General features: G+C 42.6%; 3 protein-coding genes and 1 non-coding gene across 4 annotated transcripts in view; all 4 read left to right on the forward strand.

Annotated features, from left to right (window-relative positions):
- The first annotated feature begins 12,562 nt into the window (after positions 1–12,562).
- LOC113188650 (U7 small nuclear RNA) lies at positions 12,563–12,624 on the forward strand. The gene has a single exon (XR_003301568.1). It is a non-coding gene; the product is annotated as a U7 small nuclear RNA (small nuclear RNA).
- A 6,974-nt stretch (positions 12,625–19,598) lies between these two features.
- On the forward strand, positions 19,599–32,746 carry Ghitm (growth hormone inducible transmembrane protein). The gene is made up of 9 exons (XM_026397013.2): positions 19,599–19,714; positions 21,276–21,439; positions 22,952–23,051; positions 24,442–24,553; positions 24,980–25,121; positions 27,776–27,884; positions 29,190–29,378; positions 29,832–30,003; positions 31,491–32,746. The coding sequence occupies exons 2-9, from the start codon at positions 21,311–21,313 to the stop codon at positions 31,573–31,575; spliced, it is 1,038 nt and encodes a 345-aa protein (XP_026252798.1). The 5' UTR covers positions 19,599–19,714; positions 21,276–21,310; the 3' UTR covers positions 31,576–32,746.
- Positions 32,747–32,843: 97 nt separating this feature from the next.
- On the forward strand, positions 32,844–48,782 carry Gpr15lg (G protein-coupled receptor 15 ligand). Its single transcript, XM_026397014.2, has 5 exons — positions 32,844–33,001; positions 38,638–38,684; positions 41,047–41,331; positions 43,198–43,272; positions 48,216–48,782. The coding sequence occupies exons 3-5, from the start codon at positions 41,262–41,264 to the stop codon at positions 48,299–48,301; spliced, it is 231 nt and encodes a 76-aa protein (XP_026252799.1). The 5' UTR covers positions 32,844–33,001; positions 38,638–38,684; positions 41,047–41,261; the 3' UTR covers positions 48,302–48,782.
- A 7,908-nt stretch (positions 48,783–56,690) lies between these two features.
- Cdhr1 (cadherin related family member 1) overlaps positions 56,691–71,406 on the forward strand; it is a 20,546-nt gene continuing 5,830 nt past the window's right edge. Inside the window, exons 1-11 of the mRNA XM_026397044.2 lie at positions 56,691–56,745; positions 57,367–57,462; positions 58,409–58,554; positions 60,026–60,076; positions 61,180–61,269; positions 62,583–62,669; positions 63,958–64,074; positions 65,156–65,299; positions 67,039–67,117; positions 68,706–68,806; positions 70,927–71,130. Of these exons, the coding sequence (XP_026252829.2) occupies positions 56,691–56,745; positions 57,367–57,462; positions 58,409–58,554; positions 60,026–60,076; positions 61,180–61,269; positions 62,583–62,669; positions 63,958–64,074; positions 65,156–65,299; positions 67,039–67,117; positions 68,706–68,806; positions 70,927–71,130 (1,170 nt within the window). The remainder of the gene's footprint in view (positions 56,746–57,366; positions 57,463–58,408; positions 58,555–60,025; positions 60,077–61,179; positions 61,270–62,582; positions 62,670–63,957; positions 64,075–65,155; positions 65,300–67,038; positions 67,118–68,705; positions 68,807–70,926; positions 71,131–71,406) is intronic.

Consider the following 71,406-nt stretch of genomic DNA (forward strand, 5'->3'; position numbering starts at 1 on the left):
CATATTAGGCACAGACTCATTTATTTTCTGCTGATGAACACAGACATGTGAACAGCTGATAAACTCATCTTTCTGTGTAAAGGGTGCCAAACATGCAGTTATGATTTTCAGCTCCAAATTTCAAAACCACCCTATATAGTAATGCAACTTAGGTTTGCACTATGCTAAATATATAGGTGACTTGATTTTACCTTTATGTTTACCTTACTTAGAACTGGAAGAAAATGCACTCCACCTACCAGAAAATATGTTCCATATGACATCCGTTTGGGAGATAAATGCAATAGGAGGTGATACAAGTATTTCTGGAAAGGTGTCAAAAATCTTTAATACAAACTCCTCAGCACGAATATGCAGAGTGTACATTTTGAAATCTGGGTGAACAAAGGCTGGAAGCAGAGTTTTTGGCTGCCTTCTACTGAGGGTCTACAGAGAAGGCTGTTCCACAGTCTATGGACAATGACCCTATACTGGGGCCAATTTCAGGAATTTTTTATTGACTCTCCATTTCAGATAATCTCAAAACCTTAAAGACAGTCATATAGGATATAGCACCAATGACAATTCTCCACCCTAGCACTGCATCTTGTTTGTAAAGCCAATAAGCCCTAGACAGGACCAGATACGTGATTTGCAAAAATCAGAAGGGACCAGGGCAAAATGAAAATGTTAAATAACTTATTAAGAAATTTAAGACAGAAATTCAAGTAGAGTGCTAAACCGAGCACAGTTCTGTTCTAAACAGAGGGCCATGTGTTACTGCATGGGTCACATATCCATGAATATAGCCCTGCCCATAGGAATGTATTCACCTTTTCCCACAATCAAAGCATAGAACATTCACTGGCTACATTACCTCCATGTATCCAGTACAATTTCTCTGGTCATTTCTTATATATATAGACAATGCAAGCACTGTGTGTGTGTGTGTGTGTGTGTGTGTGTGTGTGTGTATAAAACTCTATGGAATGAATGGATTTTGAAAGAGAAGGCAAAGATACTGGCTTATTGACTCTATTTCATTGAACTTATTACCAGCTTTGTTATTTGTCTTGGATTCATGGGCCAAAGCACAAGATGCTCACCTTTAATCTTTGCTATAATTTTTTTACACATAAAATATTGCCATAAGTATAATAATACCAAATGCTCACACTCACAATGCAAAAATAATTTTGAAAATAAAATAGAGAAATGCCATGGGTTTTTTTTTTTTACTTAAAGGTATAATAAAAAATCTACAGGGAGCCGGGTGTGGTGGCGCATGCCTGTAATCCCAGCGGTTTGGGAGGTTGAGGAAGGAGGATCATGAGTTCAAAGTCAGCCTCAGCAAAAGCAAGGCACCAAGCAACTAGGTGAGACCCTGTCTCTAAATAAAATGCAAAATAGGGCTGGGGATGTGGCTCAGTGGTCAAGTTCTTCTGAGTTCAATCCCTGGTACCAAAAAAAAAAATTAAATAAATAAAAGTCTGTGAGGAGGGTAAGCACAAAATATAAAATAGGAAAACTAGAATAGGCATACTTACATGGATATTAATAATTAGCATTCTGCATTTATCAGATATGATTAAGACATGATATCTTTAAAGTAATTCTACAGCACAATATGCTCAGAGTCACTATAAATGATGTAAGTTCTTTATTATTAATATTTTCTTTAAAGCCTGAAATACCCAAAGATGCTGAAGATGGACCTTGTTTTAATGAACTACCTTAGGGCAACATCTCCAGAACACTGCTTAGGAATATTCTCTAAGAGTAAATAAGTACAAAGAAGCAAAAAGTTTGGGAGAAAGAAGGAATGAAAAACAAATAGGCATTGGATTATTTCTAGGCAAGGTTAAATTTTAGCCCAATTTATGACTTTAACATGCACAGCTAGCGCCACCTATGGAAACAAGAATTTTTAAAAATTCTGCTGATAGCAAGTGGGTTCCTTCCAGAACAATTGAACTGGATCAAAGCCACAAAGGAATGAATCAGCATTTTGGGGGGGTACTGACAGAAACTTGTCTTTGTTCAGTAAACAAAAGGAAGGGACTCTAATGAATCTTGGCACCAAGCCACAAAAGATTTACTGGAAATGGCAAACATGGTTTATTATCAAAGTCACTTCTAAGTTTTTTCCAGCCTATTATGCAAGGAAAACAAAAGAGAAACAGGCATAACAATTTTACCAGAAAGGGGATGATTTTATTTTAACTAAGATACCATATTGTTTGCACATTTCTTTTTTAACTGGTTGATTGATGTTTAACAATATTTTGGGAACACCTATTTGCTGCCAGGAACTTGAAAGCTAAATACTCAGTCCTCCAGAAGCATACCATCCTGAGCTGCTTTCCCCCACCACACTCTGCCACCATGATGTTCTGCCTCACTTGGGGCCCATATATACATGTTTTGGTGGGGGACACCTCTAAGCTAAACCATTTAGACATTTACTATGTCTAAAGTCCTATTTTTTAACAACAATATGGCCTAAGATCATCCTGGAATTGATAAAAGGTGGGTGTGGAGAGGAGGAAGGAGATAATACATCTATCTGGGGAGGTCCAAAAAAGCTACCTGGAGAAGCAGTACTGAACTGGGATATAAAGAAAGAGTTTGGTTTGAAAATGAAGCGATTGAAACACGAAATAAGAGTGGGGAAATAGAATTTATGTGGAAAGAGCAGCAAGGAATTCGAAGAGCAAGTACAGAAAGATAGCTTTGGAGGGTTGCCCTGGAGCCAGATCATAAAGAATCTTAGACACAAAAGTAATCAAAAAGGACTTGCATCATGTTTGCAATGTGCTGGGCACCATTCTACATGCATCCTACAGACTAACTTGTCATCCTCCAAACAGCCATTAGTAGGTCGGCATATTTAAGGTCTCAGTTTTACAGATAAGAAACAATTACCACAAAGCTTCATAACTTGCCTAAAATCACATAACTACTAAGGTTTGAACCATGTTCATAACTACTACTTCATATCATCTCTTGATGATATGAGGAGTTTGGAATTATTTCTCTCCAAGATGAAGAAAAATTGAACAATAAGTTGCTCAATTTTTTAAAGTTAAGCAAAAGTTTCTCTGAAAAAGTAAACAAGTGCTCATTACAGATAACACAAAAAAATAAAGAAAATGGCATAAACACAATTTCCCTTCCCAGAGACAAACACTGTTCAGATTCTATTCTGCTTTATTCCTGTGTGTCTTGAAAACTCTCAGGGCTGGGAGTAATAGATACCCACAGTAACAACTTAAGGAATAAAAGAGAGTTTAGGCTGGAAAGAAACAGATAATACCCCCAATCTCTTTGCTCTCCTTCCAGCCCTGCCCCAGTGCAAACCTCTTCCTGATTTAACCATTGGAAGCAAAACCTTCTGAATTCACCTGTGCTACATTCCATTCTCCTAAATGTTTAATAACTACAATATTGTTTTTTATTCTACTACTGGCTACCTTAATAGTTTTAAATACTATAGTAGTCCTCTACTTATTCCATCAGTTTTTGTGGATTCATTCTTTCCTTAGCACTCAGGGAACAGTGATGCCCTATCTTTCCCTTCAACCTCCTCCCTTGACCTTCTGCAACTTCACTTTTATTTTTACTCTAGGAAACTTGTTGACTTGTACATAGTCTCTTCAGCAACCAAAACCAAGTCTTCCATTCTTCATACTTAAGATTGGCTTTTACAAGATAAAAGCCAATGAATAACATTTACATTAACATGACTGTAAATACTTGTTACTGCAAGGTCAAGTATAATGCTAGGATCAAATGTCCCTGTTTACAAATCTACTGTCAACTCCTGGGCTGTGAAAAGGAGAAAGCTTCTTGCCTCAAAGTGAAATAGGTTCTCTTACACTTTATCAGTTATATTGAAGATCATGGAATATTTTGCTTCAAATCTGCAACACAATGGCTTGTGCTCTTACCTGACTTTCATTTTAGGGGCAGGATTTTAATTGCTCTTTTGGAGTTTCCTGAACTGCTGTCTGAAAGTGGAGTGTTTGTGCTCCCAGTTTGTGGAATGGATTTTATCCTGGATTTTCCTTCATGGCCCTCTCGGGTTAGATCCACTGCACTCCCCTTGTCCCCTTGGACTAGATGCCTTCTTTTTCTCAAATTCTGTCTTTGTTAGAATATATTATCATAGAACTTTCTAAGAAGGATTATTTCAGAGACAGACTTTCTGATGCCAAGAATGTCTGAAAATGTCTGTATCATAGTTCAGATTCCCAAAAACAACAACAAAAAAAAAAACTGAAATTACTGTATGCACTTACACAGAAGGAATTTAAAGGAGAAAATTGATTGTATAAATAATGAAGGACCAAGAAACCACACAGGGTGAAAGGCAACACAGACATTCCAGACAGTGAATGTGGGAAGCCAACCTTATGGGTGACTGAGTTACACTCCCCAGCTGGGTGCTGAGGCCTTCAGTCACAGAAATGGGTGTATCTTCCTACAGCCCCATGGGTGCAGCTATGCTCACCTGTTGCTTTGTAATATAACCCCTTGCCCTGTTTAGGATAGAATCTTCCATGAAAGTGCCTTGTGTGTGTCCCCTTCTCTTATTGTGCCCTTGGGTGTGGCCTACCCAGGTGTCAGTCAACCTGCTGACAGTGGACATCATGAAGATAGACTCAGCCCCCTGAAACCTGACCCCTTGCCTCATTTGAATAGCTTCCCCTCAATAAAAGGGGTCAGCTAGTGCTCTTGCTCTCTCTCTTTCTGCAGACCCTTAAGGTCAGAGGAGCCGTCACAGCAACCCCAAAGAAAAAGGTATTTGTGTCTCTTGGGTGGTTATTTCGTGCAGCCCAGTTAGCCCAGTTTAACTAGAGTGACCCCTGAGCCTTTTAGTCTCGAGAACAGAAACCCGGCAAGTGAACACTGACAGCCATCCTTAGGTTGGAGAGACAAAGGAGGAGTGTTCAAAGATCCACACCTGGGCCAGGTCACCCAGAAGAAATTATCAAGAATGATATAGCAACTGTCAGGTCCCACACTAAGGGATTGGGAGAAGAGGAACCCTACCTGACTTGTTCATTCCTCCTGCATTCTCACTGCTTAAAATCAATCTGAAGGAAGGGCAAGAAATCCATCCCAGAGGACCCATCTCTGAAAGGAAAAACACACACACAAACACACACACACACACACACATTTTCTCCTTCTCAGATACTCAACACAGAACATTTCTATGATCAGGTACGTGAAAATTTCTTCCCTAAACCAAGCAATTCTCAAGAGGACATCAACTGAGTGTCCTATGATTCAATTGAATTCTGACACTATCTGAATGTCAGGTCCCACAGTTTAAGGGCTTCAGACCCACAAAAACAACCCACTTCAGGATACTAATTGCAACAAGTGCCGTGTTGTCACCTATACTCCTGATCCACTAGATATAAATCTAGGTTGCCACAACTTCTCTCATGGGTTCAATAGTTTTCTAGGACAACTCACATAACAAAGGGAACCACTTGTGTTTACTGGTTCACTATGAAGGACACAGGGGAAGGGGGACACAGGGTAAGGTTTCAGGGGGTGAATTTCCATGCCCTCTCTGGTATACCACCCTCCCAGCACCTTTTCACGTTCAACAACCTGGAAGCTCATCAAGTCTTGCTGTTCAAGAGTTTTCATAGAACCTGATCTCCAGCCACCCCTCCCCACTATAAGAGGTCAGTGAGTAGGACTGAAAGACTTCCAACCTTCTAACCCAAATTTCACTTGATCTTCTGGTGACTGGCTCCAGCTTGAGCCTATCTAGGGGCCCCATTCTAAGAAAGCTCATTATTATAACTTAGGAGTAATTAAAGGAGCTCATTATAAAAAACAAAAGATACTCCTATCACTTGGAAAATTTTAGGGGCTTTAGATGATCTATGATAGGAACCAGGGACAAAAACCAAATAGATCTCATATTACATTATACAGGTCAAGGACTGGCATAGCCACCCTCATTCACACTTGATATATTTTTCTGCCTATCATGTAGGTCCAGGTCCTCAATTCTATTCCTTCAGAGTTTTGAAGGCATTGCTCCACTGACATCCAACATCCAATGTTGTAGATAAGAAAAATGATACCAGTTTGATTCTTCTTCCATATCAGGTTGCTTGTCTTTCCTCCTGTCCATCCAGCCACCACAGAAAATTGGAAATTGCAAGCTTCCTATTCCAAATAAGAGTGTGTCCTACTACACACTCCTATCAAAATTCTTTTTTTTAATTGAATTTTTAATATTTACTTTTAGTTTTCGGCGGACACAACATCTTTGTTTGTATGTGGTGCTGAGGATGGAACCCGGGCCGCACGCATGCCAGGCGGGCGCGCTACCGCTTGAGCCACATCCCCAGCCCAAAAATTCTTTTTTTTTTTTCCTCTTGCTCCCTCAACCCACCCAGACTGTCAAACCATTGTGCCTCTGAAACAGGAAAAAAAAAAAAAAGCAGAAACAGATTTGGAACAACTCAAATTCCTAGCATTCAAGACAACAGCTCCAGGAGGACACTGGTTTATGTTTGGTCACTAAATCACCCAGCTTTCTCAGCAAAGGTGTGTTTGATAAATACAAATGCTCCTTTACTAACTATGGGGTACCAGGAGTTGACATAAACTGAAGATATTGTTAAGTCAGAAATGTATTTAGGCTGGAGATATAGCTCTGCAGTAGAACACTTTCCTGGCCTGCACAAAGCCCTGCATTCAATCCTAGGCATTGCAAAGAAAAATGCAATTTAATATACCTAACTTACTGAATATCATATCTTAGCAGAATAGCACCCCTATAGTTCTCCTTTCTAGTTACATAGTCAACTGGAAACTGCCACTACTGTCACTGCCCAGCATCTCAAGAGTGTGTCCTACCACACATTGCTAGACTGGGAAAAGATCCAAATTTAAAATTTGAAGTATGGTTTCTCCTGAATATGTTTTGCTTTCACACCATCATAAAATCAAAAACTCTTAAGTTGAACTGTGATGAATCAGAAACAGTGTGGATGTGTTGGATAAATAAATCAAACTACCTGGAGCCTAGGACTCTCACTTCTCTTTCTTATTAATCCAGACACCACTAGAAACCTAACCTCTCCTGGGTTCTTCATGAGCATATCCTACTGTCATCTGGACTCAGCCGAATATGTCTAATTTCCCGCCCCCTTCCCAAGTGTTCCATCCTCATGCTACATCACCTGTAAAATTAATAAAAATCCCTGTGACCCTAAGTGCATACACTAGTGTTGCCTCCTTAGTTCTACCATCTACAACCCCACCCCATCCCCGCTACCATCATTCTCCTTAATTGATGACTCTAATATCTACTCTATTGTTGCTGCAATAAAATACTAGAAACTTGTGGGCTTAAAATGCTATAAATGTGTGACCCAGGAGGCTGAAACAGAAGGATCCTGATTTCAAAGCCAGCCTCAGCCACAGCAAGGTGCTAAGCAACTCAGTGAGACCCTGTCTCTAAATAAGATAAAAACAAATTATATTTATATAATTATATATATATATATATATATATATATATATATATATATATATATATATATTTCACCTTACAATATATATATTTTTTTTTTCACCTTACAATTCTGGTGTCTAAAATCATTTTAGCTAGGCAACAATCCTTCTGGATACACGATCTTCTGGAGAAGAGAATTGTTTCCAGGCCTTTTCTAGCCTTCAGAGGCTGCTCACTTTCCTCAGCCCAAGAACCCACATCACTTAAACCTCTGCCCCCATCAGCAGAAGTCCATTTCTGACTCCAATCCTATTGCCTCATTTTATAAAGCTCTGTAATTAAGTTGCCCCTCCCTCTTTTCCCGATAATCCAAGATGAAGCAACTGAAGGACTTGAACAAAATCATATTCGAAGAGGTCCCCTTGCCATTAATAAGCTAACATATCCATGGGTTCTGAGGATTTCAACATGGACATCTTTAAGTGGTCTTTATTGCACCCACCATACCTACCTTTCCTTCACTCTTGGTCCTCTCACCATTTTCTGCTTCATCATCCATTAAAAGATCCACCCAACACCCCAGGGCCATACCCACAGGCTTGCTATTACCAATAACCACACTTTCTCCAAAATCTGAATTTCAAATGTCTGCTTTTTTTTAAAACACAACATAATTTCATTGAGATCACCAGTCCTAGCAACTATGCAAATTCAAAAACCTCCAGTACATTCACACCCCATTTTTCAAAATATTCTGTGAGTTGTCAGTGGACCTTCATTTTATTTATTTATCTATGTGCAGTGCTGAGAATTGAACCGAGTCTCACACATGCCAGGCAAGTGCTCTACCACTGAATATAACCCCAGCCCACACCCCAGTTTTTTATTCTCTCATCCTTTTCACCTCTATCTAGACCCTGTAGTCCACCACTGGAATCCCTCCCATGAAAACCTTTAATAGGTTTGTCATTTTTCTTCCCCACCTACACATTTGCCTGGAAAACATGTACAGTTAAATCCAATAAAACTGCTTAAGTTTTTTCAGAAGTGGGCTCTACATGGGAAGGACAAGCCTCTAGGGCTACCTCAGAAGAGTACATAATATGATAAATATGAACTGACCTACACACTAGCAATGTCCATCCACAGCCAGAGGTCAATAAGATGTAGCGATTATTAAACTATTCCCTTGATTCACTCTGTATTACTGCTAAAAGAGTAGCAGTATTTCCATTTTGAGATAGGGTCTCACTATGTTGCCCAGGCTAGCCTCAAACTTATGGGTTCAATTGATCTTCCTGCCTCAGCTTCTCAGGTAGCTGAGGCTATAGACACATGGCACCATACCTGGCTTAAAAAAATATAATATTAATAGCTAATAAACTGTATCACCAGTATTATCCACCTTTAAAATATCCATGCAGTCTCCACACTTCTGCCTTCTGATCTTATGGCCCAGACAAAAATAATCTAGATAACAGAGTTTTATTATTATCACAGCCACCATTCCAGTAAATCTAAGTAAATCTACTGCTAAAATATGAATTATTTTACCTGAAAGAATTTTCATTTTTTTCAAAACTATCAGTGTGTTTGATGCTTGAAAATGACATATAAAATGATATGAAGTGAGTGCTTTCTGTCCATAAAGCATTTATGTACTAAAAAGAAAAGAAAAGCCAGATGTAAAACACAGAAGATAAAAATGAAAATAGTGTTGGGTCTGCTATTTGACAAGAACATTTTGAAATGTGACAGGTGAACTTCATCAGGGACTGATACAAAGTAATTCACTCAGAAAAAATATATATAATCTATATTTATGGAGTAATGAACTCAGAACCATCTGCTATAAACCAGTAAAGAAGACATTATAAACTGCTAAAATGAGACACTAATCCAATATGATGGTGGTGGGAGTAAGACATTAACAAGAGCAGATTTCAAATAGAATGTAAAAGGTATCCTAAATCCCATAGCATATATAATGTATGAAGGCCTATTTGGTTCACCTCAAGAAAGATAAATGAAGCTGAGAAAAGAAAAACCAGAGAATGATAACAAAAAAAATGCATTAAAAGAGACTCAGTTTAATTGTTAAGGCCAAGAATAAATATAATAGAAGAGTTATTAATAAGATTATCATGTATCACCTCAAACTAGAAACATATTACTTAATTTAATATTCATAGGAACCCTATTAGATACCTATTATAATCTTCATCTTATAGATGACACCTCATTCTACTTGAACTATCAAAACAAAATTCCACAGACTGGATGCCTAAACAACAGAAATTTGTTCTCACAGTTCTGGAGGCTGGAAGTCCAAGATCAAGATGCAATCAGGGTTGGTATCCAGGGAGGGTTCTCTTCCTGGTATCTTCTCATTGTGTCCTCACTGGCTAAGGGAGATCTCTGGTGTTTCCTGCTCTTCTTATAAAGATACCATGTTCCCATCCCTCTGACCTCATTAAACTTTAGTTGTGTGTATAAAGACTTCATCTCCCAGGGCTGGGGATATAGCTCAATTGGCAGAGTGCTTGCCTCACATGCACAAGTCCCTGGGTTCAATCCCCAGCACCAAAAAAAAAAAAAAAAAAAAAAAAAAACTCATCTCCCAATACAGTGACACTGGTGGGGGTTAAAGCTTCAATATACAAATTTGGTGAGAGGTAAGAAGACACAATTTAATCCATAAACTGAAGAATGACTCTTCATGCTTATCTACTCTGTCCTGAGCCCTGGTAGTCTGGCCTCTGGGGACTGTATAGTGCTTAGAGTAAGGTTCAGCCTTTGGGGGGGACAAGCAAGTGATGAGAAGGTCAGTGGCCTTGTGTGGGTTCAGAGATTGAACCCAGGGCCTTGCACATACTAAGCACATGCTTTACCACTGAGCTAAATTCTCAGCCCCTCAACAGTCTCTTTTTGATGTTCCGTGTGTTTCCTACTGGATGCTAATACAATAAGAGGTACCCAGAAGACAGAGCCTCAAAACAGGATTCTGCAATTGCTCACATATTTTATAAGAGCACACATGGTCTCTTTTCTAGACATGTGGTGCTCTCACAATTACTCAAATTATTACTGGTAGTGGTGAGGGATGGAATGTGGGCCCCGAGAAAGGAATTAGCAGATAATCATAGCATATAGTTCTAAGGAAAAATGTGGCACCTGTTTGTTAAGGCCATAGAGGTCATGAGTGCATGACTAATGAAAACCAAGTGACTTTACAACCCAGGATCATATCCTGGATGTTATCTGATCCTTATGATTTTGATATTCTCTGCATTATTCTTTTGTTAATAGAAATAGTGTTTATAGTGACAGACACAAGTAGATGTTGAAGTAGCTACATGAACAAATGCCTCACTCTTATGGTACCTGTTGTTATTGCTTTACCACCTTTTCGTCAACCTAAACCTTTGACTTCCTAGAGTATTCCATATGACTAGTTAAACTAGGAAAGTAAGCATAAGCCTAACTTATAGATGGTTCTCACTTGGTTCTGTCACTTTGGGGCCTGTGGCAAGGCTGTGCATCATGGTAGAGAGCACACAGCAAAGGAAACTGCTTACCTGATGGTGATCAGCAAGCAAGGGAGAGGGGACCTAGTGTCCCAATATCTCCTTTAATTTCATTGGCATATTTAACTTCCTTTAACTAGGTTCCCTCTCTTAAAAGTTTCACCATCTTCCCAATAGTGCCACAGGATGGTGATCAAGCCTTCATCAGATGGGTCTTTGGAGGATGTTCCAGATTCAAATAATATCATAAAGCATTTCAACTCTCATAAAAAGAAATGTGGACTGAAACACAGATCTATGTAGATTGGCTATTGGATTGGCCAAGATTTTTAGAATTTAAAAAAGCAAGATTGGTGTCAAGGTGATCTATGAGAGAAATATTAGATGAACTGGCCCAGAATGTGAAGATGTTTGTGTGCCATATAAATGCCCACCAAAGCACATCCACAGCAGAGGACCCCCTCAATAAGTGGCTCAATGTGATGTCCCATTTTGTCAGGGGTCCTCAAGACAAACCTCAGATTTGATCATTTATTAAAAGGACTCACAGAACTTAAAATTAATTTTATATTTTATAGATAATATAATGTAATATGTATGTAAAACTCCATATATATGTAAATATATGCATATACATACAAAAAGATATGAATCCAGGTCAATCAAGAGAAAAGGTATATCTGGCAGAGTCTGGAGGTCACCAAGCGTGGGCTTCCAGGAATCCTCTCCCGAGTCCCACAAGGTGCACTTGATTCCCCAGTAACAAATTGCAGCAATATGTAAGATAATTTTTCTACCACAGAATCTCACTCAAGCTTATGACCAGAGTTTTTATTGGGGTTTTTTTAAGGTACCGTGTGTCTATGACATTGTAATTTATGAAATTTTAAACCCACCAGAGAAAGGAAGGTGTTCACCATCAATTACATTGCTTGCAGAATCTAGATGAGCAGGAACAGAATGGTTCAGGCTCTGTGCATACACAAGAGTAATATCTAAGAACTCAGTTATCAAGAACCAGAAAAGGGCCAATTATACAAGCCAGCTTTTTTGAGAATATGCAACATTTAAGCAACCAGGCATTTGAGTTAACTCTTCCACACATATTTATCCTGTTGATGTAATTTAGCCTCTGTCAAAGAGGCTTGCCTAATGGGCCCAGGATAAGTGGCCATAGAATCAAGAAGAGAAGCTCTATATGGACTCAGCTATATGGACTCAGCTATATGGACTTTGTCTTATCAAAACTGATTTGACTGCTACTGTCAACTCTTCAGTTTTCCAAAGGCAGAAAAAAATTTCAAAAATTTTCAAAAGCCAGCATTTATTGTCAGGGTTATTTAGTGGACAACCTTCTATCACCAACAGGGCAGCTATTCGGCCTTCAGAGACAGATACTCATTTGTGTTTTAGATTAGCTTTCCCTAACTTCTAAGTTTCTTCCAGCAACAACAATCAATGGTTCATATTAGTATGGGTCTAAATTTGGACTATGTTTCATGGTATGTATTGAATTCAGATAGTATAAGTTCTCAAAGTTTTTTTTTTAAAAATGTTTTACAAAAGTTGCAGCTCTTTTAGAAATTGTCTAGCAGGCTTTCTGGCTATTATCAGAACTCCTCTACACCCTCAAAGAAAAAAAAATTACATTGTGCCTGGTGCAGTAGTGCACATCTGTAATCTTAGCTACTCAGGAGGCCGAGGCAGAATAATTCAAAATTGGCAAGTGTGAGTCCAGCATGGGCAAAATAGCAAGACCTGTCTCAAAATAAAATAAAAAGGGATGGGAATGTAGTTTAGAGGCCCCTGGGTTTAAACCCTAGTACTGAAAATAGGTTTTTACAATGTATTATAATTCATTTTCATTTCCATGTATGTATAAATATTAGAATTATATTATCAATAACTAAAAATTTATTGCTGATATTTTTGTGTGCAATAGTGTTATATTTAAAAATCATTATGGGGAAAATAAATATATTTACTATGTTGGATCTTTCATTCCATGAACATGATACATCAAGTTTATTTGGGCCTTCATTGATTTATTTCATCAGTATTTTGCAGTATTCAGCACATGTAATCTACATTTGTTTTGTTAAAATCATATCTAAGTATTTTTGTGCTAATATAAATAATACTGTTTTATAATCTTGACTTTTATTTGTTCACTGCAAGAATACAGAAGCATGATTGATATATACATGTATTGATGAGGTATCCTGTGATCTCCAATTCATTTAATACTCCTAGAGTGTTTTTTAATAGATTCTTGGGATTTTTTCCATTAATAATAATGGTGTTTTTGATTAAAGATACTTTTGCTTTTTCCTTTCTAATCAATCTGACACCACTAAATGCAGTAATGGCTTTAAGGATTTTTTTTTGTAGATGCCCTTCTATTCCTATTTTGCTAAAATTGTTATGAAGAATGAATATTGAATTTTATAAAATATTTTTGGTGAATCTATTGTTCAGATTGTTTTTCTTCTTTAGTGTTAATATCATAAGTTATATTGACTGGTCTTAAATTTTGAGTCAGCTTTCCATTCTCGGGATAAATCATGTAGTCAAGATACTTTAGCCCTTTTATATGTTGTTGGATTTGACTTCCTAATATTTTGTGGAGAATTTTTGTGTCTGTGCTCATGGTATTAGTCTACTTTTCTTTCTCATTAAGACTTTGTCTGATTTTGCTTTGCAGGAGAGATATTGATTTAATTTTCTTTTCTTACAAGGCTTTTGTCTTGTTTTGTGTGAGTAATCAATCTCATAAAATAAATTGTGAAGTATTCCTTCATCTTTTTTTTTTTTTTTGCCTTAAACAATTGGTAGAATTTATCAAATTAACTGGGTTTGGAGACTGGTTTGCTGAAAGTTCTTGACTAAAATTCAATTTCTCTTTTAGGTGTAGGACTAAACAACATACCAAATTTTTCTTATTTGCCTTCTTTCTGGAGGTAATTTTGATAGTTTCCAAAGAATGAGTCCATTTAATCTCTAAGAGTCAAATTTGAAGATATGGTGTATTTGTAATATTCCCTATTGTTCTAACTCTTTTAATGTCCTCTTTTCTATTTCTGATATTGATCATTTTGTTTCTAATGTTTTTTTTTTTTTCTGGGACAGTATGGATAGTGGTTTAGCCATTTTATTTTTAAAGAATCAGTGTCTTATTTCATGTGCTTTCTCTCTTTTTTTTCCCCTATTTTCAATTTCATTGATTTCTGCTCTTGATAGTTTTCTTCTTTCTGGTTTCTTTGGGCTTAATAAGTCTTCTTTTTTTGGTCTCTTAAGTTAGAAGTTTAGATTATAGATTCAAGGCCTTTATTCTTTTCTATTGCACATACTCAGTATTATAAATCTTTCTGTAAGCATTGCTATACCTTTAAAACACAAATTTTATGTTAGGTATTTATTTTTATTCAGTTAAAAATATATATTCTATATGCTCTTGAGACTTTTTCTTTCATCAATGGGTTCTAGAGAACTGTGTGGATCAATTTTCAAATATTTGAGCATGCTCCAAAACACCTTTCTCTTATTGTTTAATTCCATTATGTGTGGGAGATCAACCTTGCACGTGACTGGGTCACACTCCCCGGCTGGGTGCTGAGGCGCTCAATCACAGAAATGTGGCAGAGCTTTCCCCACCCTCCTTGGGTTCGAGGGTTGTTGTCTCATGCATGGGTGTGTCTTGCTACAGCCCCATGGGTAGAGCTATGCTCACCTGTTCCCTTGTAATATAACCCTTTGCCCTGTTTAGGATAGAATCTTCCATGGAAGTGACTTGTGTGTGTCCCCTTCTCTTACTGTGCCCTTGGGTGTGGCCTACCCTGGTGTCAGTCAACCTGCTGACAGTGGACATCATGAAGATAGACTCAGCCCCCTGAAACCTGACCCCTTGCCTCATTTGAATAGCTTCTCCTCAATAAAAGGGGTCCAGCACATGCTCTCACTCTCTGCAGACCCTTAAGGTCAGAGGAGCTGTCACAGCGACCCCAAAGAAAAAGGTATTTGTGTCTCTTGTGTGGTTATTTTGCGCAGCCAATTAGCCCAAATTAACTGGAGTGACCCCTGAGCCTTTTAGTCACACAAAAACCCGGCAATTAGGTCACAAAATGCCCTTTGTATGATTTTTAACTCATTAAAATCTGTTAAGGTTTGTTTTATGGCTCAGCCTATGGCCTATTGCTATGAATATTCCATGTACACTTGAGAATAATATGTATGCTTCTATTCTCAGGTGGACGTTCTATAAATACCAGTTAAACCAAATTGGTTTTAGTGGTTGCATGTCTCTGATGTCTTCTCAGATTTTCCATTTGTTCTATTGTTTACTGAGAGGAAAGAGTTGATGTTTCCATGTGTATTGTGGATTTGCCTATTTCACCTTTCTCTTCTATGTTTCTGCTTCATTATTTGACCCTCAGTTTTGTAATAAGGTCCAATACATCTAGAGTCATTTTGTCTTTTTGATGAATTTCACCTTTTGTCCTCATGTAATATCCCTTTAATCCCTAGTAATCTTTCTTGTTCTAAAGTCTACTTTGTCTAAAGTTAATATAATTAACTTATCTTTCTTTGATTAGTGTTTCTTGATCTTTTCTTTCATATAATGTTTATATACACTACAATACATTGAGTGGATTTCACATAATGGCATACCGTTGTGTCTTCTATTTCAATTCAATCTGAAAACCTCTTTCCTTAATTATTATATCTAGACCACTTACAATTATTGTGATTATTGACCTATCGGATTTAGGTCTATCATTTTGTTATTTGTTTTCTCTGTTCACCCTTTCTGTGCCTTCCTTTAGAATGTCTGACAATATTATAGTATCCTATTTTAATTTATTTTTTTACTTTTTAGCTCCTTGTATATTTTGGTGGTGGTGGTGTGGTTCCTTCAGGGATTATTATAATGACTTTTATAATCTATTTGGAGTTAATATTTTATCACTTAAAAAAAACTGAGATGCCTGGCCACCAAATAGGTTTCATGGTCCCCTTCATTTTCTTTATGTTCAGGCTATCATAATTATTACAACTACATACATTGAAAATCCCATATTATTGTGTTACAAGTTTTGCTTTTGACACTCATATATTTTAAAGACTTTAAGAAGAGAAAGTAGTCTATTATATCTACTCAGTTATTTTCCATGTCTGTTGTTCTTTATTTCTGAAGTTCCAAGTTTCTCTCTGATATCATTTCCCTTTACCCTGAAGATATTTCTTTAGCATGTCTCTTAGAACATACGTGTGGCAACAGATTCTCTTACAATTCATTTACCTGAAAATGATTTTATTTATCCTGAATTCTTGAAGGATATTTTTACTGAAAAATCATGCTATCTTCAAAGCAGCACTGAGCAGGGCAGGATATGAAGATTCATTTAGTCTAATCCCTTAGCTAAAAAACTGAAAAACTGCCAATTGGATGAATATAAAAATGAACTTCATTTTTCCTTAAGTGACTCAATGTTGCTTCTTAAGGGACTAGTCAATTTAAGGAGGACAGCACTATATTTTCCATTCTGATAAACTTGGGCTAATCTGATAACCTGTCAGTCAGATTCAGAATTTATTATCATTAGTCATGTTTGAGATTTATGTTCAATGCGAGGGAGGGATTTTTATATTCAATGGAAAATGTGTGACCTGTTCTCTGTGCCTCCACTCTACCCTCAGTCAGGACACCCATATGCAAGGTGATGCTTTGGGCATGATCCAAAGAAAGCAATCCCCTTCTCAACAGTGGCTTCATTTTCCTTCTGTGGCTGGAATGATTAAACTCTGAGTTTGGCAGTTTGGTTTCTCACCCAACCAGTCAGATGCTGGCTCTGTCCTGTAGCACACTAATGATCTATTATGCTCATCTGGGCATTTCAACCATGCATAATTCTAGTGTCAGCATCCTAAAGGGTGAAAACAAGCAGATACAAGTTCACGGTTATAGTCTAGAAGCAAATCTCAAATCCAAGGGGAAACAGTAAGGGGAGATCTTGACCCACCTCTCACCTGTGTTAGTCAGTTTTCCACCACTATAACAAATATCTGAGATAATCAATTTACAAAGAGAAAAGGTTTATTTTACCTCAGGATTTAAGGGATATCAGTCCATGATTGGTCAGTCCTGTTGCTCTGGGCCTGAGAAAGCACATCATGGTGCCAGCATGGTACTGGCTCATTTCATGGCTAGCATTAAAATAAATAAATAAAAAAGAAAGAGAAAGAGGACCAGCATATCACAATCCTCTTCAGGGCACACCCTTAATGACCTAAAGACTACCCACTTCTTAAAGGTTCTACCACCTCCCTTGTTCCAGGGTACAAGATTTCAATACATGGGCCTTTGGAAGACATTCAAGATACAAACCACAATACCACCTGCTATGTTTTTGACCACTCAGCAGATACATGAAAAGTGGGTGTTTGTTGGTCTCCACATTCAGAAACGGATGTTCCCAACCTTTCCAGAAGTAACACCTTCCCTTTGTTGGGAGACCTTCTGGAGAGAATAAAGTTTAAATCCCTTGAAAACTCTCTTTTTACCTCTCTCATACTCACAGCACAGCTCCTGATGGAAAAGTCTAGTGGGGCAGAGGGAAAGTATTTATTTCAACTAAAAATAAATATATTCCCTTTTGTTCTTGTTTCTGAATTTTCTCCACTATAAGTCAGCACTTCCCATGTAATCAGCAGGTAAAGAATAAGGAAACAACAGTCTATTAAAAAAAAAAAAGTTATGATGTGATATTCAACACTAGAATTCAGGATTTGAGCCTTTTTATCTCTCCTATATTCTAGACCTTAGAGGCTGTGGATTTACAATTTAACACTACCTACAGGTTTTACTTATCTACATCCCCCACATCTCTATCTCCTCTATCCTTTCTCCAAATTAATGGTGTAATTATCTGCCCAATTTCACTCAATTCAGAAAAGAGAAATTACCAAGGGTACCTCCCTCACTCTTATCAACTATATTCTATCAGTCATTAAAATCCTGTAAATTTCACCTCAGCAACATTATCTCTGTCATAAGCCTTCCCTCTGTCCCTCTATTGTTTTATTTCCAGACTTCATCACCTTTTGCTGGAATGATTACAATACCAAATCCGGGAGTCAAAGGAACCTCTCCCCACACACAGTGCCACTGAGCTATCTTCCCAATAATGGGACCAGCTTCTATCCCTACTTCAAAATATTTCATGCCAGTGGTAACAGCCACATACTTTAAAAAGGAAAATAGGAAATCAGAAATTTTTCTTCCCTTACAAAGAGAATAGCAATTTTGAAGGAATCCTGAGTCATAGACTTCAAGATTCTGTTTATTCAGACATTGTGTTGTAAATTCCTCCTTTTTGCTGATAACAGAAGCTCTAGGAAACGAATATCACTAAAGGAGCTAAACAGAGATCCTAGTTGCTAACTAATCAAATCCAGTTAAGATCTAAAGTAAGATTAAATTGCTCATGCTGGATCTGTTCAGTACCTTCAGTGACAGATTTCTTTAGTGTTTGCCTGCCATTTTCCAGTAACAGATAAGAACTCTGTTATTGTGTAATTGTTTTATTAGCCACATTCAAAAAAAAAAAAAAGCAAAACTTTATGTTTGTCAGTAATACAGGGTTAGGAGATGATCATAAATCACAATTAGCAATTGCTTAGTAGGTAATAAAATTTCTTGTTGTTAATGACCTTATCAATAGTATCACCCCTCTAGTGCTTTACCCTGCCTTTTCTTCACAGTACTTATCACCAGCTTAAAGTGTTGTATTTGCCTATTTTGTCTTCACCAGAAACTGAATGCCTTAAAGGCAAAGGCTTTGTTTCACCAAACAGGGGTACCCAATGCATTTTAATCAGTTGTACACATCTATAGCCCAGAGCCTGGTTCAAAGCAAGCTTCCAGTAAATACTTATTTAAGGTTAAGAGAGAGAAAGTAATAATAAAAAGGAAGGGGGACTTCCCCTAGAAACCAGAAATGGCTTTTACATAATGAATTACTCTCAATGAAAGCATCTTAATAGTCATCGGAAAAACCCTGGAAGGAGGAACAGTCACTTGTATATGCCCTATTACACAGGTACAGACTGAAACTTTTAAGTGCTGTCTCAAGGCAATTTAAACCAAGACAAAAAACTTCGAGACTCAACAATCTTAACTCTTTACGTCAGACCCAAGAAATAGTTTGGCTCCTGTCAGAAATTACCACATTTGGCATGATTACTTCTCTCACAATAAAAGCACAAGAGGCGGCATTAGGATAGAACAGAGTGAATGAATCATTTTCGACTGTAACATTACACTCGGTTTTTTAAATATTTGTATCAGCTACGAGGATAAAGGTTGGAACAAAATAGAGAGCACCACTACCAAGAGCAAATATGGCCGAGAAGGCTTCCCAGCCCGCACCCAAAATGGACGCTGACTGTGACGTTTCCAACCACAATCCTCCACTGGTCCCGCCCCCCCAACCGGAACCCCGGCTCCCGACTATGCCCACCCTTCCTTCGTAGGCTTTCTCATGATTGGTTGTTTGTACTATTTACATCTTCTCCGGATGTGGCGTCACTCAGTGAGCCTCGGAGACTGCGCGCGCACAGGCAGTAGGGAGCGGGTGGAAGGCGAGGAGGTGGGGTGTGCACGTTTCGCAGGCCCGGAAGGGGAACTGCGTGGAGGAGGTCACCGGGAACTGAGGTACTTCTCCTTCGAACCGACTTGAGACCCTCTCAGCACTCTGTAAAGCCCGCTTTATGGGGCGTCTTGGCAGTACTGGGGGGGGGGGTGCGGGCTGGAGGCGGCGGCTCCATTGGCTGTCACAGCTAGGCTGCGGGTCACAGTCGCCGTCCTGTGGGTGACCCCCATGAATGAGCGGCAGCCTTGGGGTCCCCGACCAGCGGACAAAAGCCTCTCTTGCTGGTTGCTGCCGCTTGGCAACCAGGTGCTGAGTCATCCAGCCTCCGAGCCTCACTGCCGCGGCCTTGGCAGATAACGGAGCGACCTACACGGGGGCGGGGTGTCGTAGAGTGTGCGCTCACTTTGGAAGGTCGAAGGCTTTCCGTCGGGTTAGACCGGGCGCCGGAGCTCGTGCCTTATGTAAGGGGCGGTGGTGGTTTATACAAAATTAGCTAAGGTATTTAAGAGGCCTAATACCTGTTCAAGGTCACTTTTAACTTGTGGTAGAAGCGGGATTCCCACTCTGGGTTGTTACAGGACACCGAAGCCATCCTGCGCCAGTCAGTGGGCTGGGGAAGATAAGGGTTGAGATGATGTAATGGCATGCAAGTACCAGAAGGTCTTGGTATTTTCCCAAAGGACAGATGTCCAGTGTTGTACACCATTCATAGGTCCAGTGGCAGTGATGGAGACATTCATCTGTTTTTACCTTTGGGGGGCGGGGGCTAGTTAAATCATATTACTAGTTCATTTCTAGAAGTAGACCCTCTAGAAGCAATGTAGGACCCAGGAGTCTACATTTTAAGATGCATCTTGACAGTTTCAAAGCGTGTAGTCCCAGGATCAGGTATGTGGTCTGAACACTGTTTTGGTCACGTTTTCTTGCGTTGAAGATGAAGAAAATGAGACACAGAAGGATGGTCACTTGCCTCAGATTCACTACAGATGATTGGCAAAAATGGGCTAGTAGCCCAAGTTGGCTTACACTTCTCGTTGCATTCTTACCTGTCTGTCATAATCATCTTAGCATTGCAGAAAGACATTTACCTGATTTCTTATTGAACACTTTTCTGGTGTAATCTCCCTCAGAGCTAAGAGAATCAAAATTTTAGCATACTTTTCTTTGAAATCACCATTGTAGCATGAGGAAAACCTGAGTAACTGAGTTTGCTTTTAAAGATTAATTGCCCTTATTGTAGTTGTAGAAAGGCATAAGTAATAAAGTCAAAATTACATATTTTAAAAGTTATCACAGACTTTAATCATGTTAAAAACAGTAACATCCATTTTGACTTACAAATAACTTCTCAGAGTCATACATCCTATTATTGGTCAAATTGGAATTAAAATCTAATTTAGTGGTCCATCCCAAACTGGGTTCTATGGGATAGATTTCTTAAATTAGAAGAGGCAGGCAGAGGCCTCCTCATTGAAAATTAGAGAAGTTGCTTTATTCCATATTTTTTTGCCCTACTAAAAGATAAGTTATTCCTTCTATCCTCTTTCTCTTCCATGTCCTTCCCTTAATTAATGGATTTTGTTTGGGGTTTTCTGTTTTTTGTTTGTCTGTCTTTATAACTAGCGGTTAGATCTGCTTGGTAAACCTGGTGTGTCACCATGCTGGCTGCAAGGTTTGTGTGTCTCCGGACACTACCTTCCAGGGTTTTCCATCCAGCTTTCACCAAGGCCTCCCCTGTTGTGAAGAATTCCATCACTAAGAATCAATGGCTTTTAACACCCAGCAGGGTAAGGATAATTTGAATGTTTTCCTATTGTCTTTTTCTGTCTTTTTAGTGTTTGGCTTCTCTTGATGTCCTGAGATTGGTTTGGGTTGGTTTGTTTGGGGAGATTTTTTGCTGCTTTTAATTATTTACAAGTAATGATTTACTAAAAAAATGAATAGTAATAGCCAGCAGGTGGTGCACTCCTGTAATTCCAGCAACTGGAGAGGCTGTGGTTGGAGGATCATAAGTTTGAGGCCGGCCTAGCAACTTGGCAAGGCCCTGTTTCAAAGTGAAAAAGGATGAGGGATGGGGCGGGGTCGTGTAGCTCAGTGGTAGAGTGCTTGCCTGATATGCACAAGGCCCTGGTTTTAATTTCTACATGGCAAAAAAAAAAAAAAGGACTGAGGATGTAATTCAGTAACAGAGTGCCCTTGGGTTCATTCCCTATTACCAAACAAAAGCGAATTAAAAAAACAGTAATGTCTCTAATTAGATGGTTTTCCCCATCAATTTTCTTTCATCCTGGTTCTTTTTTATTATGTATGAAAAAGGGCTCCTATAGCTTTTCTTTGATTTACATCTCTTGGGGTTTCTCACTCAGAAAATTGAGAGTAAATAGTAAGGGATCAATAGTTACATGGTGGGTGCAACAAGGAAATTTTGAGTGGTGCCTGTAACCAAATGCTTAAGAACCCGGAGATATTTTCATATTTTCAGTGAGCCAATGTTATTTTTTTTTTATTTTTTGTAATTGTAGATGGGCAGAATGCTTTTGTTTGTTTATTTTTATGTGGTGCTAAGGAGCGAACACAGGGCCTCACACATGCTAGGCAAGCTCTCTGCCACTGAGCTACAGTCTCTGCCCTCCAGTGAGCCAATGTCTTATTAATAAGTTAGTAAAGATACTATTTTAGCTCTTATTCAGAGACTGATGAAATCTATCAGGTTAGAGAGAAGCCCATTTTCTTTTACAACAGAGTTCTCCCCTAGTAATCAAGTGAGTAGGAATGTAAGTTTTGAACTGTGAGATAATTAAGGAGAATACACAGTAGCTAAAAAGTCAGTTTTTCCATCTTGGAGTAACTGTTCCAGCATTGCAAAAAAGCCAAAACAGAAGCAGTAGTCATAGCTTCCCTTGACTTCATATTCAGGAGAAAGACTTTTTTTTCCTTGAACCAATTTTTCACATAACAGAATATAGCTAATGATTTATTTGTATTTTTTAAAATAGTACTAAATTCTCATCTTGAGATTTATAATAATTCTAGGTATATAAATAAAATATGTAATTTATGAAAGGAAATAATTCTGAAACTCAAACCAAGAAGTGTATAATAAATTAGTGAATCGCCATGAAGAGGAAGCACAGTTTGCTCCATATTTAATTTGGTTGAATATTATTGACATTACATTATAGAGAGTATCAAATTTCTTTTAACTATAGAGTTTTCTAGTGTAAAGAGAGCCTCTATTTTATTATTAAACATACTGTTTGGGTATAGATAATATATCTTTGTATATATATATATATCAGGAGTATGCCACCAGGACAAGAACTGGGATCCGCCGTGGGAAAACTGGCCAAGAACTCAAAGACGCTGCAATGGAACCATCAGCGGAAAAAATATTTAAAAGTAGGTGGTAGTTTTTAACCTGAAGTATATGATGTTTTAAGAAGTCCACGAATAACTTCCTAAAAATATCTACAAACCTGTATATATGTGCATTTTCTGAAAGAAAGGTCATATTTCTGTCAAGAATCTGATGATCCAAAACACATTAGTACTTTGCATTGGATTCAGTGGTTCCAGGTTTCATGTATTTCTTCCAGTAAAAATTTTACTTCTACCTTTTTTTTTTAAGGAAGAAATATAAAAGATTATTAATATGCCATAATTTTAAAGGTATAGTCTGTTAAGGAAGTTCATTTAGTATTATATAGAATCTTCATTTGAGCATATAATGTTAAGAATATGGCACCAAAACATACATATTCGGAAAAGCCTAGCTATCTAAGAAGGGACCTCAAACTGCCCATTTGGGACCTTTCAGAAATGCATTACCTTAAATAAAGTCACTTCAGTTCACAGTTTGGATTTCAGCTTTGCTAATTCCATAACTAGATTGTTAATCTTCCCAGTGCTAAATAGTCTTATAAAACGGCAGTGTATTATAATGGAAAAAAGCCCTAGTCAATTACTAGGTTGATCCTAGAGAACAAAAAATAATTCTATAGCAACAGCATAGTAACGTTCTTAGTAAACAAATTTAAATTGAAGGGAATGATACTCTTTATGAGCATCTTTGTCCATTGAGATAGAGTTGACAAGTTAATTGTTGGTACTCTTAACAAGAGCATCCTCTCCCTTGACTGTACTGCATAAACACTGATTACTTTTTTTTTTTTCTTCTTTGGTTCTCTTTCTAGATGCCATGTAAGCTTTATCTTTGCTAATACTACTTTAGGACACAGTATAGATGATTATTTATAAATATTTTATCTTTTACTGTCTAAAAATTCCACGAGAACATACCCCCCCCCAACTCCTTTTAATAAAGTGTTTCACAGAGTCATCTCCACAGCTGTAAACATACTGGCAGACCCCACCAAAATACTGTTGGAATGAGGTTGAAGGCTCATAAAATCTGCCCCCTCCCATTTCTAAATAGGAAAAAGCTTTTTCCCATTTCTAAATATGTTGGTCTCAAATTTCAAGTTCTCCTGCCTCAACCTCCCAAGTAGCTAGGATTGCAGATGTGAGCTATAGCACCTAGCTCGTCCTCCCCCCACCCTTTTTTTTTTTTTAGTGATTATTACACCTTTGTTTCAGGGTGTTCTTCAGTATGGTCTCCTGACCTTGAGAACATTTCTAAAGGTCCACACAAGATAATTCTAGCTATTATGAAGAAATACAGTATATCATTGATGCCCCCCTAATAAATGTCAAGAAGGCTTTACCTCCAGCACTTTAGTGTAGTTGAGACATGACAGTATTAACTTATATTTTCTCCTGTGTTCTGCAGTTGATCAGATGGGAAGGTGGTTTGTTGCTGGAGGAGCTGCTGTTGGTCTTGGAGCATTGTGCTACTATGGCTTGGGAATGTCTAGTGAGATTGGAGCTATTGAAAAGGCTGTGTGAGTAAATTTGTTCCCAGATGATCCCAGAAACCTTCCATAAAGATTCCAGTTCTCATTCTTTAATCTTTAACCTTTAGTCACTAGTGGAATGTTTTGTATCCAGTCTTCATCTATGTATATACATGAATAAAAATAGAATCACTTTTTGCTTTTTTGGCCTATATGTATTCAAATCCAAGTAAACATCTTTTACCAAGGCTATACATGTTTAAGCAAAGAGAAAATATGTTGCTTTTTAGGTGTGCCAAAAGTTTGTTTTATATTATTTAATCTTTATAGTAACTTCAAGTTATACATAATTTCCATGATAAATGAAGTGAATACAATTGAGAATATTAAAGTGATTTATCCTAATGTCACTGAGCCAGTGAATGATTCAACCAGAATTCATATCCCTAACTAACCATGTCATGTTTCTTACAGAATTTGGCCTCAGTATGTGAAGGATAGAATTCATTCTACCTATATGTACTTAGCAGGAAGTATTGGTTTAACTACTTTGTCTGCCTTGGCAGTGTCTAGAACACCTGCTCTTATGAACTTCATGATGAGAGGCTCTTGGGTGGTAAGTCAGCTTTTATTTTTCTTGAAAGTGTAAAGATCAAAAGATTAGATGAATTATACTGGGGTAGTAAATGGAAGTATACAGTTTTAGGAAAGTTGTAGTTCAGATGATTATATGACTTTTTAGTACAGCTGAGATTAATAAGGAAGTACATTCTTAGCTGCTATTCTTTGTTGAGTATAAAGCATTCTGTGCTATTAAGAGTAGGATAGTGCTGCCACTGTTATTCCTAAGCTTCTTGGCCTTATGTAAGATTTTATGTTCATTGAATATTTCTTGAATGCTTGGATTTTTATACACACCAGAATAAGATTTCAGATGGGGGCCTCTTCACACTATTTAGTATAAGCTGAACTGGACTCCATGGTATGGGATATGTAATAAAAAGTAGAAAGCACAAAAGTTAATAGAAGGACTGTTTCTATCTTGGACTCTTGGAGCAGTTCTGTGAAAGAGACAATTCATCAGGGCTATTGAAGGTTAACATATTTATTTGATTTTTAGAAAAAGGTAAGTGTAATTCAGCTTTACCAAACAACTTGAATAAAGAAGAGATAGGAAAATCTAATTTGAAAAGGGGCTTACAATCCCAGTAAGAGTAAAGTTTCATGTGTTTAAGGTGTGGAATGTAAAGAAGACATGGTTAGAAAGAGTATGTTTGATTTCTAAGCTAAGGTGATTACCTAAGCCATTGAAGGCCGTTAAAGAGACTAAAAAAGCAAAAATATGGTTTGTATTTGAATGTTCAGAATTGATGTGGAAGAGACATGAAACAGGTATACCAACTGTGCCTTTATAACCTCTGAAACATAGGATAACAACCTTAACTACAACAGTAAATGAAACTAAGGGAAGAGGTGAGAGAGATTATGTAGTACTTAACCAGTTCCCTCCATCAGGAACCCAAATCCATCTTTCAGATTTGTGGTAGTTCCATTATATTCTACTTTCTAAGAAGAGAACTATTTATGGTATCATTACCATTTGGACACTTAACATAGTCTAGGATCATGCATATCATGAATCTCTCAGCCTAGAGGTTCATGAATGCACAGTGAACATGGTTATTCTCACCAGCAATGTCAGTTTGAATCAAAGGTGAATAATTTAAAACAATACTTTTGTAATAAAACACAAAATATTTAAATGTACATAAAATTTTAGGCCTTAAAATAAGACTTAAAGAAGTTTTGAGCTGCAGCTGTACCCTCAATCCTCTTTGGTCAAAAGATTATTCTACTCTGCTTTCAAGGATAATTAAGTAAAATCGTTGGGCAAGTCAAACACAGGTGCTACAGTAATGAAGATGTAGCCTTTTGGAGATGAGATAAAGTGAGTTTGCCCCAAGTGCTTTGGAATAGAGAGGCATCTGGCACTGCTTTAGGGCAGTCAAAGTGCCTAATAGAAAAAACTCAAGATGAAAAGTTCAGAAACTCAGCCTTATAGCAAGGAGGTGTGCGTAGGCCCAGTAGACACCAGTCAGTGTACCTGGAATGTAGAATGTAGAAAGGTAAAAGGCAAAAAATGAGACTGAATCACGAGGGACCTCTGAAGAAAATAAATGTAATTTTAGTAAATACCCTGAAAATGTTATGCATGGAGGCTGTGTGAAGTTTTTGGTAATTGTCTCTCCATCGGAAAATTTTCTTCATTAATTGGGGTTTTTTGGTCCTCTGAAAAAAACAGCTGTTCTGCTTACCTGTACTTTATATTGTAGGCTGAAAATTCTGATGTCCTTGGGTTAGACAGACAATACAGATAAGGATACAGATAAGGAGGCCTGGTATGGCCCATGGGATTATAGGCATCTAAAAACATTTAGATTTTAGGAATAGTTGATCAAACACAGCATATCTGCTGTCTGATTTTATCCAAAGACTGCATGTTTGCAATCTCTGCCTTAAGTTCCTTGAAAATGGACTCACTCTTATTCCTATCACACATGTTCTTATCATAACACAACATTTAAATGTTACAACCTTGGAAATCACCTAAGATAGGCAAAGAAAAAGGATGATGACAAATTCAGCCACAAACCTGCAGGTACAGAAATGTGGGGTCTTATATCTCATTGTTTTCCACATGTTATGACATTCACCTTCAGTTTTTCAGACTCTTTTAAAAATTATTTCAAGGAAATGTGATATAATGTGATATATATATATATATGTGTGTGTGTGTGTGTGTGTGTATATTCATATATATGTATATATATGTGTGTGTATATAAACAGACATGTATGTTGTATGGTAAATATATGCATTTATAAAGATAGACATGTATATTTCACATACTATTTGTGTTATATTAGAATATATATTTTAATCAAAAATAATTATTCTGTGGTTTTTGAAAGGATTTTGTTAATTGTTAAAAGATGTTGCTGCCAGTCCATTCTCCACTTGTATACTTGAAGCTGCAGAACCTCATATATAGCAGGAGGAGGCACTTCTCCTAACTTAACCAAAACTGAAATAAACCATTGCCTTAATGTGCTGGGAAAATATAGAATGCCATTTATCCTTTATAAAAACTGGTTTATTAGAAGTGCCTAATTGTATTTGAAACTTATGGTGTCAGATATTTATAAACATCTTTATTTTTATTTAAAGATCTGGTGTTTCTTTGTGTGTTTTTTCTTCAATGTATTTTAGACAATTGGTGCAACCTTTGCAGCCATGATTGGAGCTGGAATGCTGGTACACTCCATATCATATGAGCAAAGCCCAGGCCCAAAACATCTTGCTTGGTTGCTACATTCTGGTATGTTCTGTTTTTAAATTGTTACTGAACAACCTTGAAAACTGTGCCCTTTTTAAGTGGCTTTTCACAGTTGTAAATGATTGTTTTAAATGTCAGCACAACTAACATAAGTTAGTGAAATGGTATATGTAGAAAACAAAATTTTCTGTAGTCATTACTGGTTACATTATTGCTTAACCTTTGCTTTGAAAGGTTGTTTCTGATACTAAGACTTTAAGCCACCCCAATATTAAATACGTTCCCTGTAGCAGTCTAGTATGTGCATAGATTTACCTTTGTGTATCTTATCCAGTGTCAGGAGGATTTCAAATCTGATACGTATCTTCTGAGATCCCCTTTTGTCTGGTATTTTTAGAAAAAGGGAAAAACTGAAGGTATAGAAAGTTGCTAAAATGTTTGTTGCCAATTACAAAACTGATGGGAATCCTAAGAGAAATGTCACAGGTCGAAAATTTTATCCAGTTATCTTTCCTAAAACAAAAGGTGTTTTTAAATTAGCCATCATCATGAAATACAGTATGCCTTATTATTTATTCATACCTTATTACTTGATCTAAAAGTGGTGCTCTTGCCCAAGAGACACGCTAGTTTTGAAAATTCAGCATGAAGATAGGTAGCACTTGCCTGTTCTATGTAAGATAAACTACATTTAACAAAAGGGTAACTTCTACTCAGCACTTGACTAATGCCTTATCCAGGACTTTTTTTTCTCAGTTAAGGAATTACATTTGCATCACCTTTGTTCTTTAAATTAATAATGCTTTCCACTATAATTTTTATGAAGATGTTTATAAATATCTGACGCCTAAAATAATTTTTATAAGCTGTGATAGCATTCTCTAGTACACAAATAACAACACTGTCCTGTAAGTTCCTGTATTTTCCATTTTCCATCATAACACTCTTGCTCTTATTTTACTGTATTCCCTTTTGGCAGCACTAGTTTTCATTTTTGTTTTAGGCCTTTTTACTTTAATTCTTGAATCTATAATTTTGTAAAAAACTGATAGTGGGTTTAGATCCAAATAGTGAGCTACTTGGAATTTTTATAAAGTTACCCAAAATTTAGGTTAATGTTTGTTATAGGTTGTCACTGACTAGGAAATAATGTTAATGTAATAATAGAATTTGGATAGAAACAGGTGTGGGTTGTGGAATTTGGAGGGTAGTATTATCTAAAGGGAAAGCTTTTTATAATATTGCTTAAAATAAAGGCACAATATTTTAAGATAGTACATTCAATATGGCATTTGTTCTTTGGTGGTTATTTAGTAAATACATAACAAAAACTTGCTCTTCCTCCAGGTGTGATGGGTGCAGTAGTAGCTCCTCTGACGATATTAGGAGGACCTCTCCTTATTAGAGCTGCATGGTACACAGCTGGCATTGTGGGAGGCCTCTCCACTGTGGCCATGTGTGCCCCCAGTGAAAAGTTTCTGAACATGGGAGCACCCCTGGGAGTAGGCCTGGGTCTCGTCTTTGTTTCCTCACTGGGTAAGCTGCTATGCTTTAACATTTTTAGTACTTGGTTCTTATGTCCTGAAATATGCAACACTCAAATATTATAATTAAGAGTCATTCTTTAAAAGTTGTTTTAAAAGTTTATGCTAATTTGGTTGGGTTTCATTGATATAAAAAAAATCTTATTGGTTTTATAAGATAAAATCTAAAATGGTTTAGAGAACATGAAAATTGCTCTGATACAGGAATCTTCCTATGATATGGGCAGGAGACCCATTGGAGGAATGAATGCCATGGATTTTTGAACAAGTATAAGTAACATTAGAACATATACTCACTTGTCTTATTAGTTGTTCAGTATACCAAAGATATTTGATTAATTAAATTATTAGTCCAGTTATAAGAAATTCCTTTTTTAACAAATCTTAATTTCTTTTATTATTTTATTAATTAATTAATTAATTTATCTTTAAATTTTGGTTTCAGGATCTATGTTTCTTCCACCTACCACTGTGGCTGGTGCCACTCTGTACTCAGTGGCCATGTATGGTGGATTAGTTCTTTTCAGCATGTTCCTTCTGTATGATACTCAAAAAGTAATCAAGCGTGCAGAACTAATACCAGCATATGGATTTCAAAAATATGATCCCATCAATTCGTAAGTAGTCTTTACCATTGTTACTGTTATGGTTTTTTTTTTTTGTTTCGTTTTGTTTTGTTTTGTTTTGTTTTGTTTTTTTTGTCTGTTTTGTTTATGGCTTTTTTAGTTTCTTAGAGTAGTACCATAATGAAATATCACAAGCTGATGGCTTAAACAACAGAAATTTATTCTCTTACAGTTCCAGAGGCCAGAAGTATGAAATTAAGGTTGGTACCTTTTGAGGCCTCTGAGGGAGAATCTGTTCCATGCCTCTCTTAGCTTTTTGTTACACTGGCAACCGTTGGCATTTCTTGACTTTTGTAGATACATCACTCCAATCACTGAACTTGACTGGCATTCTCCCTAAATGTCTCTCATTGTCTCTTCTTAAAAGACAACCAGTCATATTTAGAGTAAAGGCCCATCCTAGTCCAGTATGGTCTCATCATAACTTATATCTTGGTTACATCTTCAAAGACCATATTTCCAAAAAAGGTCATGTTCGCAGGTACCAGGATTGGGCTTCAACATATCTTTTGACGAAATACAGTTCAGCCAACATCAATGACTTTATCAAATTTTACCATTTTATTTCTGTTGCAGTTTTATCTCCTGTCTCTTAATAAACTGTGTGTGTATCCAAAAAACTAATCATTTTGCAACTAAGTGTAATATCTATATACTTGTCCAATTCAAAGTATTTTACCTATTTTTGTTAATTAGGCCTAGGGTGCAACAATGAGCTCTTCGTCAGTTTTTTGAATAGTATATATTTGACAGACTTTAGAACTAAAGAAAAGGTAAGTATTAATCACATATTTTTGGAAAATAATCGACTTGGAATTTTTAAAGGATGAGTATCATTCTAAAAATTAGATATTCTTCAGCATACAGGTTATATTTTGAAGATATTGAACTTTTGTTGACATTTGGTGTTATATATTCTCTTTTTCCCCCTTTGGATTCTACCAAACTAGTTTATTTTTAAAATTTTTCTAGAATTTCATAAAGTCTGTCACATTCTTAAAGTAATTTGTTTTTCTGTATCTAAAAATAAAACAATGTAATGGTTTAAAAATTGTTGCTGTAAAGCTTACAGATTGGAGCAATTTTTCTTAGGGGATTAGGGTAGATATGTTATATTTTAAAATGCTAGACTTGTGTCTAGCAAGTTTTTAAAATAAAGGTGTTTTTTGGTTTTGTCTTGATTATTTCATTGTCTGTCACCCAGCCTATTTTGCAGTAAGCTGTACTCCTAGCAGATGGTCAGAGAATAGACTAACGGTTTTAAAAACTGCCTATAATATTTTAAAAGATTGGTATATTACAAGGAAACCTTGTATTTCCTAATTTAGGGCTTCTGTAGTTGGCAATTAAACATCATATTTTTAACAAATTTCTATTTCATGTATTTAGAACCAGATAATGAATATTGCTTTTTCTTTTACATATTAAAAAAGCTTTAGAATTGCATCATTTATAATGGGCATAATTTTCTTTCCTAGGATGTTGGGAATCTACATGGATACACTAAATATATTTATGCGAGTTGCAAGTATGCTAGCATCTGGAGGCAACAGAAAGAAGTGAAGTAACAGCTTCTGGCTTCGCTACTGAATCAGATGTCTTGCTTGTTTAACAGCACATATTTGTCACATAGTTTGTACAAGCAGCTTTCCGTGATGTTTAGAAGTTAGGAACATATGTTGTCAACATGGTTAAAATTTCCAGTAATGTGATCCTTCAGGTTTGCTTTTTCTTCTAGAGAATAAAGTCAATAGTTCTCTTTCAAATAAGCACATACATTTCCAATTTTCATTTTTAAAATACTATAACAAAATATGAAATCTAAGGTTTGTGTTATAAGAATTTAAGCTTTTAAGTTTATTGGGTTAAGTTAGCAAACTCATGTTTGCCTGTATATTTGGGGGAGATGCAGAATGTTGAAAATATGGGTTTTGGTATAGAGACCAGAGAGAAGTAAAAGGTCATCTGCAGTCTTTTGTTGAATACTCATATGTCTTAGCTGTGTGATCATGGGAAGCCAGTAAGAGTCATCTAGGTATTTGAAACAGTTGCTATTTTCCCATGTGTCTGTGAAACAGAGCTGATTAAATCTGCTCTGCTTCTCATTGCTGTCTTTACATTGTGGATATAATGATTGGCTTCTCATTGTTAGGGCAATCCAGAGTGTTAATCATAAGGAGAATTCCTGATAGAATTATGTGAGTTTTACTTTTGAATCTTTTGTTTCAAGATAAAATATTTATTCATAACATGAAACTTAATGCTTTTTTTTTTAAGTACACAAAAGATGTGTTTATAATTGCTTATCTCTTCAAACTCAGGAGCCTTTTTCAGAAAAGTCTGTTGCTTACACTAGAGATTATGAAAGCAGTTTTCTCAAAAAACTGATGGTTTCTTGCATTCCCTCTGAGACTAATAAGCACTTAACAAGCAAAGCAAAAGTAGTGTTTGTGAAACACATGAATCAGACGTATAGTAGGGAAAGTGCTTCGTTAGTGTCCACTAGCAGTTTTCTTTCTGTCCTGCATAAACCACTACTTAGCTTTTTTGTGATTATTTTTTTGATACAAGAGTTATTTTTGGAAGTCTTTAATGAATGGAAAAAATATGTATGATTATTGAGATGATTGCTGTTTTTGAGAAATATTTATTACAGTAATCCAGAAATAACTATTTTAACCATCTCAAAGTATATAGGATGCTTATTTCTGAAATAATAAAGGTTTCAGCCAGATGGTAATTGGTCTGCTTTTTCCAACTAAACCACATGAACACCATTTTAATAGGGATTTATTTGTTCAAAACAGCAACTTAGGCGTTTGTCAATAGTACTTGTACCTCATCTGTCTCTATTTTGCTATCGCAGCTTCTTAACCCTTATTTCTTATGTGACTTGACAAGTTTCTTAACCTTTCTTTGTTTAGTTTTTCTCTGTTAAATGAAGGTAAAGCCTGCCTCACAGAGTTAAGGTTAAATGTGCACACACTTGGTAAGTATTGTATAATTATTAATGGCTGATGCTGGTTTGTTAGTTTGGGAAACAAAAATTATAAATTATAAAAATTATAGATGCCAAATTTCCCTTTCCCCATCCAATATCAATGTAATTTTAAAGTGAGATATCAAAGGGCCTATTGTCTTTAGTCACAATTTAGAACGTAAGTTTACATCCTTATTTTAAAATCCAGATGGTTTAATTTCAACAATGATAGCAGGCAAAAATTGATGTAGAATGTAATGTTGTTGTTTTTTTAATTTAGCGGCTTAGTATTTTATTACAGTACTTTTTGTAACTTTATCAAGACAGTGAAGACTATATAAAATAGAAAAGTGAGTGATATAAAATGTGATTATATATCATAGCTCTAAAATGATAACTAAAAAAAAATCTGGCTTCTTTACTCCTGTTAACATGCAGAGTTCATTTCCCCTCATCCACAGGGAAGAGTATATAGACCTGAAAATTGATAGGCTTTAGGCAGAAAAATAAAATTAGCATTTTACATTTTCAGACATGTCTTTTGAAGTGTTAAAGGATAACTGAGATCTGTGGTTTAAAAGTCACACAAAATATAAAGCCCTTTTGGTTGCTTGAAGGGTGTCTAATGAGCATTCAGTGGGAAGACATGAGTGTTATGAATAAAGTAACTGCCTTCTGAAGCATAGCAGCCCCACATAAACAGCCACAGTCCCGGCCACTGGATGAGTGTCTTGGCAGTGAGCACTATTAAAATGACATAAAGATTCAGAGGAAATTTTCACAAGAAAATACAAACAAGCTAGCCACGCCCGATTACCTATACACATGTTGACTAGGCCAGTTTCAGCAGGGCAGAATGCCTCCCAAACAGGAATTTACTGGTGGGCAGTAACCAGGTGGGATTTACTGTTAGAAGACAGCTGGCCCTGTTGACCTTTGGGAACGAAGTGTTGGAGACAGAAACGATGTAAGGTGGGGAATCTCATGCCCTAATAGAACACTGGTAATCTTCACCCGAGTCATCCTTGAGAGATCAACATTTATTAGGCACTCTATTAAGTAATAGTAAACCATGGAAAATAGCAACAAATGATTCCATGAATCAAGGCAAAGTCATTGAGAAACTAAAAAAGGATTATTTGGAAAATTGCAACAGGACAGAGGAAGAGGCAAATGTGCCAAGAACCCTTGGGAACATTATGTGTCAATATACAGCACAGAAGGGAAGGGTTGATGCTTGGGAAGGGGAATCGTGGCCAGGCCCTACGTGCAGCATGATAGGTCGTGTCCTGACCTACTTCACAGACAGCTTATCTCCTAAAGGACCCTGACCAAATTCTGTTATTAACTGCTGATTCTGGTTTATTAGTTTGTTTCCAAATTTCCCTTTGATGCCAAATTTCCCTTTCCCCATCCAGTATCAATGTAATTTTAAAGTGAAATATCAAAGGGCCTATTGTCTTTAGTCACATTTTTAGAACCAAAGTTTACATCCTTATTTTAAAATTACCCCTTCCCAAGGACTCTGACTAAATTCTGTTTGTGCTTGAAAATGCCCTCCAAGACTGCTTATACATAAGCTCAAGTCGATTAGTGTCACCCGCAGAAATCACCTGCCTCATTTAAATAGAGCAGTCAAAACTGGAAAAATGATATTTTTCACTGTGGTAAATTGTCAGGGGAAACTCTGTCTTTGGTTAGAAAATGGAGAGTTGTGTATCTTTTTCAGTATAATATAGCTGCCGTTAAGTAAATTTTGTAAAAAGGAAAGTACATATGGAGAGAAAGTAAAAAATCATTAAAACATTATAACATCTCAGATTTGCTGGGCAAGGTAGCACCAGCAAATACCAGCAGCTCAGGAGGCTGAAGCAGGAGAATTGCAAGTTTAAAGCCAGCCTTGGCAGAAGCAAGACACTAAGCAACTCAGTGAGACCTTGTGTCTAAATAAAGTAAAAGACAAACTAGGGCTGGGGATGTGGCTCAGTGGTTGAGTGGCCCTGAGTTCAATCCCTGGTATCCCCACCACCACCACCAAAAGAAAAATTTCAGAGTTGAGCTTATGGAAAGATCCAGGAAAACAAAATGTTGCTCCACTGTGACACTGGACCCAGAGCCTTCAAGGCCCTACCCTTATTCCTCCAGCGGAGTAGAAGTTTGCCGAAAAGCTACACAGTTCAAGCTGCACTACACACATCTACCGCCCCTGCCTGCTGCCCCCACACCTGCTGTGGGGGTGAGAATAGGAAACAAAGCAACACTTCTGGGAAGCCTGCTGCCAAATAATACAGCATTAGAACAGTCACTGACAAAAAGGGTCCATTCCAAACCTTGCTATTGTCCAGCCCCAAGTGCTGGCAGAAGCAGAAAACCTTGGCACCCAAGCTCCTGTCTGCACACCCTCCCTTCTGCTGGGCTATTGCAATTGGTGCCCTTGTCCTCTCACCTTTCTCCATCAAATAATTGGATTGGCATCAATTATTCAGACCTGAATTTCAGTGTGTGCACACATATGTGCCCCACACACTTTTCCTTTTAACTGTGACAAGGAAGTCATTCCCCACAAAGAAGTATCAGATATCCTTGAGCACAAGTAGGTGGTTGAGTATTTTCTGGAGACAGGTTTTCATTGAAAAAGGGAGTGAGATCCAGCATTTCCACTTCTGGGTATATATCCTAAAAACTTGAAATCAGTATGTCAAAGAGGTATCTTCATACCTATATTCATTGCAACATTATTCACAAGCTAAATGTGTGTCAGTGGATGAAGGGATAAAGAAATTCACACATACAATGGAATATTACTTTGCCTTGAAAAAATCTGTCCTTGCAACAACATGGATGGCCCTAGAAGACATGGTAAAAGAAATAAGCCAGTCAACAAAAGACAAAAGTCATATGTCCTCTTATATGTAAGATCTAAATCAAACTCAGAAACAGAGAATAATGGTATTTATCAGGAACTGGGGAGAGGATAGATGAAGGCATTCTGACTAGGTTGCAGTTAGGAATATTTTAATTAGTTTGATTCAATCATTCCCTCACTGAACCTAATAATTACATACAATCACAATTTGTTGTCAAATAAAATACATTTTTAGCATATTATGAGAGAATTAATTCTTCAGAAAATGTAAATCTAAGTCAATGGTGACTAGAAAAGTTTTTTAAAAAATCAAAATATTTTTAAATCTTGAAATGGTATTGAATCAAAGGAATTAAATAAAATATCACTATAGCATCTCGGGGTCAGAGTGACTATTCAGCATGTTGAAGTCTTTTATCCTGAACTGTTATGATAATAAATATTCTGGGATTGGCAAAAAAGGAGGGAAAATCTCGGCACCCTCCTTTCTGGAAATTGACCACATAATATTACAAAATAAATAAATTTCTCTACAGTCAACATTTTAGTATTCCAGTCTTGTCATCTAAAACATAGTAGCACTCTGGTTAGAGCCTGGGTCATGTGACTGAAAAAGCTGTGCTTTGCACAAGAATAGGGGAGGCAGGGAGACAAAAATTGTCTTATCAGCCTGCTGGTGCCCCATACCAGCCAAAAACATGGGGTGGAGTAAGAGGGAAAAGCCCAAAAGCCCCAGAAGCTAAAGGTTATTTCTATCAGGGAGTCAAAGAATATGGCTTCACAGGTGCTCCAACACCAATATGGAGTGGCCACGGAAGAATGGAAAAGCCAATCAATGCTTTCTAGTCTCCCCACAAGCCTTTGTGATATGGTGGAAATCACGATGTTCCACCTGTAGGTGGCCACCAAGGCCAGGCAGAATAACCCCACAGCAAAGGCTATAGGTGGACAGGGTTAGGGGGAAGGGAGATGTGAATAACAGTGGGAAGATTTAAAGCTCCAGTGAAAGCAAAGGGATCAGCAAGGGGCCAGATGCCTCATTCACCAGCCTTGACCACACAGCAGGGGATGCCCAGAGGCAAGCAAAACCCAGTAGATTGGAGGTTATGAGGAAGTTCAGATTCACTGTAAAAAGTAGAGGACAGTCTTTCAGGGGGGTGTGGAGCACAATATGGGGTGGAGTGTAAGCTAAACATCCATGTTGTAGGTTATTTCCTGGAACTCAGGGGAGAACCACGGTTTTGTCATACACAGACCTGGCTGCAGTTCAGAAATTCCCAAGACCTTTTTTGCAAAGTGAAGGGAAACTTCATTTTCCTTAAGACAAAATAGAAGCTCCTGCCTCCCTCAAACAGGAAGGAAATTCAGTGGGAGGACAAGCAAAGGATAGTGTCCAGGACCTAGTCCCACCCTCCCTTCAGAGCCGATCTGCAGTTTGCAAGGCAAATAAAAGAAGGAGAGTAAACTCTGGTCCATTATAGGATCCATAAAACACTTGGATGGAGAGTGTTTCACTCGAAACTGCAGTGTAGGACACGGAGCAAAAAATGCTCTAACCGTAAAGGGTGGGAACATTACAGGCAGCGTCCTCACTGGTCTTAGAAATGGCAAATTTGCCTTGAACTGTTTTCCTTCCTTGTAAGATCTCTAGAATTTTAAGTGCTTGTCTGGAGACTTCTTTCTCAGGAAGGCTGACAAATTTTCAAAATCATCTTTGGAAATCATTCAAAGCGTCAAATTTGAGTAGCTTTTTGGTACCTAAACTGCATGTGCTTAAAACTAGCAGGTGTTCCCGTTAAAATGCTTCTCATTTTCACCTCTCCCAGCTCGACATGAGATTCTGAATATTCTAAAAAGCCAGAGGTGTTTCTTCCTTTTTAAAAATAAGAAGTTGACAGCTATCTTTGAAATGTTAATAGCAGGTGAAAATCTGTGAACATCGATTGTCCCTGAGGAATGGGGTCGAGCATGGAATTTACACTTCATACTCGGTGTTATTTAAATTAATGTGGGCCTGGATTGCTTCAATAATTTTCTGTGAGCCTTTAGAAAGCAGAATTCTGACAAATGAGTCCCTTTTTCCACTAAAATGTACGGTCCCAGAGAAACCTGCAAATCTGTGACTGGTATGTGTGAGTGTATGAGGACTAGAACCCCTGAAGATAACTGATTTCTCCTGCCCTTAGTGGACAGTGCCCTTAGCATTCTGTTCTGTAAGGAGGAAAAAACCTGTGGTATGAACCCGAAGTCTATTTCCAATTCCATAGCTGAATGGCTGCCAAATACTAGGAAAGTTATCCAAATCCCAGTTTAGCTGGTCAGTAGGTTACAGACAAATCTCTTCACTTGCCTAAAAGTCCACTCCAAATTTATGTACTCCCCAAAAGATTAGAGTTCATGTTTAGGAGTTGGCCTTAAATTCTTGGCTGCCCCCTCTGCCAGCTGGACTGTTCCCTTCCCCTCTAATGATGGTTTGCCAAAAACAACAAGGGACTCTTCCAGTAGTACCTGTTACAACAGGTGACAATATAAGTGGCAGCCCAAGGTATGCGCCTACTCAGGGAACTCGGTGGCAGCACTCCCAAAAAACCCCAGATAAAATATGAAATTAGTAAAATAGTAGTACTATCCTTAATGTGGATCATGGATATAGTCCTGATCTTAGGAATCACCGTTAGGAAACTGGCAGTTTATTGCAATCTAAGTAAGAATAGAGTGTTGGCAGGCACATGCATCCTCAAGAGAAGTCCCACCTTCTGACTCTCTCTTCTTCCAACAGTGGCTGCCCCCAGTATCTCCTAGACACCAGCACTGGTTCTGCCCCTGGTAAATTCTCAGGTTCTTCCTGCTGGAACCCCATGGCATGGCTACTGCACATTCAGCACAGCCATCAGAATTCAGATAACAGGCCACAAAGGGAATCAGGCTGGGGCTGGGGTGGGTAACTAACAAGGATGAGGTCTAGTTCGTAAACTTAACTGCCCCAACCAGTTTCTTTGTGTGGATTGACTTTAAAGCTTTGCAAACATATAAAAGCATACCGGATGGCTGCCAAAATTGCCCCTAGCCATTGACTTGCCCGTTGAGCTGTTAAGCATGTGGATTAAATTGCTTCTCTAATCTGCAGCAAATGAGAAGGAACAGGGAATAGAAGGGCCATAGATTAGGCTCCAAGAGCAGGTAATCATCTGACTTGGCTGCCAGGAACCAGGGAGATCCTGGAGATTTGAACAGATGATGCCATCTTCCCACATGCCTTTCTAGTCTGGGAATCACCATCATTTCCTTAGTTAGAAGGACATGATTCTTAAGACAAAGGACAGATGGCCATCCCATTCCAAGCATAAACGCAAATATGTGTGTGCACTCATGCCAGCTATGTGTATGTCTTCACTTGCTGGCTTCCAGAAAGGAGCTCCTGCAGGCTGGCCCATCTTCTCTCCAGCCACACAAAATTTATATTGCTTCTTCAGCCTGGGACAGCCTCTTCCCTCCCCACCCCGACCCCATGCTCAACAGGAAACCCCCTCGGACACATTTTCAGTTTACTGTTATTCCTCAGGGATCCTGCTGTCCATTCACCAGGCCCTGTATCACCATAGTCTCTGCATCTGGGGGAAAGAGCATGCTAAGAGGTAACAGTCACAGCTTATGTGACCACTGCTGTTCTAGGTGTCATTGATGATTCACAAGGAGGAAACTCAAGCTGGATCTGGAAGGACAGGCAGGATCTGGTTCAGGAGTAGGGGCTAGAGTACAGCCCAGGCAGAGGCTTGGCAAAGTGCATAAGAGACACCCACTCACTGTATGTTATAGGTGCAGGGGCACCCAACTCTATCTTTTTAGGGGTCTGGGGGTACTGGGGATTGAACTCAGAGGAACTCAACCACTGAGCCACATCCCCATCCCTGTTTTGAATTTTATTTAGAGACAGGGTCTCACTGACTTGTTTAGTGCCTTGCTGTTGCTGAGGCTGGCTTTGAATTCACAATTCTCCTGCCTCAGCCTCTGGAGCACTGGAATTATAGGTATATGCTACCATACTGGCAGCACCCAACTTGCCCCTTAATGCCAGGGTCTTGCATATGCTCAGGCAACCATGCACCATTATTAAAGGGACATCAAGAGACCATTCCTGATGGAAAAGGAACTCAAAGCGTTCACACCATCAGTCTCTCCCCAGATGAAAGACCCCTATACCTCCCCTTTTCATACCTTAGCCAATCCAACACCTCACCTCTAGCAGCCCACCATGACCTGACCCATCATGCTAGCCCGCCCCCATCCCACTTCCCACTCAATCTAGCCCATCTCTACAAAACTGCCTCCTCCCCAACTCTCTCACTGTACAATATCCCTCACTAGCCTTTGTCATGGACAGCACTTAGGATCCAGTGTGGCAGTCACCTATCTGCATGGCTGCCTCCACCAAAGAAGTCACCTGAGGCCAGACACAGTGTCTCTGTGTTCCTGAGGCCCAAAATGTGGCCCAGCTGGAGGTACATGTCCAGTGAATGGGTAACTACTGAGCCTCCGGCACCCATGGCCAACGTCCACATGCCAATCCTGGTTGGATGTTTCCCTCCTCCATGCCTTTCAGGCTAGCCCTATACCTGAAGTACCCTTTCATTTTATCACCATATGAAACAACTATCCAGCACCTGAATAATTTAACAATAGTGCAACTACTCCTTGGTTTTTTGTTTTTTGTTTTTTGGTTGGGGGGCACTGGAAATGGAACTCAGAGGCATTCAGCCACTGAGCCACATCCCCAGCCCTATTTTGTATTTTATTTAGAAACAGGGTCTCACTAATTGCTTAGAGCCTCACTAAAGTTGCTGCGGATGGCTTTGAACTCTCAATCGCTGTGCCCATTTTACAGCTGGATGCATACTCAGAGACATTTAACAACAAGTTCAAGGTCACACTGCTGATAAAGGAAAGAGTAAGGATTCAAACCCAGGTTATTTGGCCACCCCTGAGGCATTGCAAAGGGTTTTATGGTCCTTATCCCAGCTTCATCTGAGGAATGAGCAGGAAGACGTGCATATGATTATTCCAGATACTAAAAGTTAATGTTCAACCCTAGGAAGTGGCTCTCCCCTTATAGCAGGAGTTTCCTGCTCTGACCACTGAAGCCAGATCAGGGAGCTCAGGGGCTAGGCATTTACAGTTGTCTGTGTTACAGGTCATTAAATGCTCCTGACTTCTCAAAAAGCAGATAGTTTTCCTCTTGGGAGGAGCTGATTGTACTCTTCAGGACTTTCAGCGCTGCTGGTGCCCTGCCCATTGGGAAACGCCTCTCCCTGTCACTCTCTATAAATGCCGTAGTGGCCCTGAGGGAAGCCTTCTGCAGCACAGCTCCAGCTCCGGCTGAAGACTTGAGACTCCAGTCACCTCACCATGAGGCTTCTAATACTTTCCAGCCTGTTCTGTATCCTGCTTCTCTGTTTCTCCATCTTCTCCTCAGAAGGTAGGGCTGCCCCCCTGGGGTGCTAGTACCTGAGCTACTACCTGAATTCTAGTTTCTAGGAAGTTTCCAAACAGGAACTGTTGGAGATCAGGCTTTGGCAGGCAGTCCTGCACAAGACAGGCTCTTGCTCCTGAATCCATGCAGTGCCTCTCTCCACAGTTAGCACCAAACAGGTGGCTTTGGGGCTTCAGGACCTACAATCTTCATCAATAGCTCCAACTCCCCCAAAAGAGACAGCCTAGGTGAAGCATCGCGCTTACCTGCAAGCCCAAGACCTCTCAGCTAGATTGCTCCACGTGCGTCCAACCTGTCTAGAAAATCTGGAGCCACTCTGTTGGATCTGTAGCATGGCTGGGACAGAGTGAATTAGTGCTGAATGAATAATTAATTAGTTGACTATCTGAATTTGAACATCCCAAACATCTTGCACAGGCAGATGGGATGAGGGTATGTATGAAATGGGGATAGATATGGGGTATGTTTATACATGTTCAGAAGTGGGGAGCATGGTCTTTCCACCCTTGTGGATGTGACTATTTAGCTCCCCTGCCTTTCTTCATTTAGATAGCTGAATATTTGGGGCTTTTTCTCTTACCTAACACTCTAGAAACTACCAACTTTTTTTTTTGTCTCAATGGTTATGGTTATTTCAACATTTATTAGAGCCAGGGATGTAGAAATAGATAAAGGAGAGAAAAACACCCACGATTTCATGATTCAAGAATAACCATGTTCTGGCCATGAATGGTGGTGCACACATATAATCCCTGCAGCCTGGGAGGCTGAGGCAGGAGGATTGAGAGTTCAAAGCTAGCCTCAGCAACTTAATGAAGCACTGAGCAACTCAGTGAGACCCTGTCTCTAAATAAAATACAAAATAGGAGGCTGGGGATGTGGCTCAGTGGTCGAGTGCCCCTGAATTCAATCCCCTGTATCAAAAAAAAAAAAAAAAGGTATAACCATTTCAATATTCTGTTTCTTTTCAGTCTTATGTGCATCATTTAAAAAAATTGCTAATGTCTCTATATGGTCAATATTTTGTCTTATTGTATTATAAAAACCTCACTGTTTATTAAGACTTTAAACAATCTATATGTGATGTTACTTCACCGGGAAAAAGCTTAAACCTTTAAAATACAAAACTCAGAAACGTATGAATGAGCAAACATGAAAACTGTGGCTGAACCACAGTGGAGAAATAACAGAAAACATAGCTGATGGCATTTGTTATAAATGATGGCCTTCAAGCCTTCAACTTAAAATCCTATTTCTGACATAAGCAGAAATATATTTTTGGATATCTTAGAGGTCAGCAATGCTACTCTAATGGCAACTCAATAAGGATGAATATATTTCTCCATAAAGCTTCCTATTATTCCATTTAGGACTATCTATGTCAGATCCCAAAAGTGACATTATTTTCAATATATAATATAATATTCTCACGTATAATTTGCCATCAAGTGAGTGAGGTAGCACAAATTTATGTGCTCAGACATTTAGATGGTTCAAAATGTTGCACTGTAGTAAGTATATGTAAAAGAAAAAAATGTGTATATAAAATATTTCCTATACTTAGGATTCTTAGGCTAGATTGCCAGGGGAGACTGTGTGGAAGGGCATGGACATTTCTGGGCCACAGAATGGTTCTTCGGACAGGAAAATGAGGAGGACATATTCTGAGGGCATAGTCATCTTCCAACATTGACTTTATTATTTCTGAAAATACAACAAAGTTCACCCTTTCCCTCACATAGCCTGGCTCATCCTGGGTTTCCTGAACCTGGGTCTCCCTGCACAGAACCACCCCAGGGTACCCCCAAGTGCACTAAAGGAGTGTCTGTGCTTTTTTGTATCCACCCTCAGGGAAAAGGCATCCTGCCAAGTCCTGGAAACTCTGCTGCCACAGAGTTCCTGCTCTTAACCTGACAACCCAGAAAGGTAAGTGCTCATACCTGCTCCATCTGGGGATAGGGAATAGCTCCAGTGGGTCACGGAACAGGCCAGACACGTTGATCAGCCCCCACCTGAGCCTGGTGTGAGGCCCTGGTACAGAGGGGGCCACCAACAGGTATGATCTTTGCCTCCTAGAGCTTAGAGGGAACAAATTAACCATTTCAAACGGAACACATTCTATCAAGGAAAAGCAAGACGCAATTAAGAGATGGCATGGGGGTGTACCTGTCCCTTGGATGGGAGGTGTCAGAGGAAGTGAGATTTATGAGACCCCATGAAAGGCCAGGAACCCTGCCTCAGACCATGGAGGTTGACGGTCCAGAAAGAGGCAGCAGCGGCATTGAAGGCCTGGAGTGGGCTAGAAGAAGACATAGAACACAAAAAGGAGCTGGGGCGGGGGGGCAAAGGTGCTTATGGAATCTACACACCAAGAGTGCCTGACTGCAGCCATGTGGACCTGACGTACAGGCCAGCAGTGCAAGCCACCTGCGGGTGGATGGGGCATGCAGGTGCCAGGAGCTTCAGCCTTGAGGGGCACATTGCAGCCCCCAAAGATGCAGGCTGCCAATATCCAGGCTCCATTCCTAGGCACCCAGATGGAGGCACCCAAATGGGCTCTGTGCTCAGGGTGAGGCCTGGAAGAGCAGATCTAGGGCCCATTCTAGGGCCCATGCTTTGACTCAATACCCTCCCCCATAGAGTCCAAGGAGGCCCCAGCCCTTTCTGCTTCTCTAAGCCCCTAAAGCCCATGACTAACACTAGAGCCTCATGCCTATCTTAGCAACCAAGAGTCCCACCCACCCAAAGGGAAGCTCAGATATGGATTGGAGTGTGTGGGGGTATGAGACAGGACAGCTCCAACCTCAGGCTACTTCTCTCCAGGCGCTGACAACCCCTTCTTTCCAGCTGGCATCACACCCATCTGGGGCTGGGTAAAAATAATCAGTTCTCACACGCACACCTCGCACATTGCAAAACCGCAAAGAGAATGTGAGGCATCTGCCCAGGCAAGGTGAAGGGTGAGCACAGGCTCACTGTAACTCTGCTCCCCCAGGCCTGCTGGGGAGGAACACTTCTGTGAGTTGCAAACCTAGGCCCCTCTCACACCTCCCCAGCATGGGATGCTCAGAAGCTGTCAAGAATAGACCGTTGAGGGGTGGTGTTGTGCCCACTCACACCCATACTTACACACTACACGTACAGAGGCACGCAGACACATACACAAAAACACAGACATACATACTACACACACATATATGCACACTACATACACATGTACATGTGCCACACATTACACACCCAGATACACACAAACTCATACACACACACACACACACACACACACACACATGTACATATACAAGTACACACAGTTCATAGGAAACATGGCCAGGTTCACCCTTTGTACACAGTACAAAAGTAGTCTCTTTGTTAATCATATAACACTTTGGAAAAATAACCTAGGGCTGTGACTTCTAAGTTGAGACTGAATTTCTTCAGGTATAGATTTAATTTCCACTGTAGAAACATATAAACAACTTTTAAACATATTGAAACATATTTCCAGGTCCTTACCATGTGATCGCATTTAAATCCTTGCTACCATCCTAGGGAGGTCTTGTCACCATTGTATAGATTGGAAAACTGTGAGGCCCAGTAGGAAACTGGGCAGAGCCAAAAGCCAGGCTCTGTGCACCTCTTTCCACTACAGTTACCTGTCTCTTCCTGGGAGGGAAAGTCTCCTGTAGCATGGGTTGGACGACACGGCACGCCAAGCTGGACCGCAGACTTCTTAGATGAAAAGTGCCATCCCGGTTGGGATCTCAGCTCCCCATCTACTAGATCCATGTCCTTGAGCAAGTTCCCAGCCTTGCTAAGCCTCAGTCACCTTCCCTGTGAAAAGGTATGATAGGTGAATCTGCATGGGGCTGCAGTGAGGAGTCAGTGGGGCACTTGGCATCAAGCCTGACTCCCCCCAACCCCCACTGTTACCATGGAGTTAGGCTGGACCCTGCTGCTTCCCCTGGGGCAGGAGAGCGATGATTCCCATGCCAAACACCAAAGCTCACGCATTCTTGCCCAGGCTTGAGGGTTCCACCCATTATCTTCCGGGACCAACACTGGGATTGAGAGAAAAGGAGGGAGAAAAATGAATCAGGGTGTTGTGTAACTGAGAGCAGGATTTTGGGGTGTGTCAGGTTCCTGGAATCTGGCCTCATGGAATCCAGCACATGGACATATGAAAGCGCCTGTGCCTCCATCTGCAGTCAAGAAATTCATACAGGGCTGCCAGCACCAGCTGTGACCCACACCTGGATGGCAGTTGCTCCTCATTCTAAAGCCTTCTCTGGGCACTACTTTATATCTAAGTGCTACGTGAAACTCACAGCAGTGACGAGATATGGAAGGCCCAGGACTCTGGGTTAAGGCAAAAACCATCTCCAAAAATTAATGTGAAAAAAAATGGTGGATTTGATGAATTGACTCCATTTACCAATTTCCCGATAAATAGTCTTTCTTAAAGATTTACAAAGTTAGAGCAATCTATATAGCAGCATTGTCATAATATTTTTTTAAAACGAAACATTCAATATTCTAACTCTGTTGGCTTGAAGGGGCATCAGGCACTGGCCCTGAGATGCAAAGCTGTTCTGGTTTAAGCTAGGGTCAACCGATGGCTGCTTAGGACCTGGGGTGCCCTGTGGCAAGACTTGAGAGATTGCCCAGATACTGGGAGTCCCATGCTCCTCTCTGCTTCAAAGTTCAGCAAAATGATTCAACCCACAGTGGAAGACTCATGGTGGATGGGGTATAGAGAGATTCCTCCCTTACCATGCAGTTGTCTCTGTCTTTAGGAAGGACCTCAGACAGGAGGGACAAAGATTGCCCACTGAGAAACACATGTGGTGGCTTCAGGGTTTCAACAACAGTACCAGAATAGACATGAGGACCTAGAAGTAGAGACCTTGGAGGAGGTGGACAGAGCCCTCAGCCCCGGAGACCCACTAGAGGGACTGCAAATCTGTGGTCTTGCTTCCTGTAATGATGTCCATTAACTGTAACTGCCTTAAAAACACCCCCAACTTGAGTGACCCAAAGCAGTAAGTTGTTGTTATTTTCCCTGTGACTGCAGGTCAGCTAAGCATTCCTTCTAGTCTCGGCTAGTCTTGTTCATTCTTCTAAGGTTTAGAGAGGCAGCTTTGTGGATGTTGGCTGGACTTCCTTCATGTGTTTGTGGGGTGAATAGCTGTTAGTTTAGGAGAGTCTTGTTGTAACAACTGGATTTGCTTCCACATGGTCTTTCTTCATTCAGACTAGCCCAGACTGTTCACAAGAAGACTACAGGGATCCACCATTTGGGAATGGGAACATGGAGGCTTCCTCAAGTGGAGGCTCAGAAATCACCCACCTTCATGTCCCCCCCCCCCCGTGCTATTGGCCAAAACAAGTCACAAGACCAGCCCAGATCTTAGGAACAGGGAAATAGATCCTATACTTTGATGGGAGAAGTTGCAAGAGAAAGGCGGAGAATGACCACCTATTCCCAATCAATCAATTGTGATGTCTATTGTAGAACCCAACAACGACACTTGGGATCTACAGGTGGGGACAGAGCACAGAGAGGGAGGCAGTGGTCAGGACATCATGGGCCATCAGAAATGCTGGTGGAAATACTCATGACAATGAGTGTCAATGGAAAAGAATAAGTTATGTATGTTCATGATGATCACCACAGAAAGGTGAAAGTAATTTCAAGTAGGAAGTAAAAAAAATGGAAAGAAAATCACACCAATGTTAGCACTTACTTATGATTAACACATGAGGTTGTGGATGAATTATGAGAATTAAACTTATTTTTTACATAGCAAGTGCTTATATAGCAGTTACTAGTTGTCATATTTACATCTGCTAACACATCTAATCCTCACAATAATCCTAAAAGTCAGATGCTTTTACTATCCTTATTTTCACCCATGAGGGATCAAAACCCAGATAAGTTATGTAACTTACTAAAGGTTACACATCTAGTAAGTAAATGGTACAGCTGGGCTTTGAGTCCAAATAATTTAGCTCCAGATTCTGTTATTAACTTTCATACGACAGTGCATGTAATAGTAATCTGGAATCAAGAGAGAAAGAAGAATCTCATTACCATAACTTAAGAACATTTCTCATTCATGTTTTCTTTGTTATTATTATGCAAAAAAGATTTGCCTGGTTTTGTTTTTATTGTACTTCACTTTGAAAATCTTTAATATTAACCATAATCAGCATTTCTCTTTATGTTGCTACACATTTTTTATAACCTCGGGGTTTCTATCATCATGAGGTATCATCACTAATTATCCATAAAGATCACAGGATACACAATTAGCAGCATTTTTTCTGCTATTAAAAATAATATGAAGAATAGTTTAATGCAAGCAGTATTTCCTTTCTTGTGGACTGTCCTCCTGTAAATGGGACTGGTTTGCCAAATGATGTAAATGCAGCTCTGGAACACATGTGGCCTAGCACTTGCTGCCTGGGAGGAGACAGTCTGGGGGTCCAAGGGCTGCACATCCATGTGGCAAGCCCTCGGGCCACAGCCTTCACAAACAGGCCTCCTGGACCCAAGTCAACTCAAGTGTGCTCTGCCTGGGATAAGTCACCTTCTCTCCACCTTCTGCCAGTAAATCAGAGTTCCCCAGACTCCCCCAACATGACCGAAACCATCTGGCGTAGTCATGTTGGCCATGAAGGGCCCTTTCTGGGCCTCCCGCGAGGAGGGGAAGGTCTGATTCTTTGCTTTGATTTTTTTTAAAAAAGTTTTGTACTTGAGAATGAGTCTTAATTATGTTTTTCTCTTTCTTTCTCTCCCTGCCCTACCTTTGCTCCCCACTATCTGTCTTCCTGTCCTCATGCCTCTACCCATTGCTCCTCCCCAGGAAACCGCATGAGGCTCTGCAGAGTGTGCAAGCTCAAGCCAATGTCACAGTCTTGGGTGGTGCCTGGGGCTCTCCCGCAGGTGTAGTGCTCCCAGAGCCAGGCTCCATACAGCTGAGATTCTTGTTCTCAGCACCAGAAACACCAGAACCCTTGGTCTGCCCCTCTTAGCAAGTGAGCAGTGATGTTGGAGAATGTCATCTAAGGCATCAAGGGCCCTGGGGAAGGTTCTGGAACTCCAGGTCCTGGTCCCAATCCTGCCACAGTCTGCAGAGCTATTGTGAGCCAGGCCCAACCCCCATGACTTCAACCCCAGGAGGTCCCTTTAGTGCAGATAGTTGAGGATTTCACCATGACCTGTGGCACCTAGGGTTCCAGAAGCTTCTAAGTCTACTAGAATTCAGCATAATAAGACCGAAGGGTTGTCAATGAAGACTGCAGTGACTCAGTCATCCTCAAATATACCCCAATCCTGGCATTTAGCCACCAGCATCCAGTGACCCCCGAAGGAACCACTCGCTAACTTTCAGACATGATTCTACTGGAAAGAAGACCCAAATTGATAACAAATAAACAAACAGCTAAAATGCATGACGCATCTTTGTTTTTTTTTGAGAAAGTTGGTGATAGGGCCTGAGACACATCATTCCACTAAAACAAAACCGTCCTAAAGAACATGCAGGCCACCTCTCTATCACAGAACAACTTAGGTTGTGGGCAATAGGGACAGTAACCAGGTTCAACACCCCAAGATGCAAAGCCCAGCCCTGCCCAGGATTTTTCATGCAACTTGAGCACTACAGTTTCTTTTTTTGTATAAATGGAGATCACAGGACCTTCTCAGAGGGCAAGCACACAGGAGTAATGTCGCTGCCTTCCCTGCTACAGTGATCACAAGGCTCAGAGCCGTGGCTCACAGGGGACAGATGGCTCAGGTTTAAGAGGCTTATTTCTCAGTAAAGCTCCCTTCTAATCAGATTCTCAAAGCAAGGTGGGAAGCCCCATCCCCGCATCACCCACAGGCACGGAGGACACGACCAGCCCACCTGATGTGAGGGTGATGGGCACAGGTCCCAGGTGCAGAATGTGGGGACAGCGGTCCCCGAGCACATTACAAGTCTTTATCTTGTCAAGGCCAGGATTTTCCCATCCCTTTCATAGATGCTTCTGGGCTCACTCACTCACACATTCAGCACCCCACTTCTGGGGTTGGCAGTGACTCGGTGCTGGGTTCTCAAGCTCAGAGATAAAGAGGGTCCTTTAACATCAGATAGGCAATCACCACTCCACAAAACTGTGGGCACCAGTGGAAAAATTGCAGGCTGGGTGCAAGAGGGGAGCGAAAAGATGGGAAGCTGACACATGAATTGAGTTAGTGGGACAGAGAATCCAGCTAGAAGAAAAAGCATGGATGTATGAGGTTTGTGTTTGGGGATGAGGAAGATGTGACATGTGTTTACTGGGAGGGTATGTGTGCATGTGATACGGTGCATGCACTATGTGTGGTGTGTTGTGTGGTGTAGGTGTATGGTCTACACGTTTGTTGTGTAATGTATGTGGTGGGTATATAATGCATGGTGTGGTGTTTGTGTGTGTGGAGTGAAGAGTGTGTGTGTGTGTGTGTGTGTACTTGTGGCCTATGGGTTGGGTTGGGTAGGAGCACACCAAGGGCTGGGCAGAAAGACTTGAGCGTTGGAGCAGAATTCAGCAACTGGACAACAATAGAGGGCCAAAGGGGAAGCGGAGGATCCAGCCTGGGGCACATAGAATGACAGGCCATCGGGGACCTGGGGTTTTCTCTCGAGAACAACAAAGAACTAGAAAAGTGTGTGAGCAGGAGAGAACACAGGTAAAGGAGATTGAATGAATTGGAGAGGATAAGGCATTGGGGGGGGGGAAGGCGGGGGTGTCTCTGAACATGGTGGGGTGGCCTTGGTGATGCATGAGCTGGGTGGCTATGGGGACGAGTCAGACCAAGGGCTGGGCAGGCACTCCCTCCTTGGTAAGGCAGCCGCCTCACCTACCAGCAGTGGGAGCTGGTGGTCCCTGTATCCTTGTCCTTCCTTCTTCTCTTCTCTCCATGCCCACCCCTCCCTCCAGAAAAGAGGTAAAGAAAACACACACACACACACACACACACACACACTCACACACACACACACACGACTTAACGAATGTGCTTGAGTCAACTAAGAGAAATGACTCAAAAGTGAGCCTCTCCCAGAAACAGGCAGAGTGAGGAAAGAGCGTCAGCCTCTTTGGTAATTTTGTGTGTGGGTATTTGTTAATGCACACAAGTAAAAAGAAGACACAGCCTGGCCCTTGGGGGAAGAGGACACTTTCTCTTGAGGACAAGAACTGCCATGCCATGGCTCAGGGATGCTCACAGAGAAAGGGCACAAGGAAGAGGCCAACTCCCAGGGACAGCTGACTTTCAGAGCAACTGTGGGGAAAAGGGAACTCTCATACGTGGTTGGAAGGACTGAAAACTGGCAAATTGGTGCAACCCCCCCCCCCCGAAAGCAGTATAGAGATTCCTCAGAAAATTAGGAATGAAACCACCATTTGACCCAGTTTTCACACTCCTCAGCATATATGCAAATGATTTACAGTCAACATACTTCAGTGACGCAGTCACATCAATGTTTATAGCTGCTCAGTTCCCAATATCTAAGTTATGAGACTAACCTAGGTGCCCTTCAACAGATTGAACAGATAAAGAAATGTTGGTTTATATACACAATGGAATATTACTCAGCCATAAAGAGGAATGACTTTATGACATTTACAAGTAAATGGATGAATCTGGACACATAGTGTCCATCACTTCATGCTAAGTGAAATAAGCCAGTCCCCAAAAACCAAAGGTCAAATATTTTTGCTGATATGTGGAAACTAAACTACAATAAAATTGGGAAGGTGAAGAAGGAAAGTTTAGTATATTAGACAAAGGGGAATAAAAGAAAGGGAGGGGATAGGAATAGGAAAGATAGTAGAATAAATTTAACATAATTTTCCTAGATACACGTGTGAAAATTCTTAAGTGAATCCCACCATTGTGCCCACCCATAAGAATGGGGTCCTAACTAGAATAAGAATCATTCCATGCTTGTATAATTCTATCAAAATGGATTCTGCTGTCAGGTATAACTAAGAAAAACCAAAAAATAAATAAAAGCCGTGACTTGAAGGGGAGCCGAGGACCCTATATTTGCCCCATCTCCCCCTGTCCCCTCTGTCCTTTGCCCGAGCAGTAGAAAAACTTAGTTCTCAAAACATATATTGAGTATCCAGGGAAGTCTTGTGCATAAGACTCTTCAAACCTGGGGAGGAATCCTACACATCTGTAAATGACTTTAAACCAGTAAAGCTGGAGTTCTTATGTCGCCCCGATAGACTCCTCGAGGAATCTAGGCACGTTCACGGGATACAGTGGGTAAAAGTACACAGTCTCCATGGCAACAGAGTGAGTCCATGGTCCTTGAAGTGGGAAAGGGGCACCTGGGGTAGTTGATTGGTTTCCAAGATAGATTTGAGGTTCCAACGGTGCCTGTTTAAGCATCCACTGTGTGACATTGGGGGAGATCAGGAGGCTTCCAGAACCTCAGGTTTCCCACCTGTAAAGTGAGGCTAAGACTGCTCATCACAACTCCCAGCTCATTCTGGGCAAATGATCAGGTAAGCCACCTCCCAGAGCCCTGTAGAGACCATGCTTCAGCTGGCTAACATTCACACAGTGACTCCACTTACTGGGAACACCTAGGATATGGGTAGGTCCAGTGGTCTAGTTTGGTCTCCCTGACAGTGGCAAAAACCTGCCAGTTTATTAGCAGCCTGGAAGTATGAAGACAGCTTAGAGGCAGCTAGCAGATACACCATCAACAGCTCCAACCCTGGAAATGGGCTTTTGGTGCACAACTGCCGTGTAAATTCAATTAAACTGCACAAACCCTCAGATTTGCAAAGTGTTAACCAGAAAGATAGGAGGCATCAAGCTGTGAGATGTCCACACTGGGGAGTTTCTTTCCACATCAAAACACAACCTTTTTTGCTTATTGCTTGTTCAGCTCACATTCAAATATTCCATGGATGTGAACAGTCATATGTGTGAGCCATAGTTTCTACCACTCCCTATTGTCTTTCACCCTGCCAGTTTCAAACATTTCCATTTCCTGCCTGGCTCAGAAGCATTACAACATGTATCTCCTGGCTATTCTACTCTGCCAATTTATGGAAGGATGGAGAGCATGTCAAAGGCATGCAGAGGGTCAGTGGTTAACTAGAACTAGGAACTAAAACTCCTGACATTCTTAGAAGACTCTTTGTTCACTTATTTCCTCATTCATTAAAGAAGTGAATTATTACTCCTTAAGGAGTAATGCTATGGCTTTGATAAGTGTTGTCCAAAGATCCATGTGTTAAAGGTGTGGTCCCCAGCCTGCGGCACTATTGGGAGGTGGTAGAGCCTTTAAGAGGTGTGGCCTAGTCTTTAGGTTATTGGAGGCATGATCTCAGAGGGGGACCCCAGTCCATTCTTTCTTCCTCTCTCTTTTACTTCCTATGCAGGAGTGGTGAGCCATTTTGTTCTACTACCAGCTTCTGTCATGATGTGCCTTCATAGACCCAGAGGAACAGGGCCAATGGATCATGGGCTAAAAGCTCTAAAACTGGGAGCCAAAACAAACCTTTACTGTTTATAAGTTGATTGCCTCCGATATTTGTTGCAGTAGTAGAAGGCTGACTCACACAAGAAGAGCCCACTGTGTCCAGGGCCTCTGCCGAGAGTAAAGCAACCTATGAATTAAACACAGCCTCTGTCTGAATGGTTCACAGCCCCCTGGAGGAGAAAACCAAGCAGACGATTACAATTCATTGTTCCAAGTGGTGACCAGTTCTTCTTGGGGATGGGGGCATACTGGGGGAAGAAAAACCCTCTGGAGAAACACATCTTCTTTGATGTGTTCCCTACCAGGCTCAGCCATGCAGCAGATTTAGGTAGCTAAGAAGACATCTACAGGGTAGAATTAGGCAAAGTCTGCCTACCTGTGTGAATATCATGTTCAAAGCACTATAACATTACAATCCAGAAGTCAGTCCATGAGCAAAATGATTACTGGGGCATCACTGAGTACCAGGAAACAGTGGCAGAGTACCTCCGTTAAGGGGTTAGGCAGGGCCATAACAATGGGGAAGGGATCTCATCCTCATTCCAGAGGAAACTGAAACTGTCACCCTACACCTGGCCTAGGAACAAGAGGGACAGGCAGAGGCTGACAATCTGCCAGACGGTCTCCCAGACTACTGGGGCAGAGTCAGAGACACTGCAGCAACTGTTTACCTGCGCTTGCCTCCTCCTCCATCTGTGTGGTTGAATAGCTACAGCAGGTGCTCACCATCTTCTCAGCACTAGGGGGAGCCTAGAGAGTACCTGGTCCAACTTCTACATGCAGATGTGCATGCAGATGCTGGGCTGAGTGTTTACACATGGAGATAAGACAGGAACAAGTTTGTGATAACACATGAACGAGTTTGCATGTGAATGGCATTATGTATGTTTATACAAACAGGTGTGAAAATGGGACTAGAACTCACATGTGTATGTTTGTGGACAGCTGTGAGAATGTGTGTGCACAGGTGGGCAACAGACGTTAACACACTTAGGAAGATCAGATAAAAGCAAAGGTGTAAAAGTGCATTTATGCCTGGGGTGATGTGTTGGCAAACAGCTAGAACACGTGTGCATGCCCAGGCTGGCAGCTGACTCTGTAATTCTCACTTATCAATAACTGGACCAGTTGCCAGAGGAAGAGCTGTCAGAACCTGACCCAAAGATGACCTGATGGCACCACAGATAACATGTGGGAGGCCCAAGAGAGAGGGAGCTTCTCAGTTACCCTGCAGGGGTGGTAGGCAGGTAGAGGTAAGGGTGACTTGGGTACCTGGGGCTGCTCAGTGTCTGCAGGGTGAAGACCAAGTCTTATAATTCATGGCAGATGAGCCTTTCCCGCTACAGCAAACTGAGTCCTCCACATAGCTTCCAGCCCCACTCCAACCCCCACACTCTCCCAACCCCCATCCCCCCACCCCCGTGCACAATGTCAAGATCAAGATCCATGACAAAAACTACCATGAAGCATTGCTGCTTTTCCATGTTTTTAGGTGCTCTGAGGACAGTGCCAGATCTAGGGTGGCCACCCCATCTCAGGTTTACCCCAGACTTTCCTGATTTTAGCATGGAAATTAGTGCATCCCTAGAAACCCTTCAGTCACAGGCAAACTGGGACAGCTAGTCACTCTAGCAGATCTGAGCTTATACAATTGAGACAGAGGCAATTTCTTCAAGGAAAAGACTATAAAGTACAAATATGGAAGGGATATGTGAGTGAGGGAGCTCAGAGTCTAAAGTTTCCTTAACTTCATGGCCATCTACATCAGCCATGGAAAGAGTTTCAACTTTGAAAGCAGTCCAACTGGATATAAATCCAACCTCTGCTCACTGGCTGTGTGGACCTATGCAAGTGATTTACTCTTTCTGAGCTTTAAGTTTTTCTTCTGTAAAGTAGGGACAATGATACCAGGAGGACTGTGTAGGTTAAATAAGGTAATAGGGGTGAGGATGAACACACACACATTTGCACACATACTCATACACACACAGTTGGCATTTGATTTATCTTCTCTATTCCTCTCTGGTATAAGTCTGTTGACTAAGTGAACTGAGGACAGAGAATCAAAGGTCCCAAAGAACCCTATAGTGAAGAGGTAGTGGACAGGACACAAGGAGAGTGGGCTCTTCTTTGCGTATGACAAGATGGCTCCTGGAAACTTTGGTTCTGCCTCCAACCAGCCTCTGCCTTCTCATCTCCATATAAGACTTGAGGAACACTGACCTTGGCTTTGTCCCGGCATTTTGTGATTGAAAGATGCAGAAAGGTCTCTGCAATTTCTAGAGCAGCTTTTCAAAATGCCCAGCCTGAGAGGATCCAACAAGGTGAATGAATTGGGCCTGAAAATTTGAATGTCCTAGAACCATTATTTCATCTTCTCCCTCCTTCTCTCTGAGTCCTGACCCTTGCTAATAGTTAATCAAGGTGGCCTGGCATAGGAGATGGGGGATGCTCTGCTCCCTTAAAGGCCCTTGGAGGTAGGGGGTCTCCTCTACCTGAAATCACACTGTCCAAAGGGCATCCTGGAATGTAACCTGGCTTGAAGTGGCTGCCCTGTGCCCTCCTTTCTAACTCAGAAATGACACCGCCATGAGAAGGGAGATAGGCTAAGTTTCCAAACACATTTCTGTGTCAGAGCAGGACAATGAGAGAGCTCAGGGAACTTTACTAGAAACTGGGGAAGTTCCTGCCCTTACCTGCCTCAGGTAAGGTATCAATCAGCCAGGTATCAATCAGCCAGGTATCAATCAGTCAGGGTCCCAAAGCAGTGCCTTGCTTTGCCTAAATATCCTGCAGGTCTGGGGAGCTCCCCCTACCTGGGCAGTTCACACTTGAGTTGGCCAGCTATATGCAAGTCTACCTCAAGATGGAGTTTGAAATTGCCTGCAAACTATTTGCCTTTCCTCGGCCAGCTTGAAGAGTGAGTCAGCTGCTCCTCTGTGGTCACCAGACTGTGCTCTAGGGATGAGAGTGAGTCTGCTGCCCACAACACACAACACATGTGATGAGACCCTCTGGGAGAGCTGGCCTCACCTGGAGGGCAGGGCAGGCATTCCTGGGATCCCAGAAAGGAGGCCCTGATAACCCTTCACCACCTGTTCCCCATCTTTTGGTCTCACCTTCAAAGCCTTTAGGAATGTGGTTCCTGGCACCCATTTAGATTGCTAAGTCAATGCCTCCCCAAACCTCTCCATCTCTTTCTCCTTTCACTTCTCCTCCAGATATCCCTTTAGACCAAGTCTGGGCTTTTTCCCCGCCCACTGTTTTGTCTTCAAGAATGCTCAAGAAGTCCTGAATTCCCTGAAACTCACAGAAGAAGTTCATGAAAAAGGAAAACTGGGGTGGAGCCCTAGCCCTCCCCAGGACTTGGGGACCCAGGGAAGCCCCAATTTTCCAACAGCCTTTTCAGGGCAACCAGGGGAAAGACACTCCTTTCCCTCCATAATGCCCTGTCTCTGCACTTTGAGGCTTCTGAGCGCCAGGCTTGAGCAAAGGGGGCGTGGTGGAGGGAGGACAGTCCTGTCAGCCCTCCTGCCGGCACCTAGGTGCAGGTCCCTCAGCTCCGTTCCCACTAATTGGTCTCATAAGGCGGCGGGCAGGAGTGCTCTAGCTGCACAGATCCGAGCCCTGTCATCCGCTTAGCGCCCTCGCACCACCCGGCACTCCCGCCCCGCGCCCCCTCCCGCTGCTACCGCCGCAGCCGCAGCCACCCCCATTGTCGTCTCTGCTCTCCTCGCGGATCCAGGGCATGGTTGATGCTCCTGCTCCCAGCCTCGGCGGCGGTGAAGCTCACTACCCACCCGCGGAGACATGAGGCGCAGGCCGCGGGCCGTCCTGGCGCTGGGGCTGCTGCCCTTCTGCTTGGGTGAGTGGCTGCTGGGCCTCTCCGGCCGCCGTGGGTGACAGGGAGAATGGGGGACGGCGCGACTTGGGTGGACTCAGGGACATCGTCCACTTCCAGAGTGAAACTCGGGCTGCGGGTCGGGGGCGGGAGAAGTCCTTCCAGCTGTCTGGCCCGGCCAGATCGTGGGCGCTCCTGGGGCGCTTCTCCAGAGGAGAGGACCCAGAGCCCCGCGGTGTGGGGCTAGACCCTTGGGGCTCTCCCTTCCTCGGACGCAGGGTGGGAGATTGACTAACTACTTCGATGGCTTGGAGGGGCAAGGGAAGGTATCCTGCCTCGCAGTATGACCTTGTCGGGGCACTTTCTGAGCAAGAGTTTTCAGTCCTCCCTTTGATGGGATTGGGCGCCACCTCGCTCCTAAACGCCGGGATAATGTGGTGTCTTGGAGACGCTGGAGCGCAGTCGGAGCCCATTGGAGTTGCGGGGGTAGGGGTGCACTGTCCGGCGCGCCCAGCGGGGACCCTCCGTGCGCAGAAGTTGGAGAGACAGAGCGCTCTTCTTCGCACTAGTGGGGTCTGACCAATGACCACGCTGGTGCGAAGCTCTCCCGGGGTGTCTGGGGGATCTTTCCTTTCTTCTTTCTAGTCCAGGCCAACTTTGCCCCCCATTTCTTTGACAACGGAGTGGGCAGCACCAATGGAAACATGGCCCTATTCAGCCTCCCAGAGGACACCCCTGTGGGTAAGTAGCCCACCCCCACCCCCACCCCAGGTCTCCCAGAGAGTACGTTGCATTCCCCTGGATGCAGAGACGCAACCATGACTCCTTTGAGCTTACGGGGTGCCTAGCTCAAGGCTGCGCATGCCCCTGGGGGATTCCTTGTTTGTCCTCCAAGTTCCCCAGGGCAATGTCAGGAAAAGAGGTCACCGCTGCCATGGCGACCTAAGCCGGGACAGTCCAGGAGACCGGGGAGAGAGCCTGAAGACAGGGTAGGCCCCTGGGGGCAGTCAGTGGTCTGCAACTTGGCGGTAAGGCTCTGCTCCTTAGGGGCTTTGTGCCCTTAAACAAATATATTTACTTCCCTGAGCTTCAGCTCTCTAGACTTTAAAAAGAGCCACCAAGTTCCAACCAGCTGAAATATAAAGAGATAGCGAGGAGTAAGAAAGGGTCGCAGCCCCTCTTCCTTACTCTATCAGCGTTGGTATTCCTAAAGAAAAGGAGGAGCAAGTTAAGCAGCACCTACCTTCAGAAATCCCTGAAGTCTTCCAAGTGACTTCCTGCCTTCAGTACTGCTCCCTTGTCTCCTTGCTTCCCCCACCCCAGGGATAACCCTCCCCCTCTTCCCAAGTCTTGGCTCCAGAGAGAGAAGTCATTTTAGACAGAGGGAAATAGTCACTAGAGTCAACTAGGCACAGCAGACCTGAACCTCCTCCATAATCTGTTTTACAGATTACAGTCAGCAAAGTGGCTGATAATAACATCTGACAGTTGTGAAGAATAAAGATAAAAAGTGGGAAGAAGCCAGGAGGGGTGAAGCCAGTCAGGAGCTCCCAGTTCAGGGCAGCACCTTAGGTGCTTAATTGAACAGTCACTCTATAAACATTTGCATCCTTGGTTCTGAGCAACTGCCACTTTCAGGATAAATTGGGTCCCAGGTTCTAGGTTTCCCTCACTGTGCTCTCTCCAGGTACCCATGTGTACACACTGAATGGGACAGACCCAGAGGGAGACCCGGTCTCCTATCACATCAGCTTTGACCCCAGCACCAGAAGCGTCTTTTCTGTTGACCCCAATTTTGGAAACATCACTCTGGTTGAAGAGCTGGACAGAGAGGTATGGGGATGTGTGGGAAGCCCTTTAGGGCTGCTGCCTGCTAGAGCATGCCAGTATGTGTCAGATCCTCTCTGCAGAGCAGGGGACCAAAGGGGTTGAGGGTGGTGATGCTGAGGCTGCCCAAGAACAGCAGCTCTGCCTCTGGGCTGCTTTCCATTACAGAGGAGACTTTGATCTCAAGGGGGGGGGGGCTTTCAAAAGCAACTGCCAGCCCTGCTAATCTTTTGAGCAATTAAAAAGACATATTTGGCTGGGTGTGGTGGCACACACCTGTAATCCCAGCACCTCAGGAGGCTGAGGCAGGAGGGTTTCAATTTCAAAGCCAGCCTCAGCAACTTTTCAAAATAAAAAATAAAAAGCCCTGGGGATGTGGCTCAATGGTTAAGCACCCCTGAGTTTAATCCCTGATACCAAAAAAAAAAAAAAAAAGAAAGAAAGAAAAAAGAAAAGAAAGAAAAAGAAAGGTGAAAATGTTTGCACTTTGAGGTTTCTGAAAGAAATTTCCTGCAGTGGTCTTTCCTGCAGTGGTCTTTGAAGCCAGTCCTTAGACTGATCCTATAAACCATAGGGAAGCTCAGCAGATCAGGACTGGAAAGAGTGGTTGAGAGAATGTCTGAGTTTGGAAAACCTCCTTCCTTCTGCATACATCTGAAACTACCAATGACAGGGCAGGGGATTCCTTTCTCTTTAAAGACCCGACACTAGGCAAGGTGCAGTGGCACACACCTGTAATCCCAGTGATTCAGAACAGAAGCATTATAAATTCAAAGCCAGCTTTTTTTTTTTTTAAGGGCTGGAGATGTAGCTCAGTGATAGAGTGCCCCTTGGTTCAATCCCCAGGACCATAAATAAATAAATAAATAACCCCACAGCAGGCTGGTCAGCCTAGTTGGCCACATAACTAGACCTCAGCTGTGGGGCTGCTGCCAGTTCTGCTTCAATGACAGAATCCACTAGCCTCAGGCAGGATAGAGAAAGGGAAAAAAGGACTCAGTGACTACTGTGGAAACAGCACTCCTGGCACCCACAGGGATCTGGTGACCTTATAGAGGTTCACACAATGTCCTGGGGAGCTCTTGAGACAACATGGGCATAGACCACTGCAGATCTCTGGGATATGGGGAGGTGCAGAGAGATAAGGGAGAGGTAAAGGAAAAGAAAAGAAAGGATGTCCTCTTCTTCCAGCTGAGTTGGCCTCTCCTCCCACTCGAGCAGGAGAGCATTTCCTGTTGGGGCCCCATCAGTTGCTCTGGGTCTATGAGAACCCCTGATACATAAATCCCCCAAATCTCAAGCCTGGCAAGAGGCAGCTTTCAGCCACACTGGGTGCACTGCCACCACCAGGCCCTGCTCCAGGGCTTCCTCAACATGCCCAGGCCTCCTCTGATGGTCCAAGAAAAGCTCTGCTAGCCCCAGCATCCCCAAGGCGTGTCAGGTTCCCAGACACTCACTCAGTTCCTGTGCTTCACAGAGGGAGGATGAGATTGAAGTCATCATCAGCATTTCTGACGGCCTGAACCTGGTGAGTGCGCTCCTGAGCTGCCCTAGCAACATGTAGCATTTGGGCCTGAGAAGAGCATGGTTCCTCCCCTAGCCCACTTGAGGGTTCCTGTAAATCCAATCCAGGGTCCAACAAGACCTGCCCAAACTGCCCAGAGCAGAGAGCTGAAGTGAGGTGTGAAAGAAAGAAGCAAGGTGGAGAGAACTGAGAGCAAGTTCTCTCCACTGACCTTCTATGGGTCTAATCCACATTCCATAGCAACTCCTCAACCCTGCGCCCCTATCTGCTCCACTTGCTGGAGCTGAACTAAACACTGACCACCCAGGAGTTCTTCTCATCTGCCTCACACCCACTGGCTCCCCCAGCCATCCCAATCCACACCCAAAGTGCCACCAGAGACATCGCTGTGAAATGTAGATCTGAACACCCCTCCCCCAACCTTTGCTTTGTAACTCTAAAAGCAAGTGCCAACAGCTGGCTCCCACCACCCTCAGGATGAAATCCAAGCTTCACTCAGACATGCAGGACCTCCCGTCAGGCACCATCTGCCTTGCTCAGCTTCTCTCTCTCATCCATGACTTAGCATCTCCTCTATTCTCTGAACTCACTATCTCAGTCCTCTTTGCCCTTGCACACATGGCCCCTTCTTCCCAGCCCACCACCCAATTCTACCTCTTTCCTCTGGCCAATCTGCTACAGGGATTAATATTCACTCCTCTGAGAAACCTCCCTACTATCCACCACCACAGCCCCAGCTACCTGCGGCTTCCCAGGGCCTTTAGATGCAGCACACACAGTCCAAAGGGATGCATTTACACAGGCCATGGTGCTCTTGAGGGGTTCCATGCAGGGGAGAATATGCTGGTCTTTACCGCATATCCAAGCCACCATGGCCACTGCAAAATAATGTGCCTCAGACTGTCTGCTGTCACCAGAGTGGAACACAGTGCTTGGCATTAATAAGATTTGTTGCATGAATAAATAAAAGAAGAAAGGAAGGGAGAGAAGGAGAGAGAAAGAAGAGATGGGTAGGAACATATACCTGGGGGTATTAGAGGCCACCATCCTTTTAGCCCCCAGAAAGTCTCACTGCCCTGACTCCTGATCACTCTGCCCTTTCTCAGGTGGCAGAAAAAGTCGTGATCCTAGTGACAGATGCCAATGACGAGGCACCCAGGTTCATCCAAGAGCCTTATGTCGTCCTGGTTCCTGAGGTAAGAGGAGCCACTGGACAGGGAAGACACCCCTCCTCAGGCCCACAGCCTGCCCACTGGAGCTGCTGTATGCTCTGGCCCAGGGAACCAGGGCCTGGAGTGTCCTTCCCTTCACTTGCTGCCCTCTAGAGAGCCCACGCCTCTGTGTCCTCCCCTACCTCTGCCTCTCTGCCCTCCCACATTAGGTTTTATTCCAAAAGAATGTCTACTTATCATTATAATTAATGCATGTTAATTGTAGAAATGTGTAACTTATAGAAAAGTAGGAGGGAATAGTTTTGAAAATCACGCTCAACCCCTCCAACCTGAGAACTTGTTACATTTTGGTATATATTCTTTTAATTTTTGTGTGATGATAGGGTTTTTTTTTTCATTTTTTGTTGGACATAATTGTGAATATAGTAAACAAATGCTATCAATATCTTATTTTGCACTTTATTTATGCCCTAGAAATTTTTCCTCATTCATTGAAAAGTTATCATTTTGAAAGCTTCCACCAAGTGAACAATCCATCTTCATTACCTCATTTCTTTATGCTTGGATATTAAAAATTTATATTTTTGATATTATAAGAAATATCAACCTCTGAGCATACAGGATTTCTTTTCTTTAATTAAGATTATTTCCTTAAAGGGCTGTGGGTATATCTCAGTGTTAGAGTGCTTGCCTAGCATGCTCAAGGCCCTGGGTTCCATTCCCAGCCACAGAAAGAGAGAAGGCAGGAAGGAAGGGAGAGAGGAAGGAGGGAGGAGGAGAGAAAAGTTATTTTCTTAAGATAGAACCCCAAGATTTGAAGTTACTGGCTCAAAAGCATAAATACCTGTATCCAAGGTGCTTTTCCAGGTCACCTGTTCACTTCCTGCCCTACAACATACAGAAGAGTTTGTCTCCCTGACCCTTGTCAACACCAAAAATTCTCAAAGTTTAAAATCAAAGTCAGCAAGAGAAACCCATTTCATTCTTGTTCTAAAGTCTGTGTGTGGGGTCCCTGGTGATCCTAAGTATGTCCATGTTTGTGAACCGTGTCCTCATTTGCAGATTGCAGTTTCATATTTAAACCCCTCATCTACTTGGGATCTTGGTCCTTTCTTCTGCTTTCTCATTGGGCACCCCAGTCCCTTGCCATGTCTTTCTCTCTCCCATTCCTCCCCATCTTTCCTGCATTCAGTTCAACATGTCTCCTCCATCTCTGTCCTTCCCCCATTGGAGGCTTGCATATGTCATTGCCACCTCTTCAGCCCCTCAGTCCCCTGATCTCACCACTTCCCTATGCCTCTGGCCCCTGACCCTTCCCTATGGCTGTGGCTCCTCAGGACACACCTGCTGGAAGCAGCATCTTCAAGGTCCATGCAGTGGACAAGGACGCTGGCTCTGGAGGGAGTGTCACCTACTTCCTGCAGGTAAGGTGGGATGCATAGGTTGCACCCAGGGTTCTGGGGTGGAGGGGACACTTGGACATCGTCCCTTCAATCATCAGGAACCTTAGACCAGTGCCCTCTACTGTTCCCAAAGAGCATCCACAGGTCTGGGACAGACAGGTCAGGACCTGAGAGGGATAGCAGGCTTCTTCCTGACTTCCCCATCGTAACTGCCTCTGAGTTGGCCTGTTCCAACTCACTCCTATGGAGATCCTGTGACCCTTAGCCCTCGGCTCCCCCAGAATCTTCCCCAGGATAAGCCTCAGACACTCTGTACTCACACAGGGTAGGAGAAACCTATCTGGGACTACAATGTTCCATAGAAAAAAGGGCAGAGGGAACAACTCTCAGAATAAGAGCTACTATGCCCTGACCCCCACCCTTGTCCATCGGTGCTGCCCTGACAAAGGCAGGGACCCCTCCCCTGTAACCCCCACCCCTATCTGTTCTCCTAAAAGTCAACTACCTCTCTGACATGGCTGCTGTTTCCATGCCACTTCCTCTTCTCTGCATCTGGTCACCCACCCTGACAATTTTCAGTGTACAGCTTGGTACAGGTTCTGAAGGAACACACCTTCAACTCCACAGGTATTGGAGAGATCCCCCACTTACCACTATGTACTTTCAACACTTTACCTGAATTTTCTAGCTCAGTTCCCTCACATGTAAAATGGGAAAGATAAAAACATATCTTCACTGAACAACTGTGAGGATTAAATGTGCACAAAACTCCAATCACGGCACCTGGCACTTAATACCTAAACCTGTGGCCTCCTGAGCACCCCCACCAGAGGTGAGTGCTCCTGCTGGCCTCCTCCAGACGGCTCATCATCCTTTGTTGCTCCCAGCAGGAGCTGCCCTGGACAGGCACAGCCCTTACACGTGGCTTGAAGGTCCCCAAGGCTCCCCCCTTCACCATGACACTGAAGTTCCAATGCCCTCTCAGTCAGAGTACCATCCGCACGTTTCTACCTGCTGGTACCTTCAGGCCAAAGGCTGAATCCCATGTTTTCCAGCTGAGCAGAGAGAAAAATCTAAGGCCCTGCTTGGAGAGAACATTCTGGTTTTGACAAAAATGGTGGGAGAGAAAGTCCTAAGCCCAATCTATGAGGGTATCCTGGGGGCCAAGAGGGCTGGGCGCCCTCAAGTTGGAACCTCAGCCCCCAAACCAGAGTTCCTTGGACAAGGGCCCATGAGAACCCTTCAGAGTGAACATTCCTGGGCAGCCTGGGGTCCTCCCTCAGGTCCAGTGCCTCCCTGATTCTTACAGAACCTGCACTCCACCACATTTGCCCTGGATCGCCAGAGCGGAGTGCTGCGCTTGCAGGCCAGAGCCACTCTGGACTATGAGAAGTCCCAGACTCATCTTGTCACTGTGATTGCCAAGGTAACAGAGAGTGAGAAACAGAGGAGCATCTAGTCTGTTCTGAACTGTCCTGGAACACAGTGAGGTTGTGCAGCAGGAGGGCAGTTTGCAGAGCAGGAGGCATAACGGGAATTAAGGAGGGAGGAGAGGCAGCTACTTAAAAACTTTTGTCAGGACTTATTCTCCAAGGAGACTGATGCCTATGGGATGGAGAGGATATATGCCCTTCCAGGGGAGAGGATATGACCCTTCAAGACTGATAGCCAGGATCAGCTAGGTAGGACCAAGTGATCCCCTCACACCCTCCACAACCTGGCCTCTGGGACCTTCCATCTGTCTGGCCAGGCTTGCTCACCCCACTCCTCCTCTTCATGTGAGCAGTTACTCTCTCTGAGCCTCTGTTTCCTCACCTGCCTGCCCCAGAAGTTAGTAACTAAGTTCTTCACATTTCTGAAGTGCATGGTGTGGGAGCCAGGAATCAGCAGGGCTCAACCAAGCCTCTTCCCCCCTGAGAGCAAAAGCTATCCCTCTAGGCCTAGAAGTTTCTTTTGCAGGAAGCCCTTTACAGGTCACATATTGGCTAGAGGTCATCCCACTACGGCCTCCATCAGGAATTACAAGTAGGGCCCACCTACTGGTTCCTCTGTGGGGGCTCAACTCACTGCACACTTCTGTTAGGCTTGCTCAGGATAAGGAAACAACTCCCATGTGCCCCTATGGCACCCAACTCAGGCTGGACCTGTCATGGCTACTCAGGTGTTCCAGGCTTGGTTTGGGGCTGGGAATGAGAATTTAGCCCTGACCTCCTCCTCCTCTGGCACTTGCTCACATGAGGTCCTGGAAAAAGAACCACTCCTGTATCCAGAGGACCCTAGTATACACCAGACCCTGGTTGAAAACCTTCGTGCATCATCTCATTTAATCTCCCCAACATCCTTGTGAGAGGAGAAGTACTGCATTGACACAGGAGCAAACAGAAGCTCAGAGAGGGCAGATGGCCCCGCAGCCAGCAGATGGCAGGTGCCAGACTCCTATGGAGTCTATCCCACTCCTGAGCCCAGCTTGTCTTCATTATCCTTCTGTGGTCCTGGTTTTTCCTCAGGATGGCGGGGGCAAGCTTCGAGGGGCCGACATCGTGTTTTCAGCCACCACCACTGTCACAGTCAATGTGGAGGACGTTCAGGACATGCCTCCTGTCTTCGTGGGCACACCCTACTATGGCTACGTGTATGAAGACACCCTGCCGGTGAGTGGCTCTGCCCCTCAGCCAGTGTCCCCTCCAGATGTTTCCTTCCCTGTCCCCTTGTGATTTCTTGGGGCCCCATGCTGAGGATGGCTGGACTCACCCTGCTCCCTGGGAACACCCCCTTCATACAGAGGCTGGCTCTGGACTAGGCTCAGCCCATGAACCAGGAGGAGGAAGCCCATACCAGTGTGGAGCATGCTTCTGGGCACTGAGGCTATGCCAGGCAGTCCTACATTCATGCAAGTTTACGCCAGCCTGGCTGCAAATGTTAGCCCCCCGGAAAGATCAGAGAGAGAGGATGGCGAGTGGCCAACAGTCTTGTTTGAGATGGGGCCTTTCTTATACCTTTGGAGGGTGAGGTTTCCTTTGTGCCTCCACAGCCCCAAACGTATAGCCTAGGGACTCTCCAACCAGCATTTCTTCCATCATCTGCTGTGTGAATCACGGTGACCCTTGTGAGGCATCCAACCCAGGTCCAGCTGGAAGGCCAATCTCTACCTCCTTCGCACGTAGTCTGTCCCTGGTGCTTCGGCAATTGTTCTTGTGTTCTGGTCTGTGGGTGAATCCCCAGTGGTCAGTTTCTCCAGGCTGGCTTGTGAGACTCAGCCTCCCTGCCACACCAGGAACCTTACTATCCTTTGAGTACCCCACCCCATCTTACTACATCACTTGATGCCCCTCCTCCTCAGTTCAGCTCCGGCACTGCTGCACATTTGGTGTTAAGATGTAGGCATCTCCCCTCTGCTCCCACAGCATGCACGGCACACCCCACCTTGAGCTCATCCATTCTTGGAGTACATCCGTGTATTTAAGTGCCTCCCAGCTGTACAATGGGCTCCCTGCAGGCAGAGCAGTACGGAGCCAGACCTCAATTGGCCCACAGTGGATGCAACAACTCTGTGCAATTATTTTGCCTTCTCAACTTTCACTTTCCCCTTTCCCTGATTGTTCCCAATTCCATGAAACAAAGAAACTGAGAACATAGAGCTAGAGACAAGCACAGAGAATGGGAGGGAGAAATACTGGCTGCCCTTAGTGCAGGCTGCAAGATGGGTTGGGAGAGCCCCAGACCCACATGCTGAAGAGCTAAGGGCAGCAGAGGTGTTGAGGGTCCAGGCTTGGGGTTGGCTATGGAGGGAAGGCAGCAGCTGAACCCAGTTCAGATGTAGCCCTGAGTAGTCAGGCAAGAGGGTAGGTCCCAAGTAAGGTACTTAGAAAGGGGCAAGGTCAAACTGGACTTTTTCCTCTCAGTAACCCATCTCCAGGGGCCATAGGATAAAGTACAAAATGTGAGATGTTGCATTTAAGGTGATCTTGGGATACACCCCTCTCATCTCTCCCTCATGCACCTCTAGAGTAGAGTGAGGGCAAAAGATGGAGCGGGCAGCAGGGTGAGGCCAGAGAGTGGGGGACAGCAGAGTGAGGCTAGTGTGGCCTAGGGGACTGGAATCAGTCTGGAGGCCTGAGGGTCTCTGGGCAGCCCATGCTATAACCTTGTGGGCCAGGAAGAAGGGAGGCTCAGGCTGTCCCTCCAGCCCTGGGAGGTCAGTGAAGCCTGAGCCTCCTCCTGACCTGGGAGGTCAGTGCAGAGTGGGGCAGCGTCACAGTTCAGGGCTACCCAGAGGCCTGGTTCTTTGCCTGTGTGGGGGTGGCACTTCCCTTCTGTGATGGGGCAGTTTCTGGGGAGGGGGAACCCCCAGTGTCACCATTAGCCTCAAGCAACTGCTTCTGTTCCCCAGGGCTCAGAGGTGCTGACAGTGGTGGCCATGGATGGAGATCGGGGCAAACCCAACCACATTGTCTACAGCCTCGTGAACGGTGAGTCTAGTCTAGCTAGAGTCTAGTACAGCTCTGACTCTTTTGGTGACCACAGAAAACTTCCTCTCCCTCTCTGGGTTCTGGTTCCCTACCTATTGAGGTCTGAGGGTCTCTAGGCAGCCCATGCTATAACCTTGTGGGCCAGGACAAAATGTGATAGAGAAGGCCATCTGGGCCCTTCAGGAGGTGACAAATGTGCTGCAGTCTAGCAACAGCAGGAACAGTAGTGGGGTCCTGAGAGCCACACAGTCCCCACTGATTCTCATTCCCTTCACCCTGAACACACCTTTGTGGATGGCAATAAGTGGCAACTTTTCTTTTGTGTGTGTGTGGGGGGGAGGTGCTGGGGTTCGGAACCCAGGGGCACTTTACCATTGAGTCACCTCCCCAGACCTTTTCATTTTTAATTTAATCTTATTTTGTTTTTGTTTTGTTCTGTTTTTTGAGACAGGTTCTCACTAAGTTGCTTAGAGTCTCGCTAAATTGCTGAGGTTGGCTTCAAACTTGTAATCCTCCTGCCTCAGGGTCACTGGGATTATAGGCATGTGCCACTGTACCTGGAGAGTGGCAACATTTCTTATACTCTTGGAATTTCTGTACTTTTTTTCTCATTCTTTTAAATATTTGACTAGAGCATATAGTTGAATTGAATAAATAAGCACAGTGATGATATGGTATGACCCTAGTACTAGCCCTACATATGGATGAGGAAACGGAGGCTCAGAGCAGCTAAACTGGCACCCAAGTCCCTACCTCTGGATTTAAACCCAGGTCTTTTAACTCTGCAGTGTGCTCTTTCCACACCTGGGCAGCAGCTGAACAGGCTGCAGTGTTCCTGAGGTGGTCTCTGCAGCCCACAGGAGGCCAGGTCATCACACCTGGAGTCTGATTCCAGATGTGCACACGTCTTTACACTCTCACCCAGAGACTACCACCTCCCACACCCTGTCCTAGGACACATCTGATACACACTTGCCTTCCAGCACCTCACACATGCATGAACATGTCCACCATCCCAGACAGGCTCCTTCCCCCAGGCACACAGACATTGGGCACCTTCCTGCCCCACTACCACTGCAGCCTTTTCCCAGTCACAGGGCATGGCCCAGCCTCTGTTCTTGCTTCTCCCTCTGCAGCTCCCCACCATCTCCTTATTCTTTCCTCTTTCTCTCTCCACACCCTCAGTTTCTTCCCCTCTTTCCTTCTCTCTCCTCTTCCTTACCTCCCTCTGTCTTTATCTCCTTTTTGTTCCCTTGCTCTGTCTCACACACACACACACACACACACACACACACACACACACACACACATACACACACAGTATCATGCATAGGAGAAGGGATACAGTATGGAACCTGAGAGCCAGACAGAAGTGAGTTCAAGCCCCGGTCTGCATTTGCTGTGTAAGCTTAGATAAGTTAACTTGGCCCCTATGAGACTCAGTTTCCTCATTGGCAAGACACAGATGAAAACAGTTTTGCGGTCTACAAGGAAACCTCCAATTAGCTAATGCTTGAGAAGCGAGTGGCATGACTCCCCTACACCCCCCTGTGGCCCTGTGCTGAACTGCAGGGGACTTCTCTGACAGGTAGTGACGAAGACTTTGAAATTAATGAGACATCTGGAGCCATTTCGGTCATGCAGAGCCCTGCCCAGCTCCGGAAGGAAGTGTATGAGCTGCATGTACAGGTAACCCCCTCTAGCTTTGCCAGTCCTGCCCACTCTCCAGCCCTGGAGGGCTACCAAGGCAATGAGACCCAGGCCCTCCTTGATCCCTGGGGCTCAGTCTGGGAGGGAGCTAGATGTTGCTACTTTGGGCACCTACACCAGGTTTTAGCTCGTGTGTGTGTGTGTGTGTGTGTGTGTGTGTGTGTGTGTGTACGTGCACATGCATGCACACACAGCAGGAATTATGAAAAAATAGGAAGAAATAGGACTGAAGCAGCAATGCCTCCAGCACCAGTAAGACCCAGCAGGTGGAGACTGATGGAGGAAACCATGGTGGGTGAGGGTAAGTGAAAATATTACAAGCCACAAAATCCCTGGAAGCCCAGGCTGGGGACAATAACACAGGAAATGGTAAGGAATCAACAAGGAGTCAGTTGAGACTGGAGCAGAGTTCACAGGAAGCATGCAGAAGAAGGAAAGTAGGAATCCCAGGTTGGGAACCAGAGCATCAGGGGCCTGAATGTGAGGTATGGGTTTTCTCTAAAGCAGGGAATGTGACTTGTGCAGCCACACAGAAGCTGTGTTTAGGAGGGTCCCACACTAAACTTAATTCTCTGCTGTTTACTATCTTCAAAGTTCCAATAACCTATGATGTTTTATTGGATCTTCCCAAGAACATGAAGAGCCACTGAAAGGTTTTGATAGTCTCGTGTTGGAAAGCTCATTGTGGCTACTTGGTAACCAGTCAGGTTTCAAAATTTGGAGTGTAGGATCCTCTCTTAGGATGGGAATTCAGAGTGTGTGTCTGTGTATGAAAGGGGTAAGCCCAGGACTCTGGATCCTGGCTCCAGTGCTAGCCAAGCATTTGAGAACTCAATTAGGATCTGAAGAGAACTGAACAGGACACAGAAACACCATTCAAGGTGTCAGCAGAAGAGGACCTGTAGAGGTAAAGGGAGGTGAAATGGCAGAAAGGGACAAATTGCAAAATACAAAGTGGTCAGATGAAACCTGGATGCTACTACCATCAGGAGCATGGGAGAGGCTACAAGTTAATTAGGAAGGAAATGATGAGTCTGGGTGCTTGGACCTGGCATGCAGATTTGGAACTCAGAAGAGAGAGTGTCCATATTCACTGTGAAAGGCACAGGAAGGAATGGGAGCACCCAGAATGGCTTTGGGAAGAGAGGAGCAGTTGGCTAAGTCCACATCCCCAGGAGCATCAAGGGAGGACAGGTGAAGGAAACCCAGGAGGGATCAGAGAGGTTGAGGAGAACTTGCCAAGAGCAGAATCACATTTTCCAAGGGAATGGAGCCCTTGGGAAGGTGCAAAGGTGATAGCGTGGAGTGCAGCACGGAAGGCAGTGTGAAGTATCTAAATGTGGGACAGGTGAGAAACCAGTGGGAGTAGGAAATGGAAACAGCAGGCACAGGCGTCTGAGAAGGGAGAGGGTTAGGGGAGCAGCCAGGCTGTGAAGGAGTCATTTTAGGAGAGTGTCCTTGTAGGACCAGATCATCCTGATAGAAAAGGGAAAGGAGGCCCTGGAAGATATTTGCTCAGATATTTGCCACATTATTAATGAGATACTATGGACCCTCAGCCCTGGTTCTTCAGCCTTTATTAGTTATCCGATGCTTCATGACAAATTACCCCAAACCCAGAGGCATAAAACAGCATACATCCATACTCTCAGTTGGTGTAGGTCAGGGGTCCAGGTTCTGTTTGACTAGGTCCTGGGTTACAAGGTCACTTTCATGGCTATAGTCAGATTGTCAACCAAGACTGGGGTCTCATCTGGAGGCTGGAATGTAGAAGGATTGTCTTCCTAGCTCACATGGTTATTGACACTACTTAGTTCCTTGATGACTCTTAGCTAGGGGTCACCCATTGTCTCATGAGCCTCTCTCCAATATAGCTGCCTCCTTCATCAAAGCCATCAGGGGAGATTCTGCTAGTAAGAGAAGTTACAATCTCATGTAATCTAACCATGAAGTGATAGCCCATCATCTTTGCCGTATGCTGTCAGTCAGAAGCAAGTTGCTCGGTCAGACTACACTTAAAGAAAGGGGATTATACAGGACCATTGGGGCCAACAAGAGTCCATCTGCTACAAAGCCACAGCCACCTCTCCCCACCCCAGGTGACAGAGATCAGCTCTGCAGGAAGCCCAGCTGCCCAGGCCATCGTCCCTGTCACCATCAGGATTGTGGACCTCAACAACCATCCACCAACATTCTATGGAGAGAGTGGGCCTCAGAACAAGTTTGAGCTGTCCATGTATGAACATCCGCCCCAGGGGGAGATCCTGCGGGGCCTCAAGATCACCGTCAATGACTCTGATCAGGTGCGTGGTCTTGCCCTCAAAACTAACTGGCTCTGTGTCAACTGTCACTGCCTATGTAGCAGGGGCCAGGCAGATCACAAAGTGAATGAAACCAAAGGTTATAATCAAGACGGAGCAGAGGGACAATGCCAATCAAAGATTATCTTCTCAGCATAAAGGAATTCAAAATCAATTAAAAATGAAAAGCCACAGAGAAAAAGAAAATTACGCCGTTTGCAAGAAAATGGATGGAACTGTAGAACATCATGTTAAGTGAAATAATCCAGGCTCAGAATA

The sequence above is a fragment of the Urocitellus parryii genome, chromosome 5 (genome assembly GCF_045843805.1).
Source record: "Urocitellus parryii isolate mUroPar1 chromosome 5, mUroPar1.hap1, whole genome shotgun sequence".
In the NCBI taxonomy this organism is placed as follows: Eukaryota; Metazoa; Chordata; class Mammalia; order Rodentia; family Sciuridae; genus Urocitellus; species Urocitellus parryii.

Coding starts and splice junctions, on each gene's coding strand:
- Ghitm (XM_026397013.2), top strand. CDS start 21,311: ATGCTGGCTGCAAGGTTTGTGTGTCTCCGGACACTACCTTCCAGGGTT. Junction 23,052..24,441: donor AGCGGAAAAAATATTTAAAA/GTAGGTGGTAGT, acceptor TGTGTTCTGCAG/TTGATCAGATGGGAAGGTGG. Junction 25,122..27,775: donor TGATGAGAGGCTCTTGGGTG/GTAAGTCAGCTT, acceptor AATGTATTTTAG/ACAATTGGTGCAACCTTTGC.
- Gpr15lg (XM_026397014.2), top strand. CDS start 41,262: ATGAGGCTTCTAATACTTTCCAGCCTGTTCTGTATCCTGCTTCTCTGT. Junction 41,332..43,197: donor CTCCATCTTCTCCTCAGAAG/GTAGGGCTGCCC, acceptor ATCCACCCTCAG/GGAAAAGGCATCCTGCCAAG. Junction 43,273..48,215: donor TAACCTGACAACCCAGAAAG/GTAAGTGCTCAT, acceptor GCTCCTCCCCAG/GAAACCGCATGAGGCTCTGC.